This window comes from Erithacus rubecula (genome assembly GCF_903797595.1).
Source record: "Erithacus rubecula genome assembly, chromosome: 5".
Lineage (NCBI taxonomy): Eukaryota > Metazoa > Chordata > Aves > Passeriformes > Muscicapidae > Erithacus > Erithacus rubecula.
In genome coordinates, this window is record NC_136687.1 from 29502566 (window position 1) to 29574377 (window position 71812).

Here is a 71812-nt window from a genome sequence, read left to right on the forward strand (position 1 = left end):
TGAACATGCATGTGTGTTACATAATGACCCATCCTTCATCTCAGTGCTTGCTGTCAGCACCTACACCAGGTGCAATTATTATTTACGGTCCCTCATAATCTTCTAAGATCTGGCTTCTTATATTCAGTGCACCAGCCCCGCATGGGAATAGTGTAAGTGTTATCTTCGATCTTCTTAAGAGCTTCTTTCATGACTCACTGCTGAAACTTCCAATAAAAGGAAGCAAAAAATCCAACACAGAATCACTGTGGCTTATTATATGTAACCAAAGTTCAAAGATTATTTCCTTTGTGCAGACATTGATACAATGACATCATGGGGTACATGCATAGGGAAAGCAGCCTCTCTGATAACATCCTAATAGTAGATTTGGGAGGGTAAACTTTGGCAAGAATAATACAGGAATTATTTGGTGAGAGAAAGGGCTATTACTTCCACAGTCCAACAAGGTGAGAGAACACTTTATTTTATGCCAAGTGAGTGATGCATGCCTAACGATTTCTGTATCAAAGTGCCTTACTGCTGATGTGGGGACCTGCACATGTTTGCTCCTCTCAGCAGTCCTGTTCTGAATAGGGGAAAATTAATAAAGGCTTCAGTTTCTGAGGACTGAACCCAGTGGCACTACCATGCAGAGCCCTGTGTTTACTGATCCAGACTCGGCAGTGTGCCATTGGAAGTGATCCAGATGTGGAGCTTTTCAGACAGAACAGGAGTTCAATAAATTTCTCTTGTTTGTTTCAGTTGTCAAGGACTGTGGGAGCCCAGAGCGTACCCCTGGCCTCCTTGGGGGTCTCAAAACCCCCCTGGCGAGGGTCTCAAAGACCCCTGAGTGAAACCCAGGTGTCTCTGGTGCTGAATTCAAACCCTTGGGGGAAATTAGCAACACAGAGGGAAGGGAAGCAAGCCACAAAAATTAGTAAAGTGTAAATTAGACTGTTAGAATGTAGATAAATAGACTTTTGGGGATGTTTGTGATAAGGGACACATGGTCAACACGGAGAATTTGGGGCATGGATACTTCTTCCTCCTTCTCCTCTTTGTCATCCATGTTGGGTGGCATGCTGGCACTTTTAGATTGGACGGGGACAAAGCTGGACCGTTTAACAAAGTTGCATTGTATTGGAAAGTTATTATAAGTATCTATGTGTAATTTAGAGTATATAAGATAAGTCCTGCCTTTGCCAGACAGATTCTGCCCTGAACGTCTGGCTGGACAGACTGCTGTTAGCTGGGCAAAGTATTCTTGAGATAAGAAACAATAAACAACCATGAAAACCTCCAAGAACAGCCTCCTGCAGTCTCTCATCAGCAGGCATCAGAAAGAGCTGGGTTCCAGAACACCTGCATGTCCTCCTGAGGTGATCTCAGGTCTAAGGAGACACCTCGGGCTGTGACAAAGGACTTGCAAGTTCTGGCACTCCCTTGGAGTAGTCTACTTCCTCATTTAAATTCAACAGAGACCCTGAAAGGGAGGTCAGCTCTTGTGTTCTTTTCAGGGAATTCCTCAGCATCTCAGTAGAGAGACAGCATATTTAGGAGGCTGAACTTCATCCCCATTCCAAACATATGAGTGCAAAACTGAACCAACAATGAAATTATCATTATAAATAATATTTTTTTAAAAAAGACTATACTGTATCTGTAAAATTGTGAAGGATGCTGAGGTTCCTGTTGTGCTCTCTTCCTTCCTTGAACAATATATATAAAAAATCAGGCCAAAGCCAAGGGCTCATCTGTCGCCGTTGGATTAGATCACCCATCCTAGGAGCAAAACAATTTTATCATGTAACATTATTTTACAAAAAACACCAAATTATAGCACATTTCAAGAACAGAAAAAAGCTTCTATGTACCCTAATGAAGTAGAACTTAAAGTATTGTGTAGGTTTAAACCCATTATTTGAAAGGAAGGCCCTTCACATTTGCATCTTGATTTTACTTATCCCAACATAACCATGTTTTATATCTTTAAGTAATGATCTCTGAGAAAGACAACATATTCTCATTTAGTTGGAATCCTCTTGAAACAGTCCTATTAAATCATCCAGTCCAGTCCCACTTCAGCAAAGCATTGACAGCGTTGTAAAGAATACTTATGACAGGCTCCCAAAATATCTGCCCCAAGAATGCAAACAGTTTCTGAGAGCATTGCGTTACTACTTGAACACCCAGACACCAGACCGACTGTAAAAGTACTTAAAATGTATTTAAAATTAACAATTTGAGACTTCAAGTATGCTCAAACACAAATGGAGTACGCTTGGAAGGGCTGATTATCGTTGCTATTCAGCTCTTGCACATGCTTTAGCAGCAGAGGAGTAATTATTACCAACTTCAAGCACACTTGTGGTACAATTTGGAAAAGGCCAAGGAACCAATAATAATCAAACCCTTCAGATCTATCCCTGTTTTGTATCATACCTGTCTCAACAAGCTCCATCAAAAGCTAGGAGCAAGATCATAGAATCACATATTCATTTCAGTTGGAAAAGACCTTTTAGATCATTGAGTTCAACTCTTAGCCCAGTTAATTGCTACAACACATCCCCAAACACCTCCAGGGTATTTAGTGACTCAGGGTTAGTGTGTTCCAATTCTTTACATTCCTCCCTCTTTGACTTCTTGGTCTTCCTGATACCAGCAGCATTAATTCTAGATCAACTGCAAAGTAACTAAGGAAAATGTGTGTTTACCTGTAGATAGCAGAAACATAGTCGGAATCCTTATTCTTCTGGGCACCCACATTCCTGCCCATTGCTGTTTCTAGGAGGAAAACATCAACATTTCACAAGTGCAAAGTGAAATGCAGTGTACACAGTAAGTTACTGCTGCTCCCAGCTTCTGACTATCACAACATCATCCCTTTGACAAGTGAATACATATATCCCTTTGCAGGGAATGGGCTTTCTTTGTATATCCATGCCCAGGAATCCTGCTCCTCAAGACACCCTTATTTCAGACTGCTACCTCTGTCCTGCCAGTCCCACAAATTCAGCTGCTCAGATGAATGTAGTAAACCCTGGGAAAAAAAGTTAGGAAGGATGGAAATGTATTTAGAAAATATGCAGGGTCATTCCTCTTTAATCATCTTACACAAATATGCAGGGTCATTCTTCTTCAATCACCTTACACAAACTGGCACACTAAACTTATGATCTTCTGCATCATTCACAGTTTTACCTCAATAACTAAATAGGACTTACCACAAATGATATCAAGGGCACACAGAGTGATGTCCATAAAGACATTAAATGGCTCCTTGTCAACATGCTTCTCAAGTTTATTCACCAAAATATTTCCTTGTTCATTCATGACCTCTAGAAAGTCATTCAAGATTGCAAAGTGGAATGTGGGAGTTATCATCTTCCTCCGTGACCGCCACTTGTCTCCGGTGCTGTAAAATTAATGGGGAGAATGAGGGCTAAAAAACTCCAAGGCAAAATAATACCCTCACCATTACAGGAAGTACACAGCAAATACTGCAGCCTGGAAGAGGCAGATACACTGTAGATGTCTCTTCAAGCTGTTCATAGCACTCCACAGAAGGAGAAAATGGAAATATTTCTCACCTCTGCACATTGCTACAGATTACTTACTGCCTTTCTTAAGGCCATGAACCAAACTCAGGATAAAATGTATGCTTCATCCTCTTACATGAACTTGCACTTCCCACACCACATGATCACAGCTGGCCTTTACAACACCATGGTCCTATCATAAAGCATGAGGTATCCACTTCTGAGGGCTCCAAACAAGCAACAATGTTAACCACTAACACAGGACCCTGACCATTTATTCAAAAACTCAGAAGAGGCTCAAAGGTACCAAAGCCACTCTATACTCATATTGCTCTGACTCTTGAAAATCTGCTTAATCCAGACCAATCCTTCCTTTGCCCTTCCAAGACTGGAGGACACCAAACCCCTATACCACTGCTCCCCCTGCTCCTGATTTATGCTCCCACCCAGGCTCACTTTTCATGATCCCCTACTTCATGGCTGAAATGAAGGAAAGGGTGCAGATACTCTCCAATCCTACCCCACAGCATCACCAACCTCAGGCCTATCCTACTGATCTGCAGTATGACCAGCTGAGATAAGCAATGTACACAATCTCTGTTCAGAAATACACACAACATGCCTGCCACCAAGACCTCTTCTTATCATATACCATGCAAGTTTCAAAAAGACAGCAGTGCACCTGCATTTTGTTATACATTATACCTTGTCAGAAGTCCAGTGCCCAGCCACGGATGTAGAAATTTGTACAGGTATGATTTTTCTATATGCTTTGAACTGCTCAGAATAACCTGTCAGAAAAATAAATAGAGAAGAAAAAAAAAATTATATATTAGATGGAGAGAGATTTCTTCACCACTTCTTCAATAAACACTGCAACAGAGAAACAGCACTGTCTTACTAGCTCAAGGACAACCACTGTTGTCAGCAAAACTAATGACTACATTTCATGTCATCAAAACAGGTCCACCAAGTTTTAATGAAGAAGTCTGTCAAAGAGACACTAGTATTGCAACCTGAATTTCATAATGTTTTATCCTTATTTCAATGGTCCCCTCTTCCTCTGTGTCTGCTTGTTTGTTCTGATCTGAGGAGCAGAAGCTTTCACACATGTGAAAACAAAGCTAAAGGAGATGCTTCTTTGGTGCTTTCATTTGCTGGTCATCTTCAGTATTCCTCCCAATCCCCTCTGACTAGGCCTTTTTATATTCCTTTGCTTTACACCTTTGTTTAGCACAAACTCAAAATACCATCCCAAAGGAAACCAGTCCAAGCCTTTTTTAACAAAAATTATGTTGAGATAATAGAAACTAACAGAGTGGTCACTGCTCTGCATGACAGTAGACTAGACAGGAGACCAGCACACCCACCTCCACACTGTCAGGGTGATACAAAATCATGACAGGCACTGGTCCTATCCAAAGTTTGAACAGTGGCCAGCTTCTGAACTCTTCAGCATAATGCTGCAGCTGTTTAAAAAAATCTGGAATAGAAAATCAAAGTAGAGCTTCAACAAGGGGAATTTACAAAATAAGCAAAGCTTCTATAATGAACTCTTTTGCACTACATGCCCTGCAATTTTTATTTTGTTATTAGTTTTAACATGCTGCTGTGACCAAGCAGCATATTTTGCACCTGTGGATTTTGCAATTCAGATTTCCTAATCTCTTCAGGCACAGACTCACAGCACCATTTTGCCACCAGTCAACCTGTCCAGCTGTGAGTTGGACTTCATACCATGAGCTCAGCAACCAAACAAATTCTCCTCCCACATTATTATACAATTATCCAGCCCATGCCTTGTCATTTCAGCTATACAGAAAGCATAGCGGACAGCAGAATCTGTTGGCAAGGGAAGAAGAGTAGATGGTGTTTGATTTGAATCAAAAAGGTCTTTGATACTATCTCATCACAGAGGACAATGAGGTTCATTCTGCAATATTAGAGGTTTGAGAATTGTTCAAGGATTAAATACTTCTTTGCCCTTTCAGAAACAAGCTTAAACAACAAATGACACCTTTACAAGCCTCTGCAGAGTTGAAAATTCAAGGGTTCCCAAATAAAGGAAAAAGAAAAAGAAAATAATGGATGCTCAAATACAGCTTTCCTAGATCTTTCCTAGTCTTACGAAAAGTTTTGACACCTCATCTAACACAATTCAGAATGTCAGATTATTTTGCTATTTTTAAAATATTTTTTCTAACATTGCCATGACTAACATAGCACATTTTCCAGCAATTGTCTAGCAATGTCCATTTTAAAAATCCCCATCGTGTGAAAAGTTATTTTCCTTTCTGAAATAGAACCTTACACTTTTTAAAAGTTTTTTAATGATGAATATTATAAACCACAAACTCCACACATTTTTACATAAATAAACAAGAGCAAAGATGGCTGAACATGGGAGCTATGTGATTCCTGCTAACAAATGAGATTATAGACTGCACAAAATATCAAAGTTCACATCAAATTGCTTTCTGGAAATAGAAGATATGTCACGGTTTGGTTTGGTTTTTTTAAATAGATTTTTTAAAGTGAGGATAAGAAAGAAAATACAAAAAAAAAGATTCATCTCTCAGTCCCGCTCATATAAATATCTGGTGATCCTTCCCAAAGTCAGCTGTAGAAATCTGCTGCCCTCATATCCACCAGAGTTTTGTCTCTTATTTGTACTTAGATGTGGGATCCAGATCTTAGACTGGATCCAGATGAAAGATACAACAGTGCACCTTGTGAACTGAGGCACATATCTCAGCATGGGTCAGCACTGGGCAATTTGTATTCCAATGCTGTACTCACTCTTGAGTTCACCATGCTCCCATGACCCATTAGTCTCTCTTCTGGCACCATACACAGCAGCACAGCCAGCAACACATGTGCACAGAGCAGAGCTGGCATACACAGGCATCACAAACACACACAGAGTGTGGGCCACTGGCGGCAGACACAGCAACGATTTCATACCACAAACTCCTTAAGAAATATGTCCCTTTTAAAAAATGAGTACCAAATGGAAAGGGAACATCGAGCACATTAGTGCTCTCTCATGCACCTGGCAAAAAGGTGGTCTCATTAATCAGTTTAAGAACAAAAAGATTTGCTATTGAGGGATGCATTAAAAATGCATCTTACACATAAATCTAAGTCACAGATGATTCTGGAAGTGAGCCAAGGTAAAAGCAACTTGGCATGCTAAAGTCCCTTGCATGTGCCTGTTTGGGGGAAGGTAATTGTTTCAAGTCTTGTTTGGAGCAGAAAAAAAGTCATGAGAACATAGTGTTTAACTTTGTGTAACAGCACTTCCTGCAAGAGCCCACAGCACGCCTCCCTCCCACCAAAACACATTCCACAGCACTCATGATGCTCCACCCTATCAACAACTTAACGGTCTGAGCCCCGCAGTAGCTGCTGTCAGATTTAACCTCTAGTTAGTCTTTGATACCAATAATAATGCCACATTTATGCAGTTTTATCCTTTCCTCTTGACTGCCCATAGCTCACACTGTTCCCCTCTGCAGATTGCCTAGAGAGATCTAAAGGCAACAGCACATCCTCTGATACCCCACTCCCCTTCCCCAGCCACAGCTCAGCCCATAAGCACCTCGCCACCACTGGCTCCTCCAGCAAACCCCAGGCAGTGCAGGGACCTCACAGCTGGGCTGCAGTGTGAGCTGGCATTACCTTCTCCTTTCCTCTCCAAGAGCAGGGCATTTCCCAGCACAGGATAGCAGGGGCTGATACCCGGGATCGAGGTCATCATCCGCCATCGCCTCCAGTATTCCAGCAGGGAGGGCAGGGACCACACAGTCACAATTGTCAAAACCACAGCAACAACCCCAGCTCCCCAGGGCAGCAGCTGGTGTCGCCCTGAGAATGCTTCCACCACCTCCATCATCACCTCTCAGCCTCCTGCTCTGAGCCTGGATCCCTGGTGCGAAGCTGGTGCCGCCTGTACTCAGCACTGCAGTTGCAGCGAGCCAAGTGTGCAGAAAAGCTGGCCAGAAGAGCAGAAGGCGGAGCTACCACAAAGGCACTGGCGTAGCTGCTTGCCAGGAAAATAATCACAGTTTAAAAAGCTCATAGGGAGAGGACCGCCTGCTAGCATTTCCGGGTGGCAGGCAAGCCAGAGGGAGCCGTGAGGAACTGCTTTCCTGCCCTCCAAGTGAAGAGTGAGAACCTTCTTTGCAGGCCCATGCAATACCTCAGAAGGAAAAAACAAAGCACCATCAAGAGAAAAAAAACACCTTTTTGCTGATTTGGGACAGATGAGTTATCTAAATGTCATTGTTAGAACCCTAAAAACTGAGAATTTTAGCCTTTCTCTGCTGACAGGCATTGACCCCAAAAAAACCACTACTTTTGACCTAAGACCATAGAGGAGGCTTCCAAGATTAAATGATAAAACTAAGATTATGAGTGTGTAGTTTGAATAGAATTGCGTAATATCACATGGTGGAAAATTTAAAGTTTAAGGTTTTAGAATATAATAATAAAGTATAATAATAAGTATAAAGTATAAGTATAAAACAAAATAGAAGTTTTAGGGCAGAAGTTTGTCCTTCTCCACTTTCTTCTTCATGGGTCAAAGTAATTTTGTTTTAGATAGAAAAGTCAGCATTGCAGACCACAAGTGGTTGGTTACTAAGTTAAAAATAAAAAAAATTTAGATATCATTTTTTAATTAAGAGTTAACCCTTAAAAGGCCTTGTAAAAAATAAATACATCTCCATTTTTAGCTTGTTAGCTTAAGGTTCTGTAGAACTCACAGTTTATAAAAATGTAATATAAATAAAAATTAATAAACATCCAAGTCCAAACAAGAAATACTGTCTCGTACATTTAATCCCAGCCCCAGCAAAAAGAAAGTAAAACACAATGCATCATCTTTGTCAATCTGTTCTCAGTTGCTCAACACCATTTTTCCATAAAGAACTGCTCCAGTGCTGTCCAACATGATGATGGAAGGCCAGTTGGAGATACCTTTTCCCAGTTGGGTTAATGGCTTCAAGGAGTTACAAAAACCAAAGCCCATAAAGACCTGATCAACAGCAGCACTGCAAAGCACACTGGTGCTTATCAGCTCAAATGGTCTTTACTGATCTCTCACTGTTGAAATGCTCAGGCACAGGCTAAAGGGTGCCAGTAAAACAACTGGCAGCACCAACATCTGTGCCCCAACTTGCAAAGTAGTAACACAATAGGGTAGACACAGGGTAGACCAAACCCACCATATGCACTGCTGCCCCTCCTGCCTCAGGAGGATCTGCTGCAAGGCTACTGAGCAGGGCTGTTTCTCAAAGTGGGCCTTTTGATCAAACAGAATTTTGGTAGAGGCAGCATGGGTCACAGCCAATTCACAAAACTTCACCCCCCAAATAAAGCACAAATAGAATTTATGGCCATAGTCACATTTATCCTCTTTGCTTTGTATCAAAATTGACTGCACAAGCATTTTTGGCAAATCAACAAACAGCATAAACAAAACAACTAAGCTAAAAAACACAAACAGAAAGCTCAGAAGTTAAGTAAGTTTTCTGTGACCCTTGGCATCAGATGGGGGTAAATTTTGACACTTTGTTCTTGCAATCTCCCAGCAGAGACTTTATCATAAATGCTGACTATTCTATTTTCTGCACAGTAAACAGCTGGAAATGAACTTTGTTACTCTTGCTGTTGTTTGTAATAGTTTGTCACAGAAAGCAGCAGGTATATACCCAGTCTTGCAAACACATAGGCAAGTTACACAATGATCAGTCCTCCCTCCTGTTCAGGTGATATCTTAGGAAGGAAGCAAGAACACAGGATGAAGAGACTCACCTTTTGTCTTTTAAACGTGGAGATCAGCTGAATAATTGTACTCTCATGTTTACAAAAGGTATTGAAGTTTATTGCCTTCATTGGACCAATAATTAGATGAAGTGACTATTTGTGCTTCTGAGTCAAAAAATCTGTACTTCTAACTGCTGATTACTCCTTCTACAAGAAAAGAAAATAAACACTGAAAACAAAAATAAAACTTGTGAAACAGCAAGGAGAACGTGGAAAGACATTAAGAAAGTGGTAGGAAACACTGTAAAGCAAATATTGCAACATCGTGCCAGTAGCTGGCAATGGTGATGATGTTAATAAAAGGCAGCAGAAACATGGGAATGAGCCATAGAAGGTATATACCCAAGAAATAAGAGGTCTAGTATCTTTATTATGTCACCAAGACTTGGAATCATAACAAAATTTGGAGGATGTTCTGTAGGAAATGAGTCTTCTACGAGATTGTGATCAGCATTTCCTTTTTACACAGAGAGCTATTTTTTCAGTATTGAATTTTCAGTGGAGCACTCCACTTGTTAGTGAATCTTTTGCTTGTATAAATGCTTGTAACAGGGCAAACCTGCTCTTATTCAGCCTCCTGCCTGAGTGAAAGCCTATCTACCTGAGCTGATAGAAGACAGCTGTGTCAGCCAAGAGACAATGACAACACAGGCTTCTGCTGCTTCCTAGAATGCAGCTTGGATTCTTCAATAAGAAAAACTAATAAAACCATTATTAACAGCAAGAAAACAAAACAAAACAAAGCAGAAAAAAAGCAAAGTCTAAAGTGGATCTGATACAACAGTAGGACAATAAAGAAGTACAACTAATTTTGAAAACTGTTTTTTCTTTAAAAAAGGTTTTCTTAGTAAAAGCTTCTCCCATTCTAAACACATGCCATCGCAACATGATTAGCCTTTATGCAGTAAGCTACTTGGAAACAAACAGGCTATTTGCAGTCCACAATAGCCATCACCTAGACAAAGAAAATATAACACAGTATGTCTTCATTTCAAAAGATATCATCGACTAGACAGCTGGAGAGCTCAGAGATCTCCCCAGTCCTCAGAGAGGAATTTTAGGGCTTAATACTAAATTTCATGCCCAAACTAGGCTACTATAGTTTCATGCCCAAAATGTAGGCTTCCAAGAACAAATCCTGAGGAAGACCCCAGATTCAAATCCTTCTGTGGACCCCTTCTCACACAGGTAAAGGAGGTTAACAGCATTCGTGAGACAGAGACCACAGCTGTTTTTCAGAGACAGATCCATTGGTTTGTTGCCAGCTCCATCAAGTGAACCTTGCTTGGTTTCTGCAACCTACTGTTCACTGTACAGCAGCAACTGCTTTGCTCCACAGCCATCACTAGGGATCCTTCACTTCAGGATATTTTGCATTAATGAATTTTCTCCAACAGAATACAAAAGCCTGCCTCCTGAGAAACCATAATCTTCCCTACAAGGATAACAACATGCCTAATTGACACCACCATTCACACGCCAGAACACAGACTATTGTAAAGCAATTCTGCTAAGGCGTCGTTGATGTTGGCATAACTAACAGACAACACTAAGTAGTTACCGAAGCACCACACCTATATCTATTCATCAATGTGTCAAGGGAAGCGCACATTCCCAGGCTGGATGATCACAACTCCAAGGACACTAGTGAAGATACCGCCCACTTCTCTGTGATTTGGCTAGATTGTACAGGGACTCCTCCTTGCTAAACTCCAGCAAGTTTAAAGAAAGCATTTAACAGCATGCAACACACTACATGAAGTGAGCCAGAGGTCATGAAGAATGAATAAACAGGGCAGTTTAACACCAGGAAAAAACTTGAGGATTACAGAAACACAGCACTGCAAATATGCAGCCTGCATTTTTGCAGCATGGAAGACTTCGCTTGCACTAGGAAGTTCTTTGTCCACATTTGATGTGCCTGCACATAACACAGTGATATCTGTACAGCCCCTTAGAAGCTGTGATGGGTTAGCTTTGGCCAGCAGACACCCACTCATTCACCCCCTTCCCTCAACAAGATGCAAAAGCTCATGTGCCAAAATAGACTGGAAGATGGCTTATAGGTTACCATCACGGGCAAAACAGACCCAACTTGGGAAATTCAATTCAATTTAATTTATAAACAATTAAAAACAGATAGTGACAAAGCTAGAAACAAAGAAAAAATCTTCCTCTCTGTTGCTCCCTCCTCATTCTTTTCTCCTGCTCCAGCATGGCTTCTCCACATGCTGCTGAGCAATCTCTGTTCTGGAGCCTGGAGCACTGCCTCCTTCTCCTTCAACAACCTTGGTGTTTGCGCTGCTGTTTCCCTCTCTTTTCCCTCCCCACACTCCTCTGTTTAGCATTTTTTTGAACACTTATAAATACTTTTTCTCAGACATGCCACTGAGCTCAGCTATGTCCTGCAGTGGAGTCAGAGTGAAGCCAGGAGGAACTTTGTGCTACTCTCTAGCCTTTTTTCAGAGAGGCCACCTCAGTAGCCCTGCTACTGACACCATGGCACCTACACTCAGCTGAAAAACCTACCATGAAACAATCACAAGACTGAAAGGGAAAATAGGGGTGAAATGTCCTTCACATCACCCCCTAAAGAGACCAGAAATGTCTGTTACAAAGTGATGTATACATACAAACTATCAACAACATTGAATACTTGGAAACTATACATGTGCTTTTCCTTGCAATGTTCAGAGGAGAATTGCTCGGGACTAAATTACTCCAGGTCAGGGAAAATCCCAGCAGGTCAAGTTATAACGAGAGTATTTGTGCCATTCAATGTTTGATAAACTCCTAAGGAGAAAAGGGAAAGGAAGAAGGATTGAAACAACAGCGCACAAGTAGCTGCCTATAATTGGAAAAAAAAAAAAAAAACAAAAAACCAAAACCCTACCCTTTCCCTTTTAGAAGGGAAACCTCAGTAGTCTCCCCTACAGATACTCCAGCACCCATCCCAGCCACCTCTAGCTACTTAAAACCCTAGAATAGCCACATGGTACATTCCTATCTCAATTTCTTCAGTTGATAAAGGAGGAATGGCAAACTTACCAAACACTTTGTCCAGTTCTCTGTGAACCTTCTTCTGGGCTCAGAATTACATCCAAGTGAGCCAAGAGCATTGCAGGGTTATGTAGAGATGCAGTTAGAAAAGCAAAACCTCAGGTCAAATGGAAATTCGTCAGATGTCAAAGATACAAGAAAGAGCTCTTCAGGTACTATAATGGCTTAAACCACAAAGAAGTACCATGCATACACCCACCCCAGTGGAACAGAGAGGAGTATCAGAACAAAGATAAAACTCATGGGTTGAGATAATAAAAGTTTAATGATTGAAATATAATAAAGTGAAATGACAACAGGAAAAGGAGACAGGAACAAAAGCCAAGAAACACAAGGAATTACACAAAACAACTGCTTACAACCCACTGACCTCCATCTACCCGCAAGCAGCAAGAAGTCCCTCCCAGCTGCCCCCTATCCCCCCCATTTCATGTACTAAGCAGGGCTTTCCATGGTATGGAATATTCCTTTGACCAGTTGGGGTCAGCTATCCTGGCCATGCTCCCTCACAGCTTCTTGTGGACCTTCTCACTGGCAAAGTACAGGACACTGAAAAGTCCTTAATGTAGGGCAAACACAGCTTAGCAAGAACTAAAACATTAGGGCGTAATGAACATTATTCTCATACCAATTTAAAACCTGGTACTCTGCCAGCTACTAGGAAGAAAATAAATTCTTTGCCAGCTGAAACCAGGACAGGTATGTAAACAAGCAGAGACAGAAGGAAAGTAATTGCCTGCTGCTTAACAGGAGAAATTAATTAGTCACTGACAAGGCTGAAAAGGTGGAGGTACTCAACACTTCCTTCACCCATGGCATTTCACCAGCACCAAGCCTTGGGGAAAAAAATCCTGGCTGATGCAACACAGACCAGTGAAGGAAGGATTTGTGTGTGAACTATTACAGCAGCTTGGCCTCTACACATTGATGTGCCCTGAGAGTATTCAACCAAAGAAAGCTGGCTGATCTATAGCTGTGAGGCCACTCTCCATAACCTTAGAGTTGTGGAACTTGGGGGATATCCAAGAAGACTAAAAGAAAGCTAATGTCACTCCTATCTACATGAAGGACTTCAGAGAGGATCCAGAAAATTATAGACCCATCTGTCTTACTTCAGTCCCTGGGAAACCTATGGAACAAATTTTTCTGGGCACTGTTACAAGTCAAATGAAGCCCATGATTAGAAAAAGCCAACACAGATTGACCAAGTAAAAATTGTTCTTGACAAACCTGATTAGCTCCTACAACAAATGAATCTGCTTGGTTGATGTGGGGCTAGCATTGAACATTGTCTACCTGGATATCTCCAAGGCTTTTAGTATGGTTTCCCACAGCCTCCTCCTGCAGAGACAGGTATGTGATGCTGTGGATGTGTGATCCATGTGGGGAATTGGCTGACTGGCCACACCTGGAGGGTTCTGGTAAATTGCTCCCTTTGACCCTGGCAATTGTCACAAGTGGAGTCCCCCAGGCAACAACACTGGGCCAAGGCTGTTTAGTATTTTCATTGGTGGTTCAGATTATTGGATCAAGTGTATCTGGATGAAGTTTGTAAGTGATACCAAACTGAGTGAGCCAGTGGACACTTTGGAAGGGAGAGCCACTGTGCAGGAAGATCTGGACAGGCTGAAAATTAGGCGAACAAGAACCTTATGAAGTTCAAAAAGGGCAAATATAAGGTCCTGCACATGGGAAAACATAATCCAGGAGAGCAGCACAGGCTGGGGATCAACATGGCTAGGGAGCAGCTCTATGGAAAGGGACCTGGGGGTCCTGGTGTACAAGCAGATCAGTGTGAGTGAAGAGTTTGTTGCTGCAGCAAAGAAAGCTAATACAAAACTTGGCTGTATCAACACCACTCTACTCAGCTCTGGTCAGGCCACACCTGGAATAATGTGTTCCCTGCTGTACAAGAAAGATGTGGTAGTGTGGAGAAGGTGTAGTAAAGGGCAACAGAGATGACCAAATTACTGGGCAGCCTGTTATGTGAGGAAAGGCTGAGAAAACTGGATTTGTCCAGCTTGGAGAAAAGAAGCTTAGGCACACCTTATCACCATGTTCCTGTATTTAAAGGCTGGCTACTAAGATGGAGATTCCCTGTTCATAAGTAGTCTTGTGGAAAAGTGAGGAGTGATGTGTGTAAGTTACACCTGGGAAAATTCCAACTGGATGTGAGAGGAAAACTTTTCACAATAAGAATAATCAGCCATTGTTATAATCTCTCCATTATGTGGGAAGTGGTGGATTCCCCAACATTGGACACTTAAGATTCAGCTGGACAAAGTGATGGGCCATCTGATTCAGACAGTGCTTTTGCCAGCAAAGATTGGACCAGATGATCTTTGAGGTTCCTTCCAGCCTGGAAAGAGTCCATAATGATTATCAGGATGAGATAAGTGACCAGTGATTGTCAGATACCCAAAAACTGACCAAAAGGGAGAAGTGTTAAAATACTTCTCGTAGACAGCAAACATCCCTCTTCCTCTCTCTTGCTACCTGAGAGCAATCCATTGTTGCTCTAGTAATTAGCAAATCTTTCTTTTTCATCTGCAGAAGCAGATGCTTGTTGTTTTGCTCTTCTCTTTGTACCAAAAACTCTCAAAAAGTGGGAATTGTTTTACAATTTGTCATCATGCTGGTTCAATTGCTCAGCATCTACAACATGTTTGGCTTGGCAGGGGAAACATAACTTGCTGTAAACAAAGTTTATCCCAGCAGTTTCCACAGTTACTGATGATTAGAAGAGTAATAAATGATGTTTCAAAAGAATTAAAGGAAGAAAAGGTTAGTACAGATAGTAAGAGATCAAATATAATTATATAGTAATAATCAGACAGAGAAATGAAGAAATTTTAAAACAGCAGTTAAAGAGGAAGTAGTCCTGTTTAAAAGTATAAATGTTAGATATGAGAAACATTTAGATAGACTAAAACATCTTTAAGGAAACACAAAAAGTGGGAACAGTACTTTATGTTCTAATTATATCTTATTTGATAGGCAGAAAAGCAATTCCTTAGGAAAGGCATAAAAAGGAGGAATGCCTGAGAAGAAAGTGCAGCCACAGTCTATTGATACTGCAAACAGAGCAGACACCTCAACCATTTATTTCATTTTGCTCTATTTTTTAATCTAACGTCCGGTCAAATAATTTTAAAAGAAGGTAATACAGGCATCCCAAGGATTTCAAGGCTCAGCAGACACCAGCATATGCACACTTTCTTTGTTAAACAAGATACTAAGTGGGAAATTTAAGGTTTCAGTCTTTCATTCAGGGCAGAGGGTTTCTGTTTCTTCCTAAAACAGGTTAAGAAGCAATCGGAAATCTTTTCCTTGAGGTTGGAGGATTTCTCTGAAATGATCTGGAGTAATTCTGTGAACCTGTAAAATATGAAACATTGTTAAGTGCTGTAGTTCCTGAAAGAAACACCAAGATGATATGTGAGTTAAGTCCACCAATGTGCTCAGATCAATGTTTGCTAACCTGCCCTGATTCCTACATTACCTGTTACATAATTATGTCAATTACATAATTATTTAAACTCAAGAAACTTCCAAACAAGTAAAGGTCTCAAATACACCGTAAGGACTCAAATACACAAGGAACTAGCTATTCTGCTTTATTGTAAAAATGGAACAAAATGAGCCACAGAGGGTTGCTCTCTTTTTTGAGGTTGTAAATTGAAGACAGAGCTGTATACCAATACTGATTTTTTTTTTTTTTTTTTAATGAGAGCTTTATATTTTTGCTAAAAATGCACATTTTTCAAATCTACTTTTTCTTCACACAAAAAGTTTATTAATTTCAAATCTAAAATAAAATTTGTCATGAGCAGTTCATAAGCATGCAACTGTGTTACTATTCTAGCAGAGGTAAAAATATCTAGCCTGTATACCACTTACTCTTGCTTAGTTGTAAAACAAAGGAGAAAACAAAGATGAGATGAGACAAGATGAGATGAGATGAGACTGAACCCTCTTCTTCCCATGTTATAACAAGAAAAAGAAGCTTCACAGAATTCCTACCCACAAGAGTTAGGACTACCTCAGAACAAGTAAGAAGAAACTTCAAAACCAAATTCAAAAGATCCTGCCAAGAAAACCCATTCTTCTTTCACACTGAAATGGCTTTCCCTAAACCCTACCTACACTTTTTGACAGTATGATGGGTGACAGGTTGCATTGGCCTTTTACCTTTCAAGTCATTCTTCCTTGCCTACCTGTTATCAAAAATCCTTGACCGGTCTTTCTATGGTTAGCAATATCCACAGAAGTCAGTGACTTCTTCTGAGGTGTGTCTCTCTGTAAAAAGGAAATATATACCATTGGCTAATGTATGCAACTATTAGTAATAATACTCTTATCTACAGAAAGGGTTTGATTATGGTTTTTATGATCTAGTCCAGCAGACTGGATCCTACCAAAGTGCAAAGCTCCCAACAGCACTAAAAGTGAATGCTTCTAGCACACACACACCCTCAAAACTTGAAAAAAAATTCTTCTCCATACAATAGTCCCACACCCTCCCCAAAACTTTTACCATCCTCCTCTCTAGGTAGCAGCAATCCCCACACATCAGAAATCAGGAGAGACCCAGAAATGAGACTTTCTATAAACCAACAGTGGGCATGAAAGAAAACCTCTTCCCTTTCCCATGTCTCTGCTTCCACTGTAACATACCCTGAATGTATGAGTTGTGTTTGGTCTTGAAAATTGATCAACAGTAACAGTTCTTTCTCTGAGTGGTTGTTGGTCTGTCCTGCCAGCTACTGCACTTGACACTCTGCTATGAGTATATCGATCTTGATGCTGAGAGAATTAAGAAGAGCATTAAGAGAATGCAGCAATGAATAAGTTAAAATACTATTTTTCTGTTGACATACAAAAGTTCACAAGAAGATAAGAAAAAAATATGTTTTCAATAACCAAAAGCACTAATTTAAGTGTTTGCCTGTTTTTTAAACAGATGTGAGACTGTTTCTGTTGGCATGTGGAAATATCAACATAGAAATGTTCATATATCAACGTGCCAATTTACTTTGATTCTGGTGATTTATTACTTCCCCAACCTTTAAAAATAGGCCAATAAAGATCTCTTTTTTTTTCAGTTGTTATCCTTTCCTACTTCATAATGTAAGTCAGCGTAATTTTCTAATTCTTGTAACTTTAGTGAATAAAACACTGAAAAGAGCTATTTAAATCCAGATGCATAGAAGAGCAAGGTTGCTATCTTTTTATTTTGTTGCTTGGTATTTTTATTTCTTTCTTTTTAACCAGGTTTTCTGTTGTCAGAGAAGTCTTCCCACTACGATCTATGACCTAAGGTTTTAAACTGCCTTCTCTTGCATTGTAATTGCACTCCAATGTAACACACATTAGCATGTTAAAACTATGCATCAAATACAAACCAACACAAGCTGTAAAACTACTTGCTTCAACCCCAGTGACATAGTGTAATTTATTTCTCAATATCCTGAAATTCTTTACTGGTAAAAAAAATGAGCATAACTTACAGAGCTCTGTTGCATTCGAGGTACTGAACCATATTGTTCAACACCCTCAAAGTTTATTGGTGGTAACTTGTTCCGGGTTGCAGGCACACGAGCAGGAGATAAACGATCCCAGCTGCCAACCCTACAGAATTTTAAGGGTTCCTCTTTTAGGAGCATTCACATTACAGACTTCTTCATTGAAGTAATATGAAATTATTAAGTAGTACATTTCTTTATAAGGCTTATCTACAGGAAGTAACAGCACTGAATGCAGCAATTAAGAAGTAAAACAAATGCCTTTACTCAAAAAATCATGGCTTTGGTTGCTTTCTTCTTCCCTCTGAATTCTACGATTAATAATAAATCCTGGGTTAGTTCTCAAGTATTTTGCAAAATCCTTCGGTGGTAAAATTTCAGTAAAGTTCTGAGGATAGAAAATAATAAAATTAAAAACTCACAATTTTGTTATTTTACAGATTTCATCATTGGACATATTAGGAACTTCTGAGCAGGGTTGGTCAGAGGTGAGAGAAGGTATCCTTGGTAGTTTCCTAGAAGATGCCAGCAGAGCCGCAGATGATGAGAGAACACTGGTATCAGAAATTTTCCCTGCCCTGGCATGTGCTGAATTTGGAGTGCTGGAGGCAATGCTATGCTGTTTGTCTTCTTGCTCATTCCTAGGGAAAGAGAAAGAAATAAGGAATTAAGATCAAGAAAAACAATGGTTTAACAGTGCATTATTTCAACCTCTGCAATTTACTATCGTATCCATGATACACACAAGATCACTGCCTTTTTATCATTTTTTTTCTAATTGCAAGGTATTTTTTACATAATGTGAATTATGTCATATTTTTAAAATGTCAGTGTCACCTACTGTATTTTTTCTGCAGTGGCAGCATGCCTCTGTTGGAGTGGTTTTGCTTGAATTGTCATGACACCGTTCAGATCACTACAGAGGTTGCTGGAGAAGCGCTGAACCTATTAAAAGCAACAACTATGTGTTAAACTTTTTTAGAAGGAAGATCTACGAAAGGACAGTGAGGCATTTCACTTGATTTTTACAAAAATCCCTTTTAAGATGGTTCAGTACAATTCTCAGGAGTAGATGGGGAAACCATGCTTTTTTCTTTTGCTGATCTTAAACAGATTTTTGTAAACACAGCTTGTGTAATTTAGTTACTGAATTGCAACATGATTTAAAATATAAATTTCAGTTGAAGCCAGAGTTTGATTCTTCAAACTTTCTATTTTCCCTCAGTGCAAGGGCATAATTTATCAAAGCATTTTATCTCTCCTAGCTGCTGGGACTCCTACAGAACAAAGTATACCTATGGTGAGAATCAAGACTGCTGTGCTATCTTTCCTGAAGTCACTTGAAGTCAACAGACAGAGACAGGAGAAAAAAAATAATCAAAGAGAAGCAGTGGCTGTAAAAGAAACAAATGTGCAAAACATGAATCAGGAGACAGAGGAGACAGGAAGCAGGAAAAAATAGGACATTTTATCAATATAAGCATGAGTTTTCACAAAGACAGGTAAGGCCTATTGCCAGCATGCTGGTGGATGTACTGCAGAATCCCCATTCACAGGGGGCAAAGAAAAAGAAAAGGAATGGGAGAGTCTGAAACTCACAGTGTTGTGAGAAAAGCACTTCAAGCTGTGACTTCACATCCCAGTTTGTCTGCTTAATTCTACCATGAAGAAATTACTGGACCACAATAAAAGCAGAATTAAATTTAAGGACAGAATAGAATTTAACAAGATTTCTCAAATCAGTGGCAGGAATACCTTAGTGATAAATTGTACCTTTAAGGACCACCAAAGAAAAACAAGTGACAAGAAACAAAAAATGAACATTTAATTAAACCTCATTTTAAGTTAGATTACTTGAAGTACACCTAATTGGTACAAAGCAAAAAAAAAGAGAAAATAAAGAAAAAGAGCCTTTTCAAGTTTCAATCAAGACCATCTAAGGTTTGAAGAAAAAAAGAACATTTGACAGAAAGGTTTGTTTTATTTTTACCTGTGATGAAACAGAATGAGCCCCAAAAGATATACTTCGTGCTTCAGAGCCTCTGGAAAGAGGAATGGTCCCAGCATCTGCTGTAATGTGAATGACTGGCAAATGCTGCAGTTTTGCTGTAACAGTTTTCAGTTTTTCTATTTGTTGGTCACACTCTGCACAACAGCAAAAAAAAAAAAGTAGAGGAAATAAGCAGTATTTTTTATATTTACCAGCTGTAATTTTGGGGTTCAAACAATATTGCACTACACAGTAAATAAAGACATTCACACAGCTTTATGTTTCCATGCTATTTAAAAATCTAACATAAATTTTGGGCTTTTGAAAGCATTTCCATTTGTCTATGTTTTCTAGGACATTGACATACAAGCTGGCCTATACAGGTAGACTTCGAGGTGGTTGTTTAAGAAAATACAGCTAAGACCTTTGAAATGCTGTCTAAAAATCCCCAGAGCTTTTTCTATTTAAATTGTAAAAAAAAAAAAAAAAATATATATATATATTAAATAAAAAGTCTATTGATACTAGCCTTGCCTGGCAGCAGCTATATCATTCTGGGTATATGCTACCATCTTATTTCTATTATAAACCCAAATTCTTTTCCTTCCTAGTTGAAATACTAGCTCTTTGTAATAAACTTATGACCTTCAAAAATATAAAAGGGCAAACCTATCATAATACTGCTAATTGACCCTCCTTAAAGTATAATACTGAGACCTCAACAATCTGCCTGTGGTGTCAAAAGAACTTTTAATTTACAGTAAAAACCTGAAATGTTAATTTCTGATGCCCTAAGCATTCAGAGAAATTTTGCCATTTCTTAATTTGTTGTATTCTTATACTTGAGGTTGAGTGTAACATTAGAGGTAACTTCCAAGACCCACCCCTCAGGTATTATTCTGTTATTTCTGTCCTTTAAAAAGACATTGAAAGGACTGAAATTTCCCTTAGCTTCCAAAGACAACGCATGCACACTAAATAGATTTTCACTTCTACTTAATTTGCCTAGCTTTTCCTTTTCCCCACTGCAGTCTGTTAGAATATGAAAACATAAAATAAAATTACATTTTATTAAGAAAGCTTAAATAATGAGGACTAGAAGACTGATTCCTAAATTCCAGTTCACATTGTGAGTGATCCCTTGACCAATGATGACTAACAGCACCAGTGATCAGTATTTCTCTTTTTTTAAACATGCTCTCTTGCAATGATGCTGTTTCAGTCAGTATTTTTCTTTTTCACACCTCTCATACAAAACTCCCTGAAAATTAGGAAGAAAGTTTTATTTTAGGTACATGTGTGTGCACACATTCCCGTGGCAAGGCGTTACATGTTACAGTTCTACAGCACTGGTTATCTTAACTAAAGCTTGGAAAACTTGCTTAATTTATGGGGATAGGGAAGGATGACTTTTCTGAATTAGATTCAACAAATACCATATTTTCAAATGAAAATATCAAATACCTGGGATACTAGTTTCCCAATTTTTTTTAATCAGTTCCTCCAATATTCCAATGACATTGCTCCAGATATGATCAAATACTTCAGAAGCCACAGCATCTTTGATACAGGCATTGGGAGAAACAGGGGGAATGCCACGCTTACACCTCTTCTCAGAAAGACGCATTTTCTTTTGTTCCCAAATCTCATCCTCACTAATAAAGGAAACAAATTCAAAAGAATTCCCATGGGAATTGAATTCCCCCTCCTCCCTCCTTCAATAGAGAAACATATATATGGAAGAAAAGGTAGTCAGCTGGAGATAACCAAAAAAATTCAAACTCCAATTCACCTAAGGGAAGAGAACCTATCAAATACATATACTGATTTCTCTCTCATTTGCTTGCCATTGGAATATTTAAAACTCCCATTAGGGCATGACAACAGAAAGATCTACAGGTCTAGGAAAAGGTTTTATACGTGGCACATAGTCATTTAAAACTAAATCCTATGCTTTTTACAATAACATAGGCAACAACATCTGTTGCATTTGTCAAAAGGACTCTCACATAGAAAATTTCTTTCTCAGCATGCCCTGTTTATCTACACACATCTGCAATTTTCCACCACTGACCAAAGATGAAACAACTTTAACAGATTTCTACAGTATGACAAGAATAGTAGAGCCCATAGCCTTACACATACCTTCTTCCTCTACACTACAGTAAGGACAGTTATGCTTTTTAATTGTGTTTTCTATTTCATCAGTATCTAGGGAAGCATGTTTTAGCAACATTTCCTAACTCTAATACACCCTCCCAGGAAGAAAGTTTTAACTTTTTTCTTCTTTTAATGCCATCATATTCTTTTCTAAGGATTTTTTTTTTTTTTTGAGATCAAAAAGATGATTCCAAATTCCTACTGGTTTCTACTACCTGCCTTTTTCTTCTCTGTCACTTCTTCACGTCTTCCTCAAACTACACCACTAATAATTCTTAACAGTGCATGAGATGTGGCTGAGTGGTCCACTTCATAAAATGACCAAGCTGTTCTCCTGTCAGGCTTTTTAACACCTAATGTTTTAGTTATGGAGAACAAGGTATTTCAGAATTGAAGGAAACAAGAAGCATATGAAGCAGACAAAAGAGAGAAATATACCTTCAGACAAGTCCACCTCCCAAATAAAGTCTGCCTACTTAGTAAAACAAAGAGAGAAGACTACTGAAAGTATTCTTAAACCTACACTCTTCCTAAAAAGACAGAAACTCCAGCCTTCTCTTTCAAAAAGAGCACTGAAAGGGTCTCTGTCTGGTTCCTCAGGATTTCAGAACAACCATGTCTTTGTTCTGAGTGTGCATAAGGCCTTAGCACAAAAAACTGTGCTTTGTGCCCATTGAGTCCTACCAAAGTTTTCTCCTTTTACAGGCCTTTTAGAAAACAGCACATGATGATCTTTCATCCACTCAGTAGCCTAACTGCTGGAACACTCAACTGGTTCACAGGAAACCTAGGCTGCATTTTCAAGAAGATGAGTGAATGACTCTCCCTCACAAGAGTGCTCTAAATGCAGGCTGTAACCTGCAGCTCTCCTCACAAAACTCACTTGGGGAGAAGGAAGGCCTTCATTCTACCCCATCTTAAAATTAAATATTTATTTTATTGACTCTCTATGCATCAAATACCTCAAAACAACTAGTGGTTAAGACACATCCCTCTGAAATGGGAAATGTGAGTTTTAAACCACTAGAAAGACCAGACACCTAATCTTCCACATGCCCAGTGAGTGCTCTGACCACTGTGCTACTGAACACAGGGACAGAAGGAGCTATATCTTACATAACAGAAGAGCAGTTTATGAACCCTGACACAGTTCATTGATAATTTTTCATTGCATTCTTTGAAAATACATATATCTGTTATTTACAGTTCCTTGTTGTCAAAGGCAAGATATTCCTCTATTTTTCCATCCTCATCATAAATTTCTTCTTCCAGGAAGGAATATATGGTTGAGTCTGAAGAAGAAATAGTAGTGGAACTTGAATCCAGTGATGTATGCATTGGAGATGCTGTTGGAATCAGTTTAGAGCCTGAGATGCAGAGCCTGAAAAAAATATCAGAAAAATTAGAATTAAACATTCAATGAAAGGAGAAAGTGCATATTTAATTATACTGACATGTTTCAGTAGGACAAAAGTAATATTTATATGTGTTTCTGAAGGAGGAAGATCAAAACAAAAACTTTAAAAAATTAACGTACTCTTTTATATCACCAGTACATTCAAGGAGGCCAGGCACACACTTAGTATCTACATGGGCATCATTTCTGCTCTGAAAGTGCTGAAAGCCTTCATCCTTTGGCACTAGGAGCTGCTTTCCTACAACCCTGAATAAAAAGGAGAGAACAAGCGGTATCATAGATGGAAACCTTAGCCATATGCAAATATCCAGAATACAAACACCTGCAAACATAGGCAATGCAAAAGCACAACTAACATCTGCTTTGATGGGCCTTGTGTATTACCTTCATATTACCTAGTATTTAAGTCATTAAAGTTAAGCTGATTTACACAAGATGAGATTCTAGTTTATAATTTTTAAGAGCAAATAACAAAACTTCTTAGATTGTTCTAAAGGCAGACTTTGGAAGAACACTTTCTTTCTTACTAAAAAATTCTGTAAGATACATTTAAAAATGGATGTAAAAGACAAATAACAACTGCTATGACTTCACTTATCCAACTCCAGCATCCATCAATGTGAGTAAACAAGTGCTAATCAAAAATGTTTACATTGAAAGTTAAGGCTACAGTAAAAGTTCAGAAAATGTGCAAACTCCAGCATGCATAATGTAAAGAGGAAGACAGAAAAGATAAAAGCAACTCTAAAAAATACACACAACATTACATAATAATACAATTTCTGAACAACTTTGCCTGCAATCATTTTATTAATCAAAATTAAGGAAATCAGTTGCTTAAGCACCACTGTCCAGATTTACTGAACAACTATGGCACAGCTCAGTCCCAGATACAGATTTGAATGCAAAAGTGTGGCTGATGCCCAAACCATAAGAGGATACCCCAAAAATTCAAATTAGAATGGTAACTGATTAAAACTACTGCTAGCAAGAATTTTCTTACCTTATATGAGGAAATTGTTCTACCCAATCTGCACATTCTGCCTGCAGGTGCTCTGTTTGGGAGGTCACTTTTCCTTCAAACAGCATTTCATCAATCTCCCAAAATAACTGATGCACTCTCTGGGTGTTGGCTTTATCAAATTCCTATATATTATAAAGTTAACAGTTAGCAAATATGCATGCATACTAAAATTTCCATGACACTTAAAGAACAGAACAACATGTATCAACTTTGCTAAGCATATCAGAATGCATGTTCAGACTATATATTTTGGACACAATTTATATACCACAATGAAAAAAAATAACAAAAAACAAACAAACAAACAAATCCTATACAGCTGGAAACTGAACAAGTTGATTTAGTAAAAAGGCACAAGACTACATTTCTTTGACATTAACATATAACATACAGCTGTCCAGAATTAGCCCTCATTAAAAAAGACAAACAACAACAAAAAAAAACAGTCCCACAAAAAACAAAACATAAAAAAACCCCCCAAACAGTTATAAGTTGTTTGGACTCCTGGCTTGCTCCCTTTGCCACTGTGAAGCACACATATTGCATCTCCGGCACACAGGGCACTAAAGCTCCCTGCTCTTTCAAGAAGTGCTCTTCTTCTTCCTTTTTAAGAACAGCTAAGAGGGCAAAGAGGGGGCACCTTTCACCTGTGTGACCTAGTCTAATGCTTAGGAAACAGTGTGAGAAATGCCCTTCCATACTTCTTCACTGAAGCTACAACCCAGTGCAACTAGAGAATAAGTTAACACAAAGACAAATGAAAATAGTAGAGAAATGCCTGATTTTATCCAGTGATCTGGAGACAAACACTTGGCTGAGGGTTCCTCAGCTGGGGCACTATTAGTAATGATATCTGCCACTTACATTAGATACTTTGATACATTAAAAAACTGGTAAAACTCGAGGCCCAAATCATGTTTGTTCCCTTCCAGCTGAATGCCACAAAGCACTTCAGGCTACAGAAGGGGGTCACACTGAAAAGGAATGAGAAAATAACTCTCACACAGGTTACTCAAATATCCAGAGTCAGGCTTTCTCCTGACGGGCTGGCAGCAACAAATGAGGTCAGCACCTAAAGGTTAGGACATTATGCAAAAAGAATATGGCAGAACAACCACTACCAGCCACGGAAGGCTTTCTGAAATGAAACTGCAACACTTTTGGATTTATTTAACACTGCCAGCCTGCATCAGGTATGCCTCAGAGGTCAGCCTTTGTAACAGATACAACCCCTCTCTGCATCATCTACAAAAAAATAACTGAGTTTATATTAAAGCTAAATATTTATCAAGACTGGGAAATTTATATGCATGTTCATGAATGTACTTTATAACTGAAAACATTGACAACAGTTCAATTTAGACATTGCCTGCACTATACAGTGTTTGAAAAACATATTTTATCATTTGTTTGGACTCAAATCTAAGCCTACCTTCTTTAGTAAAACACCTTTGTTTTCCCCAAACTTCATAACTTATAACTTTATTCCATTTTCCTGTGTTACTCATTAGCTGCACCAATACCAACTTGCAACCAAAATTATTTTTTAATATGCAATTAATAATACACTTATGAATTAGGCTGTTATTGATGAGGTGCTGCATGTCCAATATCAGTAAAAACTAGTATTTTCTACAATATTTAGAGAAAGGGTACTGTAAAAGTTTCTGTGACATACTTCATCCCTCCAGGAGTAAACGGAACTTATTTCGGTAGACAAACTGGTAGTATAGCTGTTTATTCCAGACCAAGAATTATCCAACTCTGTGAGTGTTGCACAACCATTAGATGAAAGTGATGAAAGTGTCTCACTGAAAAGAAGACAAATTAAATTGAAGAAACACCATTATTTTCTGTAAAAACATCTTTTAAACAAAACAACCAATCAGGCAAATGGTGCAAGCAGATATTTTAAAATATAGTGAATACATGCTCCTATTAGTCACTGCCTTAAAGGCAATCCCTTATACACTACTATGTTTTTGCATGTATATACAGCATTGCAACTGTGTGGCACTCTAAAATATGCATATGTATGTGTGTATGTATTTGAATATAATTATATGCAAGTATCTATATTTCGAGCTTGAACAATTATTTTGGTTTCTCCACGTCAGCTACTGATCACATGGAAAACACATGAAAGATAACATAAGCTTTCTTTAACTCTTTCACATTAGAAGCTACCACAAGAAAACTTTCACAAAACTAAGCACAAGATCTCTGCAAATGTTTCAAATAGCACTGAGTTACATGTCTCTATGCAGTGTTTTTCATATTGCTGAATCTGGTGTGCTTTAACATTTGAACTGCAGCAACTCAAGCCCCCAAAGTTCTGGCTGGTCCTTGCCAGCTACCACCATCCCAGGATGCAGGGAAAACAGTGGCAATACGATGTGCAGGCCAGGCAAATCCTAACCAAATCTGGCAAAATCTGGAATGAAACTTACTGAAAGTTAACTAACCTGCAACAATGGTCAGCGCAATTTCAATTTAATCATGAAGTCTGATTTCCCTTCCAGACCTAATCAGTGCCCTCTACTAAAGTACTCAAATACATATCACAAACCAGGAATAAAGTTCAAACCCTTTGAATAAAGTTCCAACAGCAGGCTAGGTCAATTTATATCCTGCATTATATTGTGCAATAGATATTATCCATGAGAATGACTGGAGGATTGAATAGTGAAAATCAATTCCAGTCTGGAAAAATCTAAGTCGAAAGTGAGTTAATTAAGTATTATTTCAGAAGTGCATGCATACCAGGTATAATTGTCAATGGCTTCTTGCACATTTCTTGCAAAAACTGATGGAAGAGATACTCCACTTTTTCCAGCGATACACCGATTTGGGGAACCCCTGGACAGTCCCTTCCTGAAAACACAGAAACATAACATTCCATACTTTTAAAGATGGTTAATTCACATCTCCACTGGAAGTGGGGGTGAGGAGGGCAGGGGAAAGGAGGAGAGGAGGAAGACAACTACTCTGTTGAATTTTTCAGTTTTTCAGTCCTAATTATCAAGACAAACATTTGCTTCAAACAAACTACCTTGTTTTAAAATAGCTTTTATTTGCCTTACTTACAAAGGTATGCTTCAAAAAAAAAAAAAAAAAAAAAGTACTTTCACTTAGAGATTTTTTTTTTTACTCCACTTAGCATTCTCCTTGGATTTTGCAGCTCAAACTTTGCAGGAAGCATATACCTCACAGATGAAACAGCACCTCACTACGGCTACAACAGAGCAAAGGCACAAACCAGTAATTGCCCATACAGCAGTTTAATGAAGGAATGTTTTTTGCTTTGTTTGGAGGGGTGTGGCTTTGTGTTGGGGGGGTTTTGTTTTTTTTAGGTGGAAACTGTTTATAATTACACAAGTGTTCATAATTACGAATTACTTCTGATGCATTCAGTTGGGTCATTAATATGCTAAATTCACCTCTTCAGAACATACACAGATGTGTGAAAGTGTTCCTTGGAAACACAAACAACAGATTGCTTCACCTATTTTCATGCCATAAAACCCTCACAGAGGCATGAGTCCATCAAAGTACGTTCGTCAATGAGTAACTATAAGAAAACAGTTCACAGTTCAAGAATTTTCTTAATTTCTTTACACAACTGTAGATTAGCCCTGCAACAGTTAGGATTGCTCTGTCTTCTTTCTATCCTTTCTGATACTTATCTTGCCATTACACATATCATAGACACATATGACAAAATCTAACTCCCCACTCAAATGGACCATATCACACATCCTACTGCTATGTCTTGGTTAAGAAGACAACAAAAACCTACCAAAAGTTTGAATTTCTTACCAGGGAAGACCTTACATTTTAAATTCTTGGAGGCTAGTACAACAGCAGTGGAAAGCATTTCCATGTTTTTGCACTTCAGGAGGCTCTATAAATGTACATGAAGTCCAGCCCCATCCAGCCCCATTACTTGAATCTCATTTTCTCCTAACACCAAGATCCATCTCCCAGGAAAGTAACAATGAGCTCACAGTCCATTCTCTACACGGAATGTTTCCTCCTGTTCCTGTACATCCCTCTCTAACATTTGCCATGTTACTGCTCAGGCAGCCTTATAAGGTCTTTCCATTTTTTTCATATTTGACCCTTGTTCTTAGTATTTTTCCACAACTTAATAACCACCACCAAGGTTTCACACTTCACTGCTCTTTACCTGCTCAAACTGCCCAGGTCAGACTCCCATGAAACACCACTGCAGGAGGAAACCATTTACTGCTACCTACTTACTAATATCAAAGCTAAACCTCCCCCAGGCTGTGTTCTCTTCTCTGGATGTGAAGTGGACCAATGTAGTGTTTCTGCCACAGTTTTCCACTGCATGTTGTTGTACTACGTCTCCTGACTCTTTGGATCACATGCCATTAGATGTGCCAGGAAATTACTGCAATAAAACAAAACGAAAGGAAAAAACCCTCCCAGCACAGCTATAGCATCACTTCCCCTGCGCTGGCAAGCGAACGCCAGAAGCTGCAGCAGCTCCCGGCTGCCCACCGAAAGCTCCGCAGCGACGGGCATTCAATGGGGACAACAACGCGTCTGCCTACACGGCAGCAGCGCTCCCGCTGACCCGGAGGAACGGCCGCGGACACCGCACTTACCGGGGAGAGCAGCCCCCGGCCCTGCACTCACCCCAGCACCAGCAGCCCCGGCCCTGCACTCACCCCAGCACCAGCAGCCCCGGCCCTGCACTCACCCCAGCACCAGCAGCCCCCCAGCCGCACTCACCCCAGCACCGGCAGCCCCGGCCCTGCACTCACCCCAGCACCAGCAGCCCCCGGCCCTGCACTCACCCCAGCACCAGCAGCCCCCCAGCCGCACTCACCCCAGCACCGGCAGCCCCGGCCCTGCACTCACCCCAGCACCAGCAGCCCCCGGCCCTGCACTCACCCCAGCACCAGCAGCCCCCCAGCCGCACTCACCCCAGCACCGGCAGCCCCGGCCCTGCACTCACCCCAGCACCAGCAACCCCCAGCCGCACTCACCCCAGCACCGGCAGCCCCCAGCCGCACTCACCCCAGCACCAGCAGCCCCGGCCCTGCACTCACCCCAGCACCGGCAGCCCCGGCCCTGCACTCACCCCAGCACCGGCAGCCCCGGCCCTGCACTCACCCCAGCACCGGCAGCCCCGGCCCTGCACTCACCCCAGCACCGGCAGCCCCCAGCCGCACTCACCCCAGCACCGGCAGCCCCCGGCCCTGCACTCACCCCAGCACCGGCAGCCCCCGGCCCTGCACTCACCCCAGCACCGGCAGCCCCGGCCCTGCACTCACCCCAGCACCGGCAGCCCCCGGCCCTGCACTCACCCCAGCACCAGCAGCCCCCGGCCCGGCGGGCCTTTGCCGGTGCCCCGCGCCCTGCGCATGGGGGCGCGGCGGGCGCCCCTCGCACCGCCCCCGCGGCGGCAGCGCCGGCCCGCCCGCACCGCCCGCTCTCCGCGCCGCGCCACGCCCGCGGCAAGGCCTCGCACCCCTCCGGGCCTCCCCCCAAAAAGCTAAAACATCAGCCTGGGCAGGAGCGATGCCATCTCCTCGTCTCTCGCCTCGCAACACGCAGCCAAAGAACGCCGAGCTTGGTCTTTCTGACCAGAGGTGGTTTCCCTCACCTTCGCAGATGAACAGAGATTATGTGATGCTGGCCAACTACATAAAGTTTTTCCTTGTTAATTTGAGTTCTCCTCCGAACTACCCCTGTGCACATCACCGATGTTCCTCAGCACGGGTGCCAAGGCAGAGCACAGACTGTCAGCTGCAGATTAGCACTTTCTCCAGAATGCCACTAGCACCATGCATCTCTAACTCCAGGAGAGAAAAACTGTGGGATCTATACATTTTGCAGAAAACTTGAAGAATAAAATACAAGAAAGAAAAAATAAAAGAAAAAGAGAGGCAACATTAAATATGCTGAAAATTAAGACTGGAAAAGCAAGACATATGAAGCTTCACCTTACAGGAAAATAAATAACAGCATTTAAATGACATTTAAAGTTTCATAGCCAAACAAAATATTACACACTAAGAAAGGTGTATAGGAAATGCCTAGCATTTGTTCTCTGATAATATTTTTTTTTATCTGTTTAGTTAGAAAAGTTCTGCATTCCTCAAAGCCCCATTCTTTTGTGTCAGTAAATCATTAAGACCCCTGTAATAACAACTTGTCCTTAGCAATCATTCTGCTAAAAGAGCAGGTTTGTCCAACATCTCAGACACACACACACGAAAATAGTCTTTTGTCAAAAAAAAATTTATCCAAGCACATGAAATCTAGAATAGCAAGTTATGTCCTCGTTAAGCAAATGCAATTTTTACCTTCCACCTTCTCCTACATTTCCACAGTGTAGAGACTAAGAGCAAGAGTTAAATTTTGTGCAACCCTTTTGGAAGGCTTTTTTGTCATTGCAGCAACAAGATTCAGCCATTGGTCATCCTCACACCTTACCCCCACAAAATCCCATGATGCATTTCTCTAAACCAAGCCCTTTCTTCTTTTCCAACCAACACAATGATAATTATATGGATAAATATTTGTGAAGGAGTATATTATTGGTACTAATGCTACTTCAATCACTCCAACTTGGGACTGGAGAGAACTCTCAAAGGACATGCCAAAAGGCATTCAACCAGAGGAGTTTAGAAAAGTCAATTAAGAGAGAAAAATGCTAACTTTATTTTCAGCCATACATGCTATGAGACCTCTTTAACAGATGATTCAAAGTCATTTTGTAGCCATAGCTCCTGATAGAAAGTATTTATTATGCAATGTTCCCTTGCCAACAATGTATAATATCGTAATCTCTAATAAAGCTGCTGCGTTGTTGTCTGAAATAAACAATTTTCTCAGATTTCACATCTTCACGTGTTCTTTTCTATTTTGGAAGCATGATTTGTAACAAACATAAACATACTAACCATGTTCTCATAACAAGACATGATTTATCTTTTAACCTGCCATTTACAGCTGGGGCAGCTAAGCCTGAGGAAAAAGAAGGCTTGGGGGAACCTTATCTCTCTACAACCTCCTGGAAGAAGTTTGTAGCCAGGTAAGGGCTGTCCTCTCCTCCCAAGCAGCAAGTGGCAGAATGAGCAGAAATAGCTTCAAGTTATGCCAGAGGAGGTTTAGATTGGATATTAGGAAAAATTTCCTCACTGAAAGGGTGGCCAAGCACTGCAATAGGCTGTCCAGGAAAGTGGTGGAATCACCAACCCTGGAAGTGTAGGTGTGGCACAGTTTAATGGTGAACAGGTCAGTGCTGGGTTTATGATTTGGAGATCTTTTCCAACCTTAATGACTCTTCATTCATTTCAATCATATTCTCACCTTCTGCTCATTTGTCTATCCCACACTTGGTTTGTAAAACCAAGAGATTATTATCATTTGTATGCCAGATTTCTATAAAACTTTGATGTGAGAGAGAAACCTTTCTCTAGCATAAATGTGGAGATACATCTGTGGGAAAAAAAGATTTTGAAATAACATTAATTTTTCTAAAACTGCTCTGGGACAATTACCATGGAAGTCTATTTCTTATTCTCTTTTGAAGTGATATAGTGAACAGAAGCCCTAAGTCCACAAATCCAGCCTGCTCAAATATTCCTCTGTAAAGGGTCACTCTCAACACAGTACCCACCTGTCAGGGCATTTTATTGGAAGTGTACACACACTCCTGGTCAGTATCTTGGTCACTGAACAGAATGCACAAACTTTGCGGCAAACAATACTGAAAAGCTGTCACTGCACAAAATGATCCTTCCACACGCTCAGCAGCTAATGCTGATCCATCTTTGGAGCAAGCAAGAAACAGAGATGACAGGACTACTTCCCACATCAATAATGTACAACATTCCAGGCATGCATATGACAGCATTGTTGTTGAATATTTATAACATAAAAAAATAATAAATTCATAAGAAATACACACATCCTTTTCCCACTAGGTCAGGTAGTCATGTATCCAACTTGGCTGCAGTCAGCCATGGTAAGCTCTCCCTCTATCGTTTGACAAAACACATCTTTTTCAAGATTGAGAGGATCTTTAAGAAGAACACTTTCACTCTCCTGTTACAACTTCAGTGGCCACAAACTGCCAGGACTAACAGTATTGAATGTCATTGGCAGATCGCAGAGGAGGTTGTACTACCAGGGCTGAGTGTTCTTACACTTGGTTAATACAGCAGCACCAAATTCTTCCTTCAGCAGTCTGGACCTTTTATGGGATATATCCAGTGAATTTACAGCTCATGAAAGCAGTCAATTTGGCTCAGCATTTAATCACTTATTGCAGCAATACAGAGAAAATCCAGGTAGATGAGAACAATGCCTGTCCCTGTTTACAACCCTTACGCCTCAGCTTTCTCAAAGTCAGTCTCATTGTGGCATATCTTGAAAAAGCATCCCTGCAATAGTTTAGCTAATGTAACTCCAGTAGGTGCATATAAATGAAACAGAATAATGAGAAATTTGATAGAACATTCATCTAGTCTTCTGCAGAAAAGTGTTTTAAGGCAGCTAAAATATGTCTGGCTTGTTTGTTTAGAAATTACATGGCTTATTAAGGAGAAGGAAAAAGAAAACCTGCCTTGAAAGGTAATATAATAAATGTTGAATTTCTTAGCTTCTAGTAACACATCTTTATCATTACTGTTACAGAACATGCCAGAGGCTTGACAGCTAGTAAAAATACACTCCAAAAATTATAGCACATCTCCATTGATAAGTGTCACTCCAGGCTTGGAAATAATTTTCATTTTGCTCTCATCTTTATTAACGATCACTGAGAGAATTGTTTCACAGTGCTTTCCGTCATCTGGTTGTTGGTCAATGAATGAAGTACTGAATATATTTAAAGCATGAAAATACAAATCTTTATGCAAGTTTTTCCACTGATAGTGTTTAATCATACCACCTGATTGGCCCTTTCCTTTTACAAAAATACACTTACTGTCTTTGAAGCTATGTATGGGTTACTGATGCTTTGATGATCAAACTGCCTTGGGAGCATTCATACAGTTGAACTCTTGGTGAGTTTTTCAGGTAACTATATTTTGATCTGACCAAATTACCGTAATTTGCCACAATGCCAATTCTCTTCATATGTTGTTAAAATTCTATTCATAAACAAACATAAAAGCCTCACTTGGTTCAAAAACTAGGTAGCATTTGAATGAAACAATGAAGGTTTCTCTGTGCTTGCCTGCATCACCATCTACCGTTTGTCAGTCCTCTGTGGCAGCCTTCTGCACAGAGTACTCACCAGGTGCACTCAAAATCACCTCTTCTACCCCAGACCTGCTTCCCCTTAGGGTCAAGGTCTTCACTTGTTTATTGCACCTGGAGTTAAGAAAATAATAAAGGAGTGAAGAAAAATAATAAAGGAGTGAATCTAACTATTTTTTAAAATCACTGACAACACTAAAAGCAGGCCATCATTTCTAACACAATCTCAATGTGTGTGCATGCAACACAGCATCTCAGGCAGTTATTTGTAGTACATACATTTAAGTGCAATGCCTTCTATTAGACATGTTCATATTGAATCCTGAAACAGATATAAGGCTTTTCCAATTATGATCTGTGCTGACTCTGTCCCTATTTTTATAAAACAAAATAAGAATAAACAGCTCCAATTTTAAAGACAGGCTTATTTGTATATAGGAATTTTATTCTTCTGCAAATTTTACAGGCTTTATAATTTTGAAATTAATTTAAGATGTCATGAGCTTGCAAAGTATTATATATATAAATTAAATCTATTTGTAATTTTGATTCACTGTGAAAATGTAACTGTGAGTATAATTCTTGGTTATTGGAAACAAACTATTTCTGAGTGCAAGATACTATAGAAGCAAATCTGACTTTTTAATATAAATTATGAATCAACATTGAGAAAAATACTATCATCTTAAGTAACTACAATAATAAAGAATGCTAATTAGTGTCTTAGAAAAGGTGTTTTATTTCTTTGGATCTGATAGGAGGCATTTACTGCTGCAGGATCAAGTGTCTGAACAGGCAGAGACAGAGTAGCACCCTAACAAAACACTTGGAAGTGATCCACAGGACTTTCCCTGTGTATTCTTTTTATGTAAATTTGGAAATCCAGTAAATATATTTTTTAAATCAGCAGCTTAACATCATAGAGACTGGAACACGTTTTCTGTTCATTGATCTCTGAAGAAAATTGCACTTATAATCACTGAGAACAGGTACAGAATTTTATCCTCTCAGAATGTAAAAAAAACCAAAAATAATCTGAAATGTGTGGTGACAGTTCTACAGCACAGAGTGAAGCAATACAATTGTGGGGAGACCTTAGTCTGCATACATTCAGGCATAGTAAATACCTTCCTCTTTCCTCTGTAACCACAGACATCCCTGTCTTGAAATGTCAAGATGTGTCATTGTATTGCTGAAATATGATGTAGCCAGACAGATTTGAGGATCTGAAAGTTTTCCTCTATTCTTGCTATAGTATGACTTCCATGGTGATGTACTGGATGAAAGGCACTACTGAAAAACAAAATAATGACCCTTTATTTATCCCACAACCACAAAGTCCCTTCCTAAAAACCAGAGAGAGAGAGAGAGAGAGGGAGAAATAAAAAGCAAATAAAAAACAAGCAATTGCCCAATACCACTGCTCAGCACCTGTGTGGAATATTCCTTTGGCCAGTTCAGGCCAGCTGTCCTGGCCATGCTCCCTCACAGCTTCTTGTGCAATTTCTCACTGGCAGAGCCTGGGACACTGGGTAAGCACTGCTTGGCAACAACCAAACATCAGTGTGTTATCAAAATCATTCTCTCACTGAATCCAAACACAGCATGCACTGAGGAGACAGAAGTAATCAGAGTAAGGATGTAAAAACTATTGCATACCAACTTGTGAACATTATGTATTCCATATAGTGTACATACATGCACAAATATACATTCACACAACATGGAAACTTTTCCAACAAGAGTGTAGCAACAGTGAGAAAAGACTGACTGATTCAGTCCCAAGTATTTTGTGAGACAAGAAATCTCTACTTCCTTTAGCATTTGTCAAAACTGGCAGGAATCGTTTCACCATCGAAAAGACCACAAATTTTCACCAAACTACTGCAGTATCCAAGAATCTTCTTCCTTACCATCCATCAATAATGATGGAGAAAAAAAAATTCCCATTATGGACCCAAACCTTAACTAAAAGTGTGACCCCCATGAAGAATGCACACTGAACTCTACATTAATAAACAATTAAAAAGAAATAGTCCCCTAACTCATAAAATTTTAGAGGACTTCACAACAGTTAAGAGTAACAACATAGACTGTGGGCCCTTCCTCTTCTTTTCATAGTTGACTTAATCCTGTTTATTAAACACTGGATCAGAAATAAAATGCCTGGTTGTAAATATATCATCTTAGTTTCCAACAAACAACACAAGTCCTCTGCATCTAAGAAGAATTTAAGGACTTGGTTGCAGGGTTGATTTTTTGGGTTTTTTTATTTTGTTTTTTTTTTTGTTTCTTTGGTTTGTTTTGTTTTTTTTTTTTTTTTTTTACATTTATTTTCTAGTTGATTAGTTTGTACTGTGTCTAGCTCTTGGACACCCAGCATAAAAATGATGTCAGCCTCCTGGAGCAATTCCAGAGGAAGGCCACGAAGATGATCAGAGAGCTGGAACACCTCTCCTATGAGGATGGGCTGGGAGTGCAGGGATTGTTCAGCCTGGAGAAGGAAAGCAAATACCTTAGAGAAGGCTTCTATTACCTTAAGGGGGCCAGCAGAACAACTGGAGAGGGACTTTTTGCAAAGACATGTAGTAGTAGTAGGACAAGGGAAGAAGTCTATAAGCTGAAAGAGTGCAGCTTTATAATAGATACCAGGAAGAAATTCTTTACTGTGAGGGCAGTAAGGCACTGGAGCAGAAAAGCTGTAGACGACTCATCCCTGGAAGTGTTCAAAACCAGGCTGAACAGGGCTTTGAGCAATCTGGTCTAGCAAAAGATGTTCCTTGCCCATGGCAGGGGGATTAGGACTAGATGACCTTTAAGGTTCTTTGCAACCCAAAACATTGCTGGAAGTCCATTACATTTTCCAAAAACAGAGGTTTATATACAATATTACTAAATGTTAGTAATTATTTTTAGTTGCATCCATCTAGAAAGTGTAGATGAATGTATAGTACCATGTGAAATTAAAATTTACTTTTGAATTCTTGTACACATAATTGCAAGGAAAGAATAGACCTTGGCAAAGCACTGCATTACTATATTTACTCATTTTTGGATCAGTAAAATAAGGGAAATGACCAGCTTAGTAACATTACAATGCCCTATCTAGGTTAGTATGCATCAGAGTGTGAAAAACATCTATTGCTTTTAGCAGGTCAAACAGGAGACAGGGAATCAGAGTTACCACTCTCTTCTGCAGCTCATCAGGTTACTTATATCCACATTTTAAATTTGAAATCCAAAGCTTGAGACTCGAGAACTAAAGGCTGACAAAAGATAATGATATTTGAACATCACAGATAAAGCTACCCTTCTCATACCAAGTTCACAAACATTTTTTTCCATGTGTCAGAACCATTCTAAAAACAGGGAGCAGTAAAATTAGTCTCTATAAAATATTACCCACCCCTAAACAACATAACTTAAGCTTCACCCAAATTATCTTTAGACTACTTAGGGGTTGTTATCAGGCCTACCTATTGTAACATGTTACAGTAGCAATAATAAAGTTTCTTTGAAAAGGAATCTATGTATCTTGCTACATTAACATTTTGTTGTAAGTGTAGCATAAGGCATCTTCTTATGCTCTCAAGAAATGTCATGATCTTTTATAGCAGAATACATTTTCTTTCAAATAAGAGTGAAAAACTGGGAATTTTTTTCTCCATTATGAAGGAAGATTTATTCATTACGAATGCTCTTCAATTTGGTTAAAAGAACATGAAATTGCTATGCAAATAAATAGTGAATGTAAAATCTCACAAAGTACTGCCATAGTTTAGCCCTATACTCAAGTTGTTGGTAGTTGTAGAAATCAGAAAATTTAGCATACCTGGGAAATATAGAAAGAAATCAGTGCCAGATTTTCACTATTTTGCACTCTCCATGTACTGTCATTGCTATCAACTTGTCCATACTTAAGAAAAAAACACTAAGATATAAAAGGGATCCTTTCCTTTATTAACAAATTAGTCATAGCTAGATTGCTATCAATGAAAATACACCGACCTTGATGTCTTTTAAATCATTTTAAACAGCAATAAAACTTGTCATGAAGGAACTTTATTTAGGTAAGCAAAAGCTTCCTGTATATAGCAATCAATAATATATTATTATATTCTGTAACTCACAAATTCTAATCTCAACTCTAAGCAAGGAAAACTAGGGCTTTAAATATTTAATTAAGATGCTTCTTCTAAAAGCTTAAGTGAAACCATCTAATTAAAAAAATGCTAATGTGGAGGTATAGACTTTCCTTGTCAAAGTGATGTATCTTATTCTTTCTTTTACCTTTTTCTAGTTTGGTTTTGGTTTTTTGAAGACAGACAACACCTTATCAGTATAACTTTTACTGCTATGAATAAAGTATTTGAAATTTCACCATGCATACAAAAACATAAATTAGGGGATAATTAGGTGCTATCAATTAGAAGAGGTTCAATAGCAAGTCAAAATTAGTATTTTGCTAAACACAATCAGTTTTAAAATAACAGGGTTTATTCTTCCTCCCAATACAAACTGTTTTAATAATGGATTCTTTTTTTTTTTTTTTTTTAAGATAAACTCATAGACATTTTACTTGGCTTTATTTTTGGTACTGAAAAAAGAAGCAGCTAGGGGGAAATTACAGTGACATAACACGGATTTGTTCTGGCATTGTTTATATAAAGCACCAAACATCTTATAAACAGAACTCTGTTACTACACATAAAACCAGATTAACCTTCCTATTCACAAAAGGTAACTATTTTACACATTACAGTAAAAGTTTAAGCCTGAAAGAGCTTACAATATATTCTGAAACAAAACAAAAAGCTCTAGATTGGAGTAGGGGGAAATAAGAGAAGTACATCAGGGAGGATTTGTGCTCCTACTTTAAATATTCCACTACATGAAAACTTAAAGCAGAGATTTCAAAATCTGAAAAATTATGTATACTAAAAAAGATTTCAGCCCTAAAGAGTTAAAAACTTAAATATACTTTCATTCCTATCAACACCCAACAAAACATTACTGTTCTGATTGTCAGTCAGTAAGAAAGATTAGCATAGTTTAGTACTACAGAAGCAGCAATTATATGTGTTCATAAAATATATACAGTAGCTTCCCTTTTTCTTGTACTAGTATGAAAAATTCCACCAATACAATAATGCAACTGTTGCTCACTTTTACAAGTTCTTCAGTTTTAATTATGCTAAGAAACCACTTCAGTACATATTTGCTGAAGCAAAATATCACCAAATGGAAGCACACATATTTAGCAGGTTTCTTTTATCTGCCGCAAACCCTAAACGTTTCAAGGTGAGACTTGAAAATTAAACACAGAAGCACGTAAACCAAGTAACACAGCTGTTACTGACAGTTCAGAATGTCACTAGGCAGTGACTGAAATGTCTGTTTCGATGCGCAGAAGCAGCTTCGGGACAGAACTCGATACAACTCTCACACCCGCGGAGGGACCTTTGCGGTACCTGCTCAAGCTCACCATTCCCTGCGCGCCCTCTCCCAGCATCCCGAGGTGAGGACGGGACAATTTTCCGGGGCCGTGCGGGGCCGGGCTCTGACTCCCGCCCCTTTTCCAGGCGGAACCCCGAGCGTTCCCCAGCTCCTGGTTGCCTACGGAGCCGCACACGGCCCCGTGCGAGCCATCGCTCCTGCCCGCGAAGGTGCGCTGCCTGCCTCTGGCATACTGCCGGGGAAAGCAAAACCCTGCCCACGGAGATGTTCGCTAGCTCTCAGGATGCCCAGAGGCAGCAAAATCCGGGTGGAAGGAAGTCACAGGAGCGAGGGGCGCACACCTGCCCCTACCCCCCAGGTGTGCGGGGCGCTCACTCACGCGGGGCGCCGTGGGATGCCGGCCGCCTCGTCTCCCTCGGCCGCCGCCTCCTCCCCGATGTCGGGCAGGGTGATGAGCAGCCCCTTGGCCGCCGCCCGCCCCGCGGGCTCCTTGTCGGCGGCGCTGGGCGCGGGGCGCGGGGCGCGGCCGGCCCTGCCCGCGGCGCGGGCCCCGCCTGAGGGGGGTCGCGGGCTGGGGGCCGGCGGGGCGCGGCCCGTCCTGGAGAGCAGGCCGCCCGCCCCCGGGGCCGCCGCCTTCATGGCAGGGCGCGGCGGGAGCCCTGCCCGGCGCCGCAAGCCCTGTCGAGGGGCCGGCGGGAGCCGCCTGCGGCCCGGCGGGCGTTGCTAAGAGAAACAAACTCCGCGCGGCACGCACCGGCCTGGGCGGGAGCGCCGCGCCGGCGGCGGGCCCGAGAGCAGCCCCGGTGACGGGCCCGAGAGCAGCCCCGTCAGCCGGCGCACCTGCTGCGGCCGGCAGGCCGGGAGAACGAAGCGTGGGCTTTCCCCTCCGCTTAGAGTCCCATCTAATAGCAAAGGGGTAAAACGAAGCCCACCTGCCATGGCAGCAGGGCCCTCTTCACACACCCGCGCATAGGAAGGGCGTAACAGAAGAGGGGAGTGAGGGCGGCCCAAACCACCTTTATCGCCATGCCAGGCAGACCCAAAAATGAACTGTGCAGAAGCAACAATTCACGTGCTTTGAAAGATGCTCCCGACCATCCCAGGCAATTTGGAGAGTGGTAGAGGGTGTCAGTGAGACAAACTGGACAGCTGGAGGTACACGAGCGGGGAATTGTTAACTTTACTCTAGCTTTTCAACACTGTGGTGTCTGCCTGGGTGAAGAGAAACCACACCAGCAGTTGTTGGGAACAGTGTAATGCTTGGTATTGTGGACAAGGCAAACATTGTGCCAGCTCAGAACATGGCAGGTCCCGTGGCCCTTGGAGCACCCAAAAGAGCAGCACAGGCTGAAAGTTAGCCCGGTTGCTTTATACATATGAGCCCCAGGATCATACATCAAGCAACTAGTTATAATATGGATTTTAAGTTAGCAGCCACTGGTCCACAACAAGCAAGGGTACAAAGTGAGAAATTTTATTCCTGCCTTGTCTTCCTAGCACATCAAGGAGTGCAGTGAGCTGACAGAGAGAGCACACAGAAGACCAAGTAGAAGACTGAAATTTGAAACTGGGATATTCCTTGCTTTTTTCTTACAAACCGGAATAAGTATGTTCTGACAAAACCTTATGGAATAGGTGCACTTAAATCTAAAAGCAGCACAATTTGAATTTATTCCTACCATAGTAAAAAGCCCTAACTAAGCCACAGTGAAAGTAGCATAATTGAGCTCATTGGTGGGAAGTATGTTTATCTCAGATATAGATAGTGTCCTGGTTCAAAAGGACAGGTGTCTGCCAGTAAGGGCAGAAGTTTCCCTTGGGAATAGAGACTTTGGTTCCACTCCCCCACCCCCAAGTATTATAATTGTTTGAATCAAGGACTCTGAGGCAGAGATAAGGGGGTGGGAATAACAGCTCTTTTACTAATATATCTAACTATAAAAACAGAAAACAATAACAGTTAAAATTGCTAACAGAATGAAATAGGTAACTCGGTGTCAGTCCCTTTAGATGCAAGCACGCTGTTTCCGTGCTTAGTCCCAGTCCGGATGTGCCAAAAAGGCAAGCGGGAACGGAGGCAGGAACGAGGGGGAGGGGCGGCAGCGGCCACGCCGGTCCCCGGGCAGGAACAGGCTGGAGCGGCGGCTCCTCGCTCACCGTGTGTGTCCGGGGGATCAGCTGTGTCCGCAGAGGCAGGAGGCTGGAACGGGGCAGATGCAGGGCAGGTGATCACAAAGGGTCTGGCTCTGCTGTGCTCGGCCGCGTGGGCTGATGATCCCCGGGCGTCCTCCTCCGAACTCGCCGGAAACCCGAGTGCCCTCCCGGAAGCCTCAGAGGCCCCTCCGGGAGCCGTTCCCACCCACCCCTTTGTCTGGACCCATCAGATATCCTGGGTGTAGCCCGGCCAGCTCCATTGGCATGATAATGGGAAAAATTCTTTCAATTGACACAGTAACAGAAAAACACTCAACCCCCAACATTATCCACCCCAAATTTTTTCCATGCCAACATGCTACATCATATTGAAATCTTTAAATTATATACATACATGTAGTTACAGGCACAGTATCATATATAGTTCACCCTAGAACAAGGTCCCCTTGGGGTATGCATCGGGTCTCTCCATCCTTTTGCATCACCCACCAAGTGCAACCTGGTCCTTGAGCGAAAACCACCCCACAAACAGGATTGTCTTTGCTGGAAGCAGAGTTCACCCAGACAGTTTTCCCTAACATGCCTCTCAAGTGTACCACTGGAACCTTATCTCCATCTGCTGCTCCCAAGGGCTCTGACTGGGCAGGGCCTGCTCGGTTAGTGGAACCTCGGGTATTCACTAACTATGTGGCCTTTGGTAGATTGATCTCCCAGTTCTTGAAAGTCCCCCCACCAAGTGCCTTTAAGGTGGTTTTAAGCAGACCATTGCACCGTTCGACTTTCCCAGCCGCTGGTGCATGGTAGGGAATATGGTACACCCACTCGATGCCGTGTTCTTTAGCCCAGGTGTTTATAAGGCTATTTTTGAAATGAGTCCCATTGTCTGACTCAATTCTTTCAGGGGTACCATGTCTCCAGAGGACTTGTTTTTCCAGGCCCAGGATGGTGTTCCAAGCAGTGGCATGGGGCACAGGGTAGGTCTCCAACCATCCGGTGGTGGCTTCTACCATGGTCAGCACATAGCGCTTGCCCTGGCGGGTCTGAGGCAGTGTGATACAGTCAATCTGCCAGGCCTCTCCGTACTTATATTTGGACCATCGCCCCCCATACCAGAGGGGCTTCACCCGCTTGGCCTGTTTGATGGCAGTGCACGTGTCACAGTCATGAATAACCTGAGAGATGCTGTCCATGGTTAGATCCACCCCTCAGTCTCGTGCCCACTTATAGGTGGCGTCTCTGCCCTGATGGCCTGAGGCATCGTGGGCCCATCGAGCCAGGAACAGTTCTCCCTTGTGTTCCCAATCTAAGTCTATCTTTGAGACCTCTATCTGTGCAGCCTGATCTACCTGCTTGTTGTGCCTGTGTTCTTCATTAGCCCGACTCTTGGGAACATGGGCATCCACATGACGGACTTTCACGGGGAGCTTCTCTACCCGAGTGGCAATGTCTTTCCACTCATCAGCAGCCCAGATTGGTTTTCCTCTACGTTGCCAGTCAGCCTTTTTCCACCTTTCCAGCCAACCCCACAGAGCATTGGCTACCATCCACAAATCAGTGTAAAGGTAGAGCTTTGGCCATTTCTCTCTCTCAGCAATGTCCAAGGCCAGCTGAACAGCTTTGAGTTCAGCAAGTTGACTCGATCCACCTTCTCCTTCGGTAGCTTGTGCAACCTGTCGTGTGGGGCTCCATACGGCAGCTTTCCACTTCCGGTTCATCCCCACAATGCGGCAGGAACCGTCGGTGAAAAGGGCGTAGCGTGTTTCATCTGCTGGCAGCTGGTTGTACGGTGGAGCTTCTTCAGCCCGGGTCACTTGCTTCTGCTCCTCTTCATCAGCGAGACCAAAATCTTCACCTTCTGGCCAGTTCGTAATTATCTCCAAAATCCCAGGGCGATTCGGGTTGCCAAAACAGGCGTGCTGCGTGATGAGGGCAATCCACTTGCTCCATGTGGCGTCGGTGGCGTGGTGGGTAGAGGGAACCTTTCCTTTGAACATCCACCCCAGCACTGGCAGTCGGGGTGCCAGGAGAAGTTGTGCTTCTGTGCCAATCACCTCTGAGGCAGCTTGAACTCCCTCATAGGCAGCCAAGATTTCCTTCTCTGTGGGAGTGTAGTTGGCTTCAGATCCTTTGTAGCTTCTGCTCCAGAATCCCAGGGGTCGGCCTCGGGTCTCACCAGGCACCTTCTGCCAAAGGCTCCAGGACAGACCATGGTTCCCAGCTGCAGAGTAGAGCACATTCTTTACCTCTGGTCCTGTCCTGACTGGGCCAAGGGCCACTGCATGAGCGATTTCCTGTTTGATCTGGGCAAAAGCTTGCTGTTGTTCAGGGCCCCAATGGAAATCATTCTTCTTGCGAGTGACCAGGTAGAGAGGGCTCACAATCTGGCTGTACTCAGGGACGTGCATTCTCCAAAAGCCGATAGCACCTAGAAAAACTTGTGTCTCCTTCTTGCTTGTTGGTGGAGACATTGCAGTGATCGTATTGATGACCTCAGTGGGGATCTGGCGCCGTCCATCCTGCCACTTCACTCCCAGGAACTGGATCTCTCGGGCAGGTCCTTTGACTTTGCTCTTTTTAATGGCGAAACCAGCTCCCAGCAAAATCTGGATGATCTTCTCTCCTTTCTCAAATACCTCCATTGCTGTGTTCCCCCACACGATGTCATCGATGTACTGCAAATGTTCTGGAGCCTCACCCTTCTCCAGTGCAGCCTGGATCAGTCCGTGGCAGATGGTGGGGCTGTGCTTCCACCCCTGGGGCAGTCGGTTCCAGGTGTATTGCACGCCCCTCCAGGTGAAAGCAAACTGAGGCCTGCACTCTGCTGCCAAAGGAATGGAGAAGAATGCATTTGCAATGTCAATGGTGGCATACCACCTTGCTGCCTTGGACTCCAGCTCGTACTGGAGTTCCAGCATGTCCGGCATGGCAGCGCTCAGTGGTGGAGTCACTTCATTCAATGCCCGATAGTCCACAGTCAGTCTCCATTCTCCATCAGATTTCTGCACAGGCCAGATAGGACTGTTGAAGGGTGAGTGGCTCTTGCTGACCACCCCTTGGCTCTCTAGATCACGGATCATTTTGTGGATGGGGATCACAGCATCTCGATTTGTCCGGTACTGCCGGTGGTGCACTGTCATGGTGGCAATTGGCACCTGTTGCTCAGTCACTTTCAGAAGTCCTACTGCAGAGGGGTTTTCTGACAGTCCAGGCAAGGTGTTCAACTGCTTAATGCTCTCTGTCTCTACAGCAGCTATTCCAAAAGCCCACCTGAATCCCTTTGGGTCTTTGTAGTAGCCGTTCCTGAGGAAGTCTATGCCTAGAATGCACGGTGCCCCTGGGCCAGTTACAATTGGATGTTTCTGCCACCCCTTCCCTGTCAGGCTAATCTCAGCTTCCAGCAAAGTGAATTCCTGTGATCCCCCCGTCACCCCAACAATGGGAACAGGTACCTTCCCCACATGTTCTGATGGTATCAGGGTGCATTGTGAACCAGTATCAACTAACACTTTATGTTTCTATGGCTTTGACGTGCCAGGCCATCGCACCCACACTATCCAATAGATCCTGTCATCCCATGCCTCTCCCTGGCTAGAGGCAGGGCCCCTCTAGCCCTGGTTATTATTTCTTTCCTGGGCATACATAGTGGAGGTTCCTTCCAGGGGATCTGACACAACATCCTCCTTGCTGTAATACCCTGCATCTTGCTTGTGGGAGGTTGAGGCTACCTTCATTTTAGTGCAGCTCCCTCGGTTAGCATTTCCCTTCCTGAGCTGACGCACCTGTGCTGCCAGGACAGAAGTGGGTTTCCCATCCCATTTTCCCATGTCTTCCCCATGGTCTCGCAGGAAAAACCACAGGTCAGCTCGTGAGGTGTACCCTCTCTCCCTAGCTGGGGGACGTGAAGCTCTGACTTGGGGGCCTGTGACTCGTACTGCTGCTACGCTGATCTTCCTCACCTCCTCAATTCTCTCTATCATCTCCTCCCTCATATCCCTCATCCTATCTTCGACCTGTTGGAGGTCCCTGGCCACGGCAGAGACATTAGCCTGCATTGGGCCATTCATCTTGCTCTCGAAATTTCTGAGTTTATTGGCAACAGAACACACTGTCTCTGGATGGTTATCAGCATTAATCATTGCTATGTAGGTGGTATATTGAGATGGACCCAAGGTTGCCAAGTTCCATTAACATCTGCCCTGTGCACTTGACCTTGTCAGGGTCATTGTCATGCTGTCCATCCCTCCCAAAGAGTACCTCTAATACTGCTGTCTCTCTCAGCTGCTGGATCTCTTCCTCAAGGGTCTTCCAGCGCATCCTACGGTGGTGCTCCTGCATTCTCTCTCTGTGTACAAACTTCTCTCTCACACTCATTAAAAGCCGGTCCCAGAGGGAAAGGAGGCCTTGCTCCCTTACGAATATCTGGTCCACACCTGAATCCTGGGCCAAGGATCCCAAATTCCTGGCCTCAGTTCCATCCAGTTGAACACCTGTTCCCGTAAGGTCCCAGACCCGGAGTAACCAAGTTGTGAAAGGCTCACGGCCCCGCCGAGCAATGTCTTTACGCAGGTTACAGAGACTATCGTATGAGTGGGACTCGGTGACAATCTCAACCTCTGGCTCCCTTGCTGGTTGTGAGGACCCTCCTTGCTGATCCCCATTATCTAAGTGCCTCGTTTTAATCTTAGATTTCCTAGTTTCCACAGGAGCAACTGCTGCTGGCTGTGGCTGCTCCTGTGATCCAGCTGGAACCTGGACAGATACAACATCTACGGGTTCCACTGCAGCACCATCTGACTCTCCCTCTTTAGGGCAGGGGGAGGGTTTCTCACCAGCTGGAGAAAAATACTCCTTCATCATCTGGCTATGCTTTTTCAACATCTGACTCTGCTCTTTCAGCATTTGGCCTATATCCTTCACTAGAGCCCCCACCCACTCTGGGTGGCTCATTTCTGCGGTGGGCTGTGGGGCAGCATCAGGCTCTGGGGCAGCATCCCTAGTCCCTGGGGCAGAGGCAGGTTCTGGGACAACATCCCTAATCCCTGGGGCAGGTATCAGAGTTGTTGTCCAAGCCAATATTACCTTGTTTCTGAATGCTAAGTAAAACAGGCCAATCAGCAACACCAGCCCCTGTATAATAACAGTGGCAATTAAAACAGATCTGAAATCCTTGAGAACCAGTGGGGTAGCCTCAAAAAACTGGGTGATGGGTTGGGAAAAAATTTCCCTTGCACTCATTACCTCACAGTAAGTACCATTACTGAAATAGCCCCAGAAACACGCAGTTAGAGTACGATAGCTCCGGATCCATGCAACCGCTTCCCAGAAAAAATTAAAAACCCATGAATTCCTGACATAATCAATCCACCAAACTAATCGGATAATAGCTACAGTAACTTTGGTGAGGGGGCCCAAATTCAAAAAAGGGCTTGCAAATGGGAGGGAGATGGCTGTGACCACATGGAACACAAACCAGATTAAACCAGACAACATATTGCCGGTTAAGAGAGCTGTTATTCCTGTCTTAACTCTCAACTCAGTGCCCTCAGGCCCCACGTTGGGCGCCAAAATCTGTCCTGGTTCAAAAGGACAGGTGTCTGCCAGTAAGGGCAGAAGTTTCCCTTGGGAATAGAGACTTTGGTTCCACTCCTCCCCCCCAAGTATTATGATTGTTTGAATCAAGGACTCTGAGGCAGAGATAAGGGGGTGGGAATAACAGCTCTTTTACTAATATATCTAACTATAAAAACAGAAAACAATAACAGTTAAAATTGCTAACAGAACAAAATAGATAACTCGGTGTCAGTCCCTTTAGATGCAAGCACGCTGTCTCTGTGCTTAGTCCACAGTCCGGATGTGCAGAAGGGCAAGCGGGAACGGAGGCAGGAGGGAGGGGGGAGGGGCAGCAGCGGCCACGCCGGTCTCGGTGGGAACGGGCTGGAGCGGCGGCTCCTCGCTCACCGTGTGTGTCCGGGGGATCAGCTGTGTCCGCAGAGGCAGGAGGCTGGAACGGGGCAGATGCAGGGCAGGTGATCACAAAGGGTCTGGCTCTGCTGTGCTCGGCCGCGTGGGCTGATGATCCCCGGGCGTCCTCCTCCGAACTCGCCGGAAACCCGAGTGCCCTCCCGGAAGCCTCAGAGGCCCCTCCGGGAGCCGTTCCCACCCACCCCTTTGTCTGGACCCATCAGATATCCTGGGTGTAGCCCGGCCAGCTCCATTGGCATGATAATGGGAAAAATTCTTTCAATTGACACAGTAACAGAAAAACACTCAACCCCAACAGATAGATAGATAGATAGATAGATAGATAGATAGATAGATAGATAGATAGATAGATATGAACATCACTGTCTGTAACTTGTTCATTACTCCCTATGTCCTACTTCTGGCTAGAAGAGGGTTAGTGTTTGCAGTAGCAAGGAGAGGAGGCATGGCTGAGGTTATTCTGTATCACCTCACATCAAGCACAAGGGTCCTTTCTCATCATGTTCCATGTGGTAAGAACTCACATGTGAATCGATCACCTCTCTTGTACACTCTCTTATGAATATTGTTCGTTGCTGTTTGGTTTTTGTGTCACTGCTTTTTTAAGTAAATTGTTTTTATCTCAATTCATGATCTTTACCTTTTGTGCCTCCAGTTCTGCTCTCCAGCCTTCCAGGGGAAGGGAGGAGGGAGCAAGCAGTTTAGAACACTAAATTGGGGAATTCTATTCCTAAACCATGACACCCTGTCATTCAAGATCTCCAGAAAGAGTCAGGTTCCACTCCAAATCTCCACACTTGAGCATTGTGCCTCATTTAAGCCCTTTACATATTCTGCTTTCAATGCAAACAGCTACTATTTAGTTTTATGCAGTATATTTGATATTACAAGTTTGGAACTTTTCATTTATTTGGCATTCAACTCATCAGCAAATCAGCATAATACAATCTGATGCTGCCCACTGCAAAGAGACTGGCCAGCTCAGACACAGACTGTGAATCCTGAAAGCACTTACAACTCTTAGCCATGATAATCCCATTTATTTACTCTCAATAAAACTGTCAAACAAATCTACAGGAACAGAGCAGAAGTAGGTAGCTTTCAGAAAAACAAAGAAAACTTACAGGAAAATTTTAGATCTGGTATAACTCATGATTACCACCAGCCCTGTGATTATTACTTTTGTAACTTTTTTTAATACATTAGACTTATTCTCATTTTGAACCTATATAATGTCTTTTACTGTGGTAAATTATTTGGAACTGAATCTAGAATTGTTTAGAATGTATTAATCATATGTTTATAATTTAAAGTGAATTTTCATTCATCACCAAGTATTTCTTGTTTGTATTCCTAGCTGTATTACAAAACTAAGCATCCAAAACATTTTTTCCCTGTTCTGAAACCGGTTTGGGGGGCTTTTGTAGTAACTAGAAAAATCTTTAGGAATTAGACATGCTGTCATTTGTCAGGCTTTAAGGTCAGAAAAAACCATTTGATCATCTAGTCTGATGTCGTGTCTAACATTTCACCACAGTGTTTCTCCATGCATTCTCTTCATCTTTGTGTAATTTTTAATATCCGTGTGAACTACTGGCATCTTCTAAACAATTTATATTGATGTGGAAAGAGAAATTCTGCTGCTATGTGTCGTTGCAGATTTAGGATAGGAACACTGTCACATGTTAGTCTGTTAAATAAGAGGAAGAACAATTGACATGGTGCATACCTGGCACACCATAATTACCAACTTGCCTCCTCAACTTTCATGGCCTAAGCATGAAGAAAGAATTTGTCACTTCGCCTGAAAAGGTAAGAAAGATGAGATGAAAGCATCACAATGGGGATAATCCTATTACTGTAATTAGGGAGCCATCATTTATCACTTCAGCTGTAAACAAAGCCTGTTTGTTTTCATTCAGGACTTCCCAAGCAAGAGAAGACACCTGAATCCCCTTTACTATTCCAGTGCATGAAAAATCTTATTTAACCATTTATTTGTGTTGTTTAGATTTTTATCCTCATGCAACATAGGAAACCTGTTAAAACCCAGTGGGATTTTTATATGTATAGATATAGCAAGTAATGAGGAAAGCTGTTTAAAATTTTGAATGTAGAATTGTTTCCTAAAGCAGTAAAGCAGCTTTCTTGTAGCAATAGCGGAGTTGAAGTTGAGGGAAATGCTAGGGGGAAAAAGCAGTTTTGAAATATTTCTGAGCTACTGAAGGATCACAGACAGACCTATTAAAAGCTGACAAAGTTTTAGAAGGCCCTTGAAGCAGCAATTAAATATTAACAAAAATATACAAATTACTGCCTTGTGTCTATTTTACAAGAACTTATGCTCAGACTCACCATTTTAGCCACTGTTAAATGTTATAAACACCCTTGCAAAGCACCTTTTGCTCAGCCTCAGCTCTCTCTCCAGATCAAGCTGCTAGCCCATATGTTTGAACCTTAATGCCCTGGCAATTGCCATCTAGCCCACATTTCTGTAAAATATGTTCAGGAAAAAATCAAACTAGTTAATGTGCAAGAAATTAAACTACAGAATTCTATCAGATTTCTTTAGCTATCAGTGGCTTGTCTGAAGTTTCTTCTGTCTTCACTCAGAACCAGGACTAAAAAACATGAAGGAGACGAAATTACTCGTGTTTGGGCTTGGTTGTTTATTAAATCTTATCTAAAGTACAGAGACAACACTTGCAGCTTCCACCTAGAAGCAAGCAAACTGGAGGTGAACCTAGCTAGCTACAAGGTCTCTTAAAGCTAAACAATCCAATAGAGAATTAACACTTATATTATTTATACTTTTAACCCAATAACTCAATTCCTGTGAGCCACAGTGCAGCACTAACTGTCCAACTAGAAACTACTACCTGAAATCATGAAGAAGAAAGAAGATGAACACCAAAAAGAGACACCACCCAAAATCCTCCATCTTGTCCCATACCTATTACTGTATTATAGAAACCTCAAATTTTAAACCCTTCACCATTTGAAATCACACACTTCTATTTAACTACACACCCATAACTTTGTCACTCAAATTTGGAAGCCTTCTCCAAGTCCTCCGGTCAAAAGCAGTGTTCTCCAGGGGGTCAGTGCCAGAAAGCACAGAAAGCTCAAAAACCCCAGGTTTCTGGGATCCAACATATTATTAAAATATCTGTGTCTTTATTCATTTTATACAGGTGCAGCAGTTGTACCTTGGCCATGCTTCACATTGATTTCAAGTTCTGTGTACAGGCATACAGTTTTGTGCTGCATTCTAAGAATCAAGGTGACCATCTCTCAGCATTAATGTCCTGACAGCTCTCTGAATTTCACCAGAGAAGAGCAAAAAATTTTTTTTCCATATACCAAATTTATTACATCAGTTGACTCATAAGCCTGAAAGGCACTTTTTGATAGCAACCAGTATTAGCCCCCACAGAAAACATAATCACAAAGGTTTTAAAACACACTTTAAAAAGGCTATATCTCTTGGTTTGAATTACAGAAGTAATTTTCTTTGTTACTGACTGTGTTTCACAAGGAAAGCTTTCCAGTTTGAGGCACTGAATCCCCCATATTTCAAAAGCAAGTAGTAGTGTCCACTCTACCTTCTACAAATAATTTCTTGTTTCATCATTAATGCATTTGCTTTTGTATATCCCCTTAGAGAGTCTATGTCTTTTCTACCCTACATCATTTCCTAGAACATCAGTGATTCTTACTGCTCTTCAGAATTTCTACCACATTTTTAATACACTGATTGAAATGACTATCCACCATGATCCCTTTTAAGGTCACTTCAGTGCAGCTGAATTAAAATATCAGCAAAAAACATGAATATAAACAAAAAAAATTTAAATTATAGGGACTGTATTTACAGGATGACAAAAATTACCCCATAATTCAAATCTTTAGTTCAAAAATCAGTGCACTTTACTTTTAGATTTAAGTGCCATTACTAATTGCTGATGAAATGCACTGATTCGTTCTCTCTGGGCTGGCCAGTTCAAGATGCAGCGAGATCTGAACATTCCTCTTCTCAGATGAAGTGCATGGTACAACTTGTAATCTTGGATATCATCAAGAAAGATCAGTATGATGGAGTCTCGACTTTGTTCAACAGCCTGCTGAAGAGCTTGATATACCTTGAAACTGAAGCAAAAAAAAGACAAAAATCAATGTTTTATTTTATGTGAAAGAAAAAGACAAACAGTTCTTGACAGGGGTCTTAATGTCTATTTTGTGATACACAATGGTTATTATTTTTCTTAAAATAGTTGTTTCTATCTAAAAATAAAAAAATTGCTCTAAAAATATAACCTAAGTCTATTGTCTTGATATAGCCTTGTGTAGCAAAATCCCTTTCTTTACAAAACCACTATACAAGAATGGTGAGAAGACTATCTTAAAGGCAAACAAAAATCTTTTTTTGATGCTAGTGGTCTTACTCGTTGCTCTTCTTCAAATGTGTAATTTTAAGGAAAGCAATCTGCAAAGATGGCAGCCTGACTTCTACAAACAAAACAAACAAAACAAAAGATCCTCCGAAAAAAAAAACCAAAATCAAAATTAAAAAAAAAAAACAACAAACCAACCAACCAACCAACCAACCAAAAAAAAAACAAAAAAACCAAACAAAAAAAAAACCCCAACATAAATAAACAAAAAACCAAAACAATCAAACAAACCACAAAAAACATTCAAGAAAATGCCTAAAACATTGACTTAGTTATTCAAATGTACACTACCATATGTGTGAAACAATTAAGTTCATTAACTTAGGAATTATTCTGAAGTGACAATATATTAGGTAAAAATATTAAAGTAGATTTTGTATAGATTTTTCATTAAATTCAATTTTTCATTAAATTACAATTAAAAAATGATCTTGCTAAAATATCAATTTTTCCTCTTACAGATAAAATTTTATATCCTACTCACTTTTTGCACCAGGGATCCTGTAACAGGTATTCAGTCACAACAAAAATAGTCTTCCTGCTCCTTTTTATGCTGTCAATTGTGGCTTCAAATTCAGATACACCTGCTTCAAAATCCCGTTCTTCTAAACAAAACTTGATTTCAAAGTGGTTAATTTTTTCCAGAGACATGAAATTTTTGGACACCCAGTTCTGGTCCTCTTTTGCATGAATAATGTAAGCATCATAATCATACTGTTCCTGTTGTCTCTCAAATTCTTTAAAACCAAGCATTCGATTGACTAAAATATTCCAGTAGAAAGCTATTCTCCACCCTTCAAAATGGATGGTAAGGACAATAAAAATGAGTAGTGTCACAAAAGTGGAAGAGATCACAAAAAGAAGTTGAAATGGAGCACTGTCTTTGCAGGCTGAACTATCAAAATACAAAACCAGACTGCCATGATATTTAGGTGGGGTGTTGCAAATGTACTGGGATCTCAATCCAGGTATATCTACTTGGGTCTTATTAAGCCAATCAGCAAACCAAGCAATGCTTTCACAGGTACAATCAAAGGGATTGGAATCCATCTCTAGTATTTTCAAGCTCCTGAAAGGTGGGCCAAATACTTTTTCTTCAACTGAGGTTATCAGATTTTTCTGAAGGTTCAATGAACTCAGAGAGGCCTGGTCATCAAACAGAGTTGCTGGAAGCAAATTCAAATTATTCGATCCTAAATTCAAGTGTTTTAATTGAAACAGACCCTTGAAAACCTGAACTGGAATTTCATCAAGCCCATTTGATTTTAAATTAAGAATCTGCAAATTGGGAAGACCTTTTAAAAAAAGAACAGGACCACCTGGATTTGCATGTTTCCAAAGTCGGGCTAAATTATTGTGCTCCAAATCCAGGATGTCAAGTTGCTCAAGTCCATCGAACAAGTCTTCTTTTATGTTTGCTATGTTGTTATTGCTTATGTCCAGGATAGTCAGGTTTCGTAGAGGATGAAAAGGTGAAGGAGAAAGTGCCAGATTACTGCAGCCTACTTTCCTCAGCATCAGTTTTCGAAGGCTTGGGACAAAAACGAATGATTCACTTTGCAAAGTCAAGTTTTTATTATAGGAAAGATAAATATCTTGTATATTATTGAGACCTTTAAACTCATGACCTGTAAGCTGTTGACTAATTTCATTGAGACCAAGATCAAGAATTCTCAGGTGTCCCAGGGAAGAAAATGCCCCATTTTCTATTGTAGAGATTCTGGTTTTTGTGAGGTTGAGAACCAGTAAGCTAGAATTAGCAAGTGATGAAAATGTTTTATTAGTTATTTTTTGTAAGTTTATGTTGCAGTTGCAGAGGCTCAGATATTTCAGGTTGTTCAGACCTGTGAATGTATTAGCAGTAATTCCTGGAAAATTGTTATTGTCCATTATAAGGTACTCTAGCTGGTATAGCCAATGAAAAGAAAAACCTTCAATTTTCCCAGTAATTGAGTTTATGAGATTCAAATATTTAAGGCTGGATAATCCATAAAATAAACGCGAAGATATATGAATATTATTAAACTTCATGTTTAAATATTGTAAACTTGAAAGCCACTGATATGAGTCATTTTCTATGGCAGAGAGAGAATTTTGGGAAAGGTTTAAAATTGTAAGATTTGTTCCTTGCAGTCCCTGGAAAGTTGAGTTGCCAATGTAAGAAAGTTTCACATGACTCAGTGAGAGGTTTCGAATTGCTGTGTTTGATAATTCCATACAAAGTTTCTTTGTGCGATTTTCGTGAAGTTCAACATTGTTCAGTATGAGGCCAAACAGATTTCCAATTGAATGGAAACATCCCGTATGAAACTGAAAGGACAAGAAAAAAAAGTCTTGACCTCAACAAGGGGATTCTGTAAGAAAGCTGACCAATAAAGCGAAAGCTTACAAACATTTTCGAATGAGATTTTCAAGCAGAATAGAACTTCTACACCCAGATTGCTTCACAGCCACGTTCAGACAAACAGTTTTTTGGAGTTTACACTTCTCATGACAATAGTTCTATCATTTCTAACATGATTATCATGAATCTGAGTAGTATTATTTCAGAAGAAGATAGAAAGCGGCTTAGTGAAATGCAAGTTTGTATCCAACGACCAAAACTCCTTCTCTAGAAGTATCTTAAAATTTTTGATATCTTTCTTCAGCTTTCTGTTATTGGTATCTGCTAGGTATACTAACTTACTAGTTATTAGACAAGAAGAATCCCAGTTTCTCTGTGCAAGCAGACGCTACTATGAAATCTAATACTACACACTTGCTTTCACAATATGGATCACAAGCTTTTATCATAGAGTTGGCCCCTCATCTTGATAAAGATATCAGTTGAGAGATTAAATACTCCATTTGTCAGAATGATTCAAATGCATAAGGCTACTTTCTAGATAGCAATACTGTAAAACCAGAGCAGCTGAAAGTAGCACAAAGCAGCAGTGCCTGAGAAAGGAATAATGCCATTTACTCGTCCACACCCTGTACCCTTGTGCCAGAATAGCCCTACATGCAGTCACACAGTGCAACGGGTAGGGAACCAGTGTGACCACAGGCTAACCAAGCCAAAACACTATAGTTTCCTCAGTGATCCAGCACATGGTCTCATAAAAGCTGGTATCAGAAAGAGAGAGGGATGAAGCTCCAACCAAAAGAGGATGACGGGATTCACTCTTAGGACTGGTACAAACTTATAGCACCTTAAAATATTCTTGTAGATTCCTTGTACATATTTTTCAGAGATCAATCAATTGAAAACAAATCAAAAGAAGCAAACAAAAACCAAACAAACCAAGGAAATTCAATGCATATTCAGTATTCGTATGCTGAGGGTCAACCAGTTAAGAATGGTCACACTTACCATCACTCTTCAAAGAATTCTAACTCTGAGAAGCAGGTCAGAGGGCACAGTGAGGTAGATGGAAGACAAAGCACTTATGTGGGTTTTTTTAAGAGCAGTGAGTATATGTTCCTGGCATAGTTATTTCTCTGGAGTTCCTATAGCCACAGGTGAAAGCTCTCCTTTATTAACTGGGAAGTGAAACCTAGATTGTATAACCAAACTTGCATATAACCGCACTTTTTACCCACTTAGAAAGTGTGTCAGCCCTTCACCTTCAGCACATGCAAATAAAGTTCTGCACAGAAAATACCTGGTAAGGATTCTTAGAGCATCTTGATTTAGGTCTTGCTTGAGACCTCTGATCTACATGGAGCCAGCCTGTATGAAGCCAGCCTGTGCTGATTTCAGTGGCAAAATAAGAATTCTGTAAATCACTGCTGGAGGTCAGGAGTGATGGTGTGTAGAACAGAATGTGTTTTGGACTTCAGGGGGTCAAAATTGTATTGTAAATGCCGTACAACCATAAAGGGTAAATCAGGATAGTTCCATTTTATACTTACACCTGTTAAATTTCTGTTGAAGTGCTTCCTACCTCTTTTAGTGGATTTGATGACAAATCAAGACTATTCAATGAGGTATTGCTAAGAAAATTGAAGTCTTCTTTTTTCAGCTCTGTGATTTGGTTGCTACCCAACATGAGTTCATGGAGTTTCTCCAGCTGTTGCTCCAATCCTAAATTGGCTGACTTCAAAGAATTATGAGATAGGTCCAAAATATTCAAGTTCTGGAGAGAAGATGCAAAAAAAAGAAAAGTATAATTTTTTAATTTTTATTTTACGTAATACACAGAAAAATTAGAAGTAGTTCATTAGAGTATAATTGGTTAGAAATTAGTTGTAATACTACACTTAAATAAATTTGTAATAGAGAAATGGCAGCTTTCAAGCTCCTGCTGGCAGAAGTATTTTGTATCTTTCACACCAGTAACTTTCATGGTATTAATGGTATTAACCTACTAAAGTTTCTACTGCAAACCAAAGTAGATTTAGTTAAAGTTCCTTAATTTGATGAAAGCCTTCCTGCCTCAGATAAAGTGATAAATGCAAAAGCCTACAGCTGGCTGCAGTTACAACTACTGCAGTATTAAACAACTTTTCAGCATGGTCCAGCCTCATAAATGCAATAAGGAAGGTGAAGTTCCCAGCATGGAAGCTGGTTGAACTCACTTGAATTGTGTCAGCAGTCCTACAATGCAAGCTGTATTTACAATACTTTATGTAACTGAACTGGAATACTGAATTCAACAGAAAAGTTTGGACCTACTCCAAACCACATGCACACTCATAAGAACACTGAGTGATAATTAGTACCTACACATGGTCTTTACTTTACTTTTTTTTTGTCCTTACACTTTTCCTTTTACATGATTCCTGCCTGGTGCAAAGACAGTGAAATATTCCCTTCCTGTTTCTGGTGGTGATTCCCCATCTCTGCTACAGACAAGAATATTTAACCACATGTAAACTACCAGAGAAAGCAAAGGTACAATAAAAGCATTTGTACTCTTTCTAAGTTCTTGAAGTCCTGAGAGATACTACCTTCAGCCTAAGCACTGCCCTTCCAGGTTTGAATAGTTAAACCTCAACCTTAACAATTTAGGCTACCAGCTAAAATTCTAAAATTTAAGCTACCAGGCAGCTCAGATCCCACACCCTCCACTTTGCTGCTATTCTCATCATCTACTGCTGCTCAGCACATATCCTGCATGGAGAGGTGCTTCAAAGGGATGCAACCCAGGAAAAGGAATGGAGACCATTGACTCACAAAGATGACTGAGACTCCAACGTGCTATAACAGAAGGAGCCACAAGGCCTCTTCTTCAGCAAAAATCAGTGAAAGATTGTATGTTGGGTATTTTGAGATACAAAGGCAACAGTTTTGTATACACACTGGAAAATACAGTAAATTTCCCATTTATACTTTATTTACATAAAAAGGCATATTTCTAAATCTTACCTTCAGGGTTTTGAAAGGATCATTTTTTATATTTAGTCTGTTGAATCCTAGATTGAGTTCGGTCAGGTTGGTGCAGGAAGCAAAGACTCGGTCAGGAAGCTTATACAATTCATTATGTTCTAAATTCAGAATCTGCAACAGGGGCACATTTTGGCACAGTTCTGGTTGCAGTTTAGAGATGCTGTTGTAGCCTGCATTCAAGTAAACCAGCTGGCTGTACTTGGTCAGATTTGCAGGGCCTAGCTGTCTTAGCTGATTATGAGAAATGTCCAAACTCGTTATATTGTTTGGGAGATCAGAGGGAATTTGAGTCAGCTTTAGGTGACTGCAGTCAGCCATTTCATTTTGGATATGACATTGCTTTCCAGCTGATGCACATGGCCAGAAGACAAACATCAGTCTGACATACAGGCTGCTCCACCAAAGAATAGCATTTCGCATCATTCTATCTGCAAAGGCAAAATGAACACTATAAATTACAATCATTTTGACATGACTTGCATCTTCAACTGAAGGCAAGCAAGGCTTTAAAAAGTATATGATTTCATAGTGACCAAACAGTAAGTGTTTTTAGTTCATGAATCTTTTTCTGCATTCATTTCTTCAGATGAGTTATGTCTAATCTCTCTAAATAAAGACTTTTATTTAAAAGCAATAGTATTGTCTTACATAAAAATAGATATGTTCAAAAAGCTACCAACTTTATCTATTATCAATGAAAATTTCCCATCACTTTCTCTTTTCTGATTAATTTTGCATTGCTTTAACATTAATAAAATACAACAAATATGACAAATTGTACATAAGCCTCTCAATGTTAGTAATTGATCTCTGAGCTTAATTACATATAAAATATTTATAGCTATATGCAGTAAAAATGCATAATATACCACTTTTTTTCTTTTACTTTTCTTGACAGTTTTTATTTTAAAAGCCAATCACACAAAATTCTCTCACTCTATCTTATACAGAAAGAAAGAATACCATACTGTGGAAACATATATAAGAAAGTATGAACACAGAAAATAAATCACTACCAACTTAACCAGAGAAAGAAATGGAACAGAATCAAGGTGTAAAAGAGAGACTGCCCATAGCTTCAATATATTTGTCCAAATACTTTCAGGAAAATGTACACATTTAAGAATTGATATACTCCATCCAGGATATTTTGGTCACTTAGATTAGGATATCAGCCTTTAAACTCTAATTTTCAATGGCTTTACCAGTTTTGTCACTGCATTTCTAATAAATCTTAGGCTTTTTCATATTTTGGTTAATTTTCCATTTAGTATCATTAGGTTTAAATTCACCTAGTAGTCTTGTAATGAAACTTTATTGTACAAGGAAGAAAATTAATTCCATATAAATTATGACAAGAACAGAGCAGTAAGAGCTCAGTAGGGTTTGACTAGCCTTCTGAGTCGTAGAACTTGTCTAATTAAATGGTATTTCTTCTAATCAAAAGTGGAGTCCTCTGTATCTTCCATATTATTGTCTACAGAATTAATCTTTAGTAGAGGTAGAACACACTTTGTGAGTGCTTGCCAGAAAGGTTTTTTCATGCTTTAGCAGAGAAGAAGAGTAAGCTTAGGTTCCTGCCTTCAATTTTTTCTTTTTTTAAAAAATAGAAAGCTTTTACTTTCAACCCTGTTGATTAAAATGTCACCACAGTATTGATACACGCATTTCTGTATGGCCTTCTGTCAACAAACTTGGAGCTGACCTACCAACCACAATTTCCCAATGAGCTCAGTCTCAGCAGGATGGGCTCCCAGGCAGAGCAGGCTGTTATTGCCCCAGTACAGAACAGGCTATAGATGGGAATACACCTGCCTAGACTTCACAGGAAGCTAGAAGAGCTTCTCAAAAGACTAAGTCATGGGAAGTATGAGCTTTCTTACTTCTACATCTCCCATTTTCCTTTGCTAGGAACCTCTGTTTAATTAATATTATTGAGCTTTGAGCACATTGGATCACTGCACTTTAGCAAACAATGAAACAAGAAATGAGAAGAAAAATTAAACCAGTACATTTGTATAGAAAAAAAGTTCTTCATAACTGATGTTTTCTAAAGAGGCAAGCTTCCACTAGCATAACACAACACTCTAAGGAATTGACACTGCAACCTGCAGCCAAACAGGAGCTCTGCAGGTCAGACCCAGCAGAGCTTGTCTCCACAGCTGACCTGCCTTTTCAGAGGGCATGCATTAGGACTGCTCCAGTGGCAAAAAGTCACATTATAGTGGCCAGAGGGGAACCTCATGGCTGCCCTTTTGGAAGCAACCTGGCCATCTAAGGAGAGACATTTGTATAATCCAGTGGGAATGGGGACACAAGCAAGGGATAGAGGGACATAAAATATTGTAAAGGCACACACAAAGGACAACCAAAGGTGGTTTAAAATAAACTTAATGAAAAAACAATTCCCTGTTGGGTACTGCATGTCAGGCTGACCCACATCCTGCAGCTCTCACAGTTCTCCATTCATCTGCCACTGGTTAATGGGGAAGAAGAGGGGACAGCAAACTCTTGGTCCTGCAGACAGCCTGCCCTGCTACAGCTGCTGCCAAACACAGCATCCACATCCCTGTAGCTGAGGAAAATAAATGACCACTTGTCCCACCTCATCTGCACCCCAACTGCTGGAAGCACTAAGGAAAACAACAGGGAAGCTTTCCTGTGACAGAAGCTTGCATCCCGGTCTGCATCATTCTCAGGGTTCGTCTTAGAGTGATCAGACAGCTGCTGGGCTCTGCAGCAATTGTTGCCAGCTCACCTTTAAGTTTGAAATGCAGAAGAAATGTACTACACAATCACGAAACGGGCTCTTTGGCTGGCTTCCAGCGAGGCCCAATGGGCTGCCTTTTCCTGGTTTTCTCATTGCAACAGGTCTGGAACTAGCTTTAGGTGTTTTAGCTTTGCCTGAGGGTCCAGTGATGAAAGCACACACCCATTATCAAACTTCAGGGACAGCGTTTCAGATGGGCAAAAGAAAGAAACACAGATCTAACATTATGAGCAAGAACTTTAAAAACTAGCACTGACTTGGCCAACTTTCAAGTTAAGAGAAATCCAGGATCAAGGAAATCACCCAAACTCCTGAGCAGCACTTTGCCTTTCCACCTCGATATTCACATTTATTACTATGAAGTGAAGAATTTTGCCGACTCACCTCTGCGGGCTCTATTCCCTTGTGTCTGGAAGCATCCCGGCTCAGCAGGAGTTGCTCAGCGCCCGCACACCGTGAGGAAGCGCTGCGCAGCGGCGGCAGAAGTGAAAGCGAAAGCGCGGCCGGGCGCGGCGAGGAAGGGGAGCGGCGGATGAGCATCCCCGCAGCGGCAGCCGCACACCCTGCATCGCTCCGAGCCCCCCCGCGATGAACGGTGCCGAGCTGCTGAGGGTGGGCATGGCTCCGAACCTCACAGCTGGGCTGCTGCTTGTGGCTGCTGACCGCGAGTAAACCGATTGAAACACACAGATGTGCCACAAGTGAGCAGCAGCTCTACACCAGCCTATTTAAAACTCTGTTACAATTTATTCCTGGCTTTTTCCACTGCCCCTGAAAATCCTCAAGGATTTATCCCAAATGCCAATATCCTGACCGAAAGATTACTGGCTTTAGTTTTTAAAGTAGAAGGAGCAACATATTTCCTACAGAGCCATGTACAGTATTCCTTTTAAAAGGGAATTTGATTATGTGAGGTAGTAATATATTTAATTTCTAAGGGAAAAAATAAAATATTTTGTGTTTTAAAAATACAACAAGTCAACAAATTCTTTTTTAAAGTCCCAATTAATGTTTCAGATACAGCTTTAAGATGTATGTCCTCTTCCTACTGTTTGTGAATCTGTGTGCCTGCTTTCCAAAGGACCTGACCGTCACTTTCCTGGAGGGGACTTTCTCATTACCAGCTTCTGGATATGACAAAAAGTGCTATTGTTTCAACTACATTGGCATTCATGAATATTCCGCAGAACTGATGCAGCTGTACATAGGACAGGTGAGATCACCTGACATTTTTAAGCAGTTGTGCAGTCCCCTCTTTAAGTGTAGAGTGGATAGCTGCAGCCTAACCCAGAAAATAATAAAGTTGGACTTCAATTCTTCAATGCAAGTGTTTGAAATTTTAACCTACAGCAATGGGTTGACTGCTTGCCCATCAGGATCTTGGCAAGAGAGAAAGTTTGTTCTGGTTTCTAGCCTAAATCTGAGACTACTCACAGTTTTGCTGTGGAGAAGGCTGCCTGGGAGATAGGTTGGGTAACAAAGAGGTTGAGGTCCTTGCTTCCTACTTCTGTCCTCTGAATTCTTTCAGCAGTTGCCAAATAGAAATTAATTTTTATTCTTGGAGCTGGGACACAAACCAAGACCAGAATCAAAATCCTTTGGAGCTGAAAGGCTCTAAAGCCTTTCATTCCCATTTCACAGTTAAACCTTGATCCTCCCTTTCCTCTTGATATGGGGAATTTCTGTTCCATGCTGTCCAGCATGCTATGTCAGGATAAGATCATTTGATGAGAAGCACAGCCACCTGAAGTCACATTAAGTTATTCTGAAGAGGATTTTCACTTTGTTTGTTGCAATTCTGCTGCTTTAGAACATAGATCACATTGATGGTAAGAAGCATAATAATTAACAACCTTTGCAGATCACTATTCCAGCATAGCAATACTGTCAGGTATTTTATCTCTCCCTACACCATACTCATAACTACAGATAAAATGTGCTCTTTGATCTCACCTCACAATTTATTACTTTTCAAACCTCTCTTCCCTATACACATAGGAGATTATTAGGAAGTTACCATTGTCCCAGGCACAATGGAGGAAAACCATCTAATGCTGGTGAAGCTGTTAATTTTTTCACTTAGGCCTTCTCAACACTCTAGCCTTAGGAAAATATCAGTGGCTCAGGGAGACAACAGCACATGGACAGTCGAAATCTCCACTCTTTTTGAGCTCTTGCACTGGGAGTAAGAGCATTTATTTTAGTACAGAGAATTTCAAAGCAACAAAGCTCTTGTAAAAATTTTGCTGAGTGATTTAAAAGAGCCAGCAAAACAGTGCTGTGCAAGATACACTCAGGCCATACAGAACCAGGTAGATTCATCAAGTATGGTTGGTAATTCTGAAGCAGGCAACAAAGTTGATGTATTTGTGCTTACTTCAACAGTGTGCAATTTCATCAGGTTCCCAAATTGCCATAACTCCACTGTGTAGCTACTTTGCCCTATACTTATGTTTTAAAGTGCTGGAAAGAGTATGACAACATATAATAGAGGGCATAGTCAAGCAATCCACATGTCCAGAGAATAATTCAGAAAAAAAGCAGCATAAAATATAGGCAGCTCTCACACTGTGGTCAGGGTAAGGTTGAGTGAGGTGGTTCCGAGTGGTGACAAAACACAGTAAGGCAAAATACTGGAGATATAGTAATTTCACTTAGATGTTTAAAAGCAGAGTAATCAGCTGCTACACAGACCCAGCTTAAGCTTTTCTGGCCTATAAACACAGAAGTGTGGGGATGTATGTGCTCATGGAACATTCCCAGAGCTAACATGCCACCAAAACTGAGCCTAGGAAAAAAGGAAGTCTACTGACTTCTTACCTGATCTTCAGATACAAAAGAGTGTATTAACTTAGCTCATGGCTAATGGGACTTCAGTGTTTTTGGAAACTGCAAGTCATGCTGCAAGCATCAGGTGGAAGACCTAAAATGAGAGAACACATGCAGACACTTCCAATGACTATCAGGCATTCAAAAGGTAAATACATCTTTTGTTGTGCTTGAATTCAGACATCCTATGCAGCAATAGACAGGGTCATGGAAACAGAATTTAAAGATGTCTGGAAGCGAGCACAGCTACCAGGGCAAAGAAAGCAGGAAAGAGCAGACCTAAACACTAAAGATCTGACATGAGTCTTGACAGGGGACTTCCTGCAACATCAAGGCAGCTAGAAGGGAAGACAGTGTGGCAGACAGAGTTAACTTGGATCTGCCTCCTGAGACAAGAATAGATGCTGCTTCTCTTGTGATTGCATGAATTTGGCTAAGTTTAACTGTACTGTTGAAGAATCTTGCAGGTCACATGACTTCTGTGTGCAATAGCTCCTCTAAGGCTGCTCGGTCAATACTGCTAATTTACAAGTTGTAAAAATTAAATTACATTAGCTTTTTGTTGACACAAAGTGGAAAAGTGTATGTGAGGATTCACAGGCAGAATATGTTCATTAGCATGTTCCCAAAGACAGCAGAATTTGCTTCCATGCTTTTCTTTGTTTGATTCTCTTTTGGAATAAAAACAATATTTGTGAATAAAATCTGGGAACATGACCTGGGCAAGTAGCTGAGAACTCCAGCCATTGTTTGGGATTTTAGTTATTTAGTAAATAGCCAAGAGCAGTGGCTCTGACTAAAGTGTTTGTCACCTGTAACATTCAAAATACCAGTGAACATGCAGAGATAAATAACTCATCAGCTTTGACACTTTGGTGTGCACTTTTCTGATATGTTGCACTGACTGTAAAGATCAGCTGCAGAATAGATCACATTACCTGAGCTGAACAGGTATCTGAAATATTCTGGCCTGTAAGAGCACTCACCAATCCTCATGTCACTGCAGTTAGGTTGTTTTACTTAGCCTAGCCAGAAGGCAAATTGGAGAGCTGAGAACTTAGCTCTAGGATGGATTCCTGTTCAAACACTACCTCTTCTCTCTTCATTGGGTCAGTTACAAAGGCAGCCTTTGCAACCCTTTACACTGCATCTTCCACTGCTCCTGCCAGGATTCATCCATACTAGCACACATATTATGTCAATGCCTTCACTTTTCATCCAGAGAGTTCTAATCCCAAAGAGAGAACTCTGGAGCCAGACAAAGGAGAAGTCAGTAACTTCTAAGTTAACCTTTTAGACAGGGTTAGAGAAAGTCAAAGTGTTTCACTTCATTATGTCACATTTTATAAAAGAGGTCCCTCAATGTTTCACGTTTGCAGCACCGGATTAATGTATATATAACTATTTTTTTAAGGAAGTAGTAAAGAAGATAAAAATTAGAACTTAGATATTCTTGTGTTGTGGAAATATTTTGTACCTGCAAGAACTCTCCCCAAAAGGTGACAGCCTTCCTAAAATCTTGTTCTTATCCATATTTCTCAATTATGCATGCATATTAAACATTTTTATTTCCAACAGTTTGTATTTAACAGCATCTCCCCACAGTATTTTATCGTCTGGTTTCAGAATCCCTTCCTTTTTTTGTTGTTCCCCCTTCTTCAGGCACATTGCCACACATGTTTTCACAGTATATTTCCAGCAGGAAATCTATATCCCAATTCAGGTCACACACTTGGCTCCCATGCCAAGTGGTTTCACTGTGAATACAGCAAACTTTAATAACAAAGTAGAAATTCCATCATTTGATTTATAGTCATACTTGCAACACAAAGAGCAAACATTAGGACACACCTACCACTTCTAGAAATATTTTCCCACTATGCTTTAAAGGCAATATAACCTCTGGCTTCTGAAGGTAACCTGTATTTAAAAGAGCCACAGCTACATTTGAGCTTTCCATTTACTGAAACCTCTATACAGTGTCTTTTTGCATTATTTTTTTTCCTGAGGAATCATTTTGGCAGAGCCCTAAATGCTCAGATTGCCATTGAGCTCACAGAAGGTAAGATGCAAAAATATGGAAACAGTAGCAATAAGTTATTCTTTAGGTTGTTTTTTCCTGATGAAAATAAATATATTTTAGACCATATCAGATTTGAGTGCAATGAAAGGAGACACCCTCAGCTGCCAGTTATGAAAAAGTTTCTAAGATGTATCACAACAGCAATATACATGAGTTGGTATAATATATATATATATATATATATATCTAACTTCCCTTACAAGGCACTGAGCAAATCATGAGCATGCTTTTAAATGCAGTGAATATTGATGGTGAGCTTTCTGGAAATGTCACTGTTTACATGGACTCCACACAAATGATCCTTCTTCTGTGTATTCTACCTAACCATGTGGTATTTTTTGGCAATGTTCTGTTTTATTGCCAAGAATTCAAGGATATTCACACATTGCTCCCAACACAACTTCATTTAATTTGCCTTTGGTTAACTACTAAAATCAGCATAATACAATTTTAGTTACAGGTTTGAGATTGCTGAGCAGGATAGCCAAAGAAATTTTAACAGTCCCATAAAAAAAGATTTTGGTATCTGAGGAACGATTACTAGGACAAAGTTTTTGAAGAAGAAATATCAAAATATTCTCAACTTCCTCATTAAATTTTGACATGTTAGAATTTATTTTAGTAGTGGTAAATGTGACCTATGTAATCTTAGATGCAACAAATGTAAACACAAAAATTATGAACTCACTTAAAGTATAGGATGAAGTAACATAATACAATGTTCTTGACAGGTGTTTAAAATTTCCATTTTTCATTCTGAATCCAAGCAAACACAACAGCTATTTGAATCCAACCAACAGTTTATTTAGGTCCATTGTCTGCAGTGCCAATGTAGCTCTCTCTTTGCAAGAAGAATAGAGTTAGAAAACCATTCACTGAGAAGAAAAAATAGAAAGGTCAATCATAACTGCTAGCAAAAATATCAGGCTTTAACTATAATCTTGTTAGATTGAAATACGAGGACCTGTGTGTTAGATTATGACCAAATTTGCCTGCAGACCTTCTGCACATCTGTTGTTTATCTAAGATTAAGAATGTGACAACTTTTATCTATAAATAAAGTGTGGAACAATATTTTTCAATTCCTTTTCCTAGTCAGAATAAGAGCACAAGAAATAGAGAAGTGTGTTTCTTATTGCAACTAGCTAAATAAAATAAATACTGGGTTTAACAGTTAATACACATTTACAATTTCATTTAATTAGTATGACAAGTTTTAGGTATGTAGTAGAAATATTACTATTACGGACAGAAATTTATTTATTAAAATTTGTGAAATTCAAGAAAACATTTTAAAAACAAATTGTAAAGCATTGGGCCTGATTCAATGTCTTGAAGCTAGAGACCATAACAAGTGTTTACTGTATTGCACAAAATGCATTCCTTGAGGTCAATTCCTTCTTGCCTTCAGCTTATTGCTTTGAGCATGCAAAATAAATTTGGAAACATTTGTTTGTAAATACCAACAGGCATTTACATATAAATATGTTCCCCTGCATGGTAATAGCTGTGCTGTTCTCCATTAACCATCTTGATAAGTGGATTTCATTATCTAATGCACCAATAACTTGGCAGTAATTTTGACCCAGTGGGGAATTTAATGGAATAACAATATAACATTCAGAAAAATTTGCATTAGGGAAAGTAAAACTGCAGAACAATGTTAAGGAAGTGTGAGTCACCACTCTGTTTAGCACAACTAAAACAGCATGTCTGTAACATTGGAAAGGGTTTTTCTGTAGGATTTCTGTTTTCTAAAGTATCAGGGGATGCTAGAGGCTAATATTAATGGGCAGTAGGGACAAGCAGAAATCCTGCAGTGTGTTGTGCAGTTATGCAACAACAGAAAGTGAGATTCAGAGTTTATGCAGTTGAAATATGGGTCCTTGCTGCAGTAATGAGACCCCAGGCCCACAGAAGCATAAGAAACACAAGGAAAAGGGATCAGAACAGAGCAGATAGAGAAATTCCATCTGAGACTGGCATCTTGCTTCAAAACAGCTTACACTGGGTGAATTCTGACCTAATTTACCAGAGGTAAGGATTTACCATTCACTGCTAGTAAAACAGAAAATATGCAAGATGACCTGATAATTGAAGGCCACCACAGAGACTACTTAAGTCTGTCTAAGAGTTTTTAATATCCATTCGAAACCTTCAGTTATGCAACCAATTGCTGATTATTGTTAGTTAAAAAAAAAAAAAAATACTGAGAGCTAGAAAGATTCTGCAAGAGATTATTTTACACTCTGCAAAAAATCTTGCCAAGCAGCATGGCCAAAAAAAAAACAACCTGCAAGTGACAGTCCATGTGATTGGGATCTGCTTCCTGCTTTTACAGTCTAGATCAGGAGAATCTGCCAGACATCTGCACAGGCCACCATCACAGACTGAAACACTATCTACAGTGTAAGGAACTCCAAACCTGCAGTACAAATTGAAAAGCAAAGAGAATATTGCACAGGAAAAGTGCAGGACATACATTGACAATGGTAGCACTCTGCAATAGGAAAATTTTTTGCAGACCTGTCTGTAATATGTACAGGGCAAATATTTTTAGAAAAATTGTCAAAGGAAGCAAGACATTGCCTACTGTCAATTGATAGCTTGCTTGTGGTTTACAGATATTACACCACATACTTATTTGAATTTCTGGATTGCTCAGCAATACAAAGATTAAGGCATTACTTTTTCAGGAAAACTAAATCTATTTTTTTACAAAAGAATGTGAGATTTTAGAATCCCTGCATTCTATTCCTCCAAAAAGGAAAAATGTGAACATGTAACATGTTGATCTATTGGTTGTAATCATGTCATTCACATTATGCATGGTTGGGAACTGTCTTTTTAAGACAAGATTATAGGCTTCTTGCCATTTTTCAATAGAAAACAAGTACAAACAACCACTTTGATATTTTTCTGGATGTGAAGACAGCCTGGGAAAAAAAAAAATCTCTATCCACAGATTTAGTTTATTATTTTTTGTTAAGGTTTCACTTCTGTCTTCTGCTTATTGGATGATGAAAGCAGGGCTACTCATTTGGAAGTAGCTTAAGGAGAAAGAAAGTGTAAAGAGACAGACAGCAAGAGGAAATTATGAGAAGACCATTGAAAAGCTGTGAAAAAAATGTTACATTAATGTTATAGCATTACAGTCTGTAGAAGCAATACAAAGTGAGGGAAAAAAGGAGGAGCTTGCCAAGCAATGCTTTCTGGTCCAGAAGCTTCTGAAGCAGCAGTTTGTGCATGTGTCTTGCATGCTGCAAGATTTGAGAAGATTGGGTGGGTTTCACCAGCCAGAAGCTCATTGCTGTGACATCACTACTGAAGATGAAGAAAGTAAACTCAGAACATGTATTTAGCCAAAACACCATGCCTATTCTAGGTTCCTTGAAGCCCTTCCCATTGGAATACTGCCTTTTTTGATTGCTTCAACCTTAGTGCAATTTCTTTACAATACTGTGCTCCCATGTTTATACTATTTCTGGACATCTACACATGTGAAAATAGGACTTGCACACAAAGATGATTGACAGTTCAAATTTACAACATAGGCTGGCCTTCTGAAGGTCATATATTAGGCAGTAGGAACTTCCTTACATCCTTACATTCTTCCTTATATTCCTTACATTCTAATACTATCCAATTGAATAAACACAACCCATCAAGAATTTCTTATTAATTGTCCAAATATTAATTATACAGTTATAATTCTGTCATTGTATCTGTTTGTCTAGTTAATAGCTCCAATGTTTTGGACATTCTGGAATTTAGGTGAGAAAGGAAGTCTCAGTGTATCTAAGTAACCTACTTCAGTTCAGCATGCATGGCTATGTCAAGCATAAGGTATAATCCATATTGGGGAAATAAAGTACATAGGTTGTGTTGTCTAAAAGAGACTTCACATCAATTTTTCCTTTTAATTACACCACACAAGTTAAGTGTTGTATTATGTTTTTCATGCCAGATCACTCCTGATCACACTGGGAAACACTTTGTAAAATCAGAGTCATCTATCTGCATAAACATGACCAAAAAACAAATTAATTTCTCTTCAACTGAAGTTCAGCATCTTAAGTCTATATACCTAATATCTATACCTCTAACAAAAACAAATGCATGTATATATAGCCTCAGCCAGAGTGTCTCAAAAGAGTTATTTGTATCCTCCAAACTACATAACTGAAGTTTCTCTACCTGCTAAGAACCTGCTCTGGAAGTGATCTCCCTTTACTGTACTTTATAAATGGACAGTGGGTACTGTGCATCTCTTCTGATTTGAATTCCTTGTGTTAACAGTATAGGAAAAAAAAAACCCCAAAACCTTAAATTAAAGGCACTGAAACAAAAAATGAACTTTTCATGTAGAGAAAACACAGGAGGCAGTAAACATAGCAGATTTTATCCCATGTAGTACTACCTGGCCAAATACACAAGCAAACACTGAACAGGTTTCTTGAAGTTCCTTGAGATTTTTAGACCTGGAACTATTCATCATTGCTTTACTGTGGCTAACACTTGAAATACGAATAGATTGATACAAAAGTAATGGATCCAGAATGCTTTTTAAATGTTTTTGCAATGCATTATTTATCAACTAACCTAATAATGTAACTATGAGAAATATTTTATTTTAGTTACTTTGATTATAGGAAAATTAGGACAAATGCATTGAATCATATTTTCTGTATAAGAGAGTAAAATAATTCCAAAAGCAAAGAGCTGCAATTCCTGCTATTGGCACTATTCCACCCCGCCTCTCCCAAAGAAAGCTATTTATAACAGGAAATGTCACATTTCATTATTTTGAAAACACAGCATTGATGTATCAGATTAGCAGTTGCTCTTATTTGTGAAGGTGTCAAATTTGTCAGGGTTTAGTATTCTCAAAGAACACCACTAGATGTCAGCAGTAACTTTCTGCAGAATGCTAACCAGCCGGTTGTTCCTATTTAGAAATCAGTACAAACCCTCAAAGTAGCTCATGAAATCCAAAGTTCGTTATGAAAACGTTTAACTGATCCTTCAGCTGCTTCAGAATCAAGGTTACATGGCTGGCACCATTCAATTTATTGAAGAAAATTTAGAATTGCAAAAAATTCCATAGTCTTATCCCAAGTAACTGAACGTTTAATACACATAAAATGAATAATTTTATTTAGATGGTAAAAGAAAAAAAAAGCCAAGACCACAGCCTATAGATTCTGATATATGTATTCTACTCATGAGCCACCTGCTGCTGCTACTGAATGTATCAGAATTTTATCCAAATAACATAAGCAGTAACATATGGACAGAACTGCACTTTAGCAGTTTTATAACAGACTACATCCTGTAAAATTCAGAGGTGTGTCATTATGACAGTGCTGAGATACCCAAAATACATGTCTTATTATGCTTAAAATACAATCCTTAACCTTCTCCAAGACTGCCCACAAATTATTAATATGATTTTCTGGTGGTGGATTAATTAGTTATGAAAACAAACAAACGAACAAACAAACAAACAACAACAGCAGTGATAAAACACCAAACCAGAAAGCTGCAAGCACTTGGAAGTGTTTTTTTTTGCAACAGACAAAGCAGCTGAGGATTTTTCTTGTGATTCACCTGTCTCTTCCATCAGCTTACTTTGCTTCCTGCCATGAAGATATATGCCTTACTAAAAAGCCTTTGACCTGGTTTTTCTTTCTGAATTCTTGTGCTAATTTGTAGAAGCAAGCAGATCTGAACACGAAGTGTGGTAATTCACAATGTAGGAACACTTGGTATTGGAATCTAGACTTTTGCACTGCTCATCAAACCAGCTATGGAATCTATTCATACACAGGAATGATAAATTGTTTTGAATTGGCAGCATAGGTAGTGGAACATTTTTGTAGCTAAATTTCAATACAGGTTACTGTATCTAAAAATACATAAATTGAAGGCACAACTGATGAATAATTTTGATTTAATATTCCAAACAATGTCAGTAGGAAGTCATGTTATTAGTTTTGTTTCAGATAAGGGTAAGGTCAAAGTGTGTTGCAAATATGCAGATGATAAGAAATTCTGTCTTTTGATGTTCCCTTACAGTGTAAGCCTGGGTTGGCTATTTTATTAGCCTTTTATCATTTTCTCTATCCTACAGGTGAAGATGAAATTAGGTTTCAATTTTTAGTGCAAACATGGGCACCTGCAGATAGAATATACTTCATATTATCAGCTATACTTGTGTGTTCAGCCAGGAATGAACAACCTAGAAATGAATTGGTTTTCCAAATCAGTTCCTTCCATGAGATTTTTCCCACCTGTATTGAAAGTGAACTGACCATGAAATCCAAGGCCTTAACAGCTTCCTGTTCTGTTCCAACAGATTATTGTATTGCTATTTTTTCCATTCTCTCTTGTTCCATTGAAATGACTCTTGCAGTTGGCTATTATGTGAATTAAGTTTTAAGTCCTTTAGCACAAGCAGTATCTGAATTTATAGAGCACCTGACAGCCTCAAAATTCTGGACATTACCATAGTGTTATTGCTGGTTGAAAGATTCCATTTTGAAATGCCAAAAAATTCTGCAAAAATCCACCATGCAAGTTCTGCAGTCCTTGCAGGTTCTATAGTCCAGGAACACTTCAGGGTGTGCAACAACATTGAGCTGTCTCACCTAAGTCACAGTGGCTGGACATATCTAAGCACACAGCAAAACTGTTTGAGTTAAATGCTGCTTACTTGAGCAATACTGTTTAACTTCCAAATCATTTCTGCTGCCAAAGCCATTACAGTAGATACTCAGGAAACTGTAGGTGAGAGACAGCAAATCCTTCAAATTGCAAATAAAATCACTGCTGCCAAGAAGCAAGACAGTTCACAGCACAATTCTGTAATTTGTCTGCTTTGTAGACAAGCACAGAGGTGAATTGCAAAAAAAAAAAATTAAAATTATGAAGGGAGGCA

The 71812-nt window shown here is 40.3% G+C and overlaps 3 protein-coding genes across 8 annotated transcripts in view; all 3 read right to left on the reverse strand.

Annotated features, from left to right (window-relative positions):
- The window catches only part of CYP4V2 (cytochrome P450 family 4 subfamily V member 2), a 13279-nt gene extending 5759 nt beyond the window's left edge, over positions 1–7520 (reverse strand). Inside the window, exons 1-6 of the mRNA XM_079305653.1 lie at positions 7203–7520; positions 4892–5004; positions 4227–4312; positions 3207–3397; positions 2697–2766; positions 1638–1764 (exon numbers count right to left, since the gene is read on the reverse strand). Coding sequence (XP_079161779.1) covers positions 1638–1764; positions 2697–2766; positions 3207–3397; positions 4227–4312; positions 4892–5004; positions 7203–7416 — 801 coding nt within the window. The 5' untranslated portion in view covers positions 7417–7520. The remainder of the gene's footprint in view (positions 1–1637; positions 1765–2696; positions 2767–3206; positions 3398–4226; positions 4313–4891; positions 5005–7202) is intronic.
- Positions 7521–15379: 7859 nt separating this feature from the next.
- FAM149A (family with sequence similarity 149 member A) lies at positions 15380–39930 on the reverse strand. Of its 5 annotated transcripts, none has more exons than XM_079305639.1 (14): positions 39609–39930; positions 27290–27400; positions 26205–26337; positions 24506–24648; positions 23623–23748; positions 23290–23466; positions 21390–21580; positions 19926–20080; positions 18777–18880; positions 18358–18576; positions 17921–18041; positions 17088–17216; positions 16628–16709; positions 15380–15788 (listed from the first exon to the last, which is right to left on the reverse strand). In XM_079305639.1, the coding sequence occupies exons 1-14, from the start codon at positions 39866–39868 to the stop codon at positions 15715–15717; spliced, it is 2025 nt and encodes a 674-aa protein (XP_079161765.1). In that variant the 5' UTR covers positions 39869–39930; the 3' UTR covers positions 15380–15714. The 5 variants fall into 5 exon arrangements, with proteins under 5 accessions (XP_079161765.1, XP_079161766.1, XP_079161768.1 ...); XM_079305640.1 differs by lacking the exon at positions 39609–39930 and adding an exon at positions 30165–30274; XM_079305642.1 differs by lacking the exon at positions 39609–39930 and adding an exon at positions 28716–28786.
- A 9600-nt stretch (positions 39931–49530) lies between these two features.
- Positions 49531–60459, reverse strand: TLR3 (toll like receptor 3). Of its 2 annotated transcripts, XM_079305583.1 has the most exons (6): positions 60345–60387; positions 59949–60133; positions 57170–57618; positions 55746–55937; positions 52304–54129; positions 49531–51514 (listed from the first exon to the last, which is right to left on the reverse strand). In XM_079305583.1, exons 3-6 carry the CDS (start codon positions 57611–57613, stop codon positions 51286–51288), a joined length of 2691 nt encoding a protein of 896 aa, XP_079161709.1. In that variant the 5' UTR covers positions 57614–57618; positions 59949–60133; positions 60345–60387; the 3' UTR covers positions 49531–51285. The 2 variants fall into 2 exon arrangements, with proteins under 2 accessions (XP_079161709.1, XP_079161708.1); XM_079305582.1 differs by lacking the exon at positions 59949–60133 and having other exon boundaries at positions 49532–51514; positions 60345–60459.
- Between the last annotated feature and the right edge of the window lie 11353 nt (positions 60460–71812).

Excerpts from the sequence above, each read along its gene's own strand:
- FAM149A (XM_079305639.1), bottom strand. The coding sequence starts at position 39,868 with ATGAAGGCGGCGGCCCCGGGGGCGGGCGGCCTGCTCTCCAGGACGGGC. Across the intron at positions 18,577-18,776 it reads GCCACTGCAGAAAAAATACA|GAATGAGCAAGAAGACAAAC; the intron begins GTAGGTGACACT and ends CTCTTTCCCTAG. Across the intron at positions 16,710-17,087 it reads ACACAACTCATACATTCAGG|AGAGACACACCTCAGAAGAA; the intron begins GTATGTTACAGT and ends TCCTTTTTACAG.
- TLR3 (XM_079305583.1), bottom strand. The coding sequence starts at position 57,613 with ATGATGCGAAATGCTATTCTTTGGTGGAGCAGCCTGTATGTCAGACTG. Across the intron at positions 55,938-57,169 it reads ATCCTTTCAAAACCCTGAAG|AACTTGAATATTTTGGACCT; the intron begins GTAAGATTTAGA and ends TCTTCTCTCCAG. Across the intron at positions 54,130-55,745 it reads CATCAAATCCACTAAAAGAG|TTTCATACGGGATGTTTCCA; the intron begins GTAGGAAGCACT and ends TTGTCCTTTCAG.